Source organism: Nelumbo lutea, chromosome 1 (assembly GCF_056320005.1).
Source record: "Nelumbo lutea isolate HS-2025 chromosome 1, American lotus-T2T, whole genome shotgun sequence".
Lineage (NCBI taxonomy): Eukaryota > Viridiplantae > Streptophyta > Magnoliopsida > Proteales > Nelumbonaceae > Nelumbo > Nelumbo lutea.
This window is the reverse complement of record NC_142684.1, coordinates 175,282,564-175,346,629: the sequence shown is the minus strand read 5'-3', so window position 1 is coordinate 175,346,629 and position 64,066 is coordinate 175,282,564. Positions and strand designations below refer to the sequence as shown.

Below are 64,066 nucleotides of genomic sequence, written 5' to 3'. Positions count from 1 at the left end.
CTAATAAAAGAAGTAGATCGGGTCCAGCGACCTGTCTATTATGTTAGTAAAATTCTGCAAGGAGCAGAGATGAGATACCCACAGATAGAAAAGCTAGCATATGCACTAGTAATTGCAGCTCGGAAACTCCGCCCATATTTCCAAGCTCACACTGTCATGGTCTTAACCGACAAACCTCTGAGGCAAGTCTTACTCAAGCCTGAGGTTTTCGGTCGGCTAATGAAGTGGGCCATCGAGCTCAGCGAGTACGACCTCTAGTATAAGCCGTGAACTACTATTAAGGCCCAAGCCTTAGCAGACTTTATCGTCGAGTGCACGTTTAGCCTCGAAGTCCCTGGGCTGGTTGAGCCCGAGATCCCCAGTTCGGGTGAGCCCAGAGCTCCCAAGACAATAGAGTCTGAACCCTGTGAAGTAGCAGCCAGTGTGGCATCTCTCCTGGTTAGGCCAAACGCAAACTAGGATGAGGAGCCCTGGATCCTTCATGTAGATGGCTCCTCGAACCAGCAGGGCAGTGGGGCTGGAATAGTGTTATGCGGCCCGGGTGGCACGAAATTGGAATACGCACTACGCTTTGAGTTCGCGGCATCCAACAACGAGGCGGAGTATGAGGTACTGATAGCTAGGCTGAGCCTAGCGCAAAAGGTAAGAGCAAAGCACATAGTTATCTGCAGTGATTCCCAGCTCGTGGTCAACCAGGTTATGGGTGAATACGAAGCATGCAAGCTCACTATGATTGCATACTTGGCAAAAGCAAAGGAGGCTTTACTCAACTTCCAATCACACTTCATCAGGAAAATCCCGAGGTCAGAGAACACTGAGGTCGACACCCTATCCTGGTTAGCCAGCACGAGTCACAACACCATGAGAACCGTGTACATAGAGGACTTACCTCGGCCTAGCATTCTCGATGGGGCAGAGGAGGTCACTCCCGTCCTTGAAGTAGAGTCGATTTGGATCGACCCACTTGCGAGCTTCTTGCTAGATGGAACCCTCCCTGCGGACCGCAATGCAGCCAGGAGGGTGCAGCACCAGGCAGCCAAATATGTCATAATAGACGAACGGTTGTACCAACGGTCCTACACGCTCCCCTACCTACGTTGCTTGCGACCTGTCGAAATCGAGCTCGTACTCTGCGACACTCATGATGGTCTGTGCGACGGACACCTGGGGGACAGAGCCCTCGCCCAAAAGGCACTTCAACAAGGATACTACTGGCCAATGATGAAGGCAGAGGCTGTCGAGCTCGTCAAAAAATGCGACAAGTGTCAGAAGCATACCAATATCCACCATTAGCCTATTGCCGACCTCAAGTACCTCACCAGTCCATGGCCCTTTGCGCAATGGGGCATCGATCTCCTGGGGCCATTCCCGCCAGCAACAGGTGGGAGAAAGTTCCTAGTGGTAATAGTAGATTACTTCACAAAGTGGATAGAAGCAAAACCTCTGGCAACAGTTACAGCCCGAAGCATACAGAACTTCTTTTGGAAGAACATAATATGTCGCTTCGGGCTACCTCGGGTACTGATCTCCAACAATGGCAAGCAGTTCGAGGATATCAAGTTCCAAGAATGGTGCCAAGATATGGGAATTCGTCAGAACTTCACATCGGTCACACACCTGCAGGCAAACGGTCAGACAGAAGTAATGAACAAAGCCATCATCCGCGGACTGAAAGCACGACTAGACCGAGCTAAAGGGTTGTGGGCAGACGAGCTACCAAGTGTTCTTTGGGCTCACTGAACTACGGAAAAAAACCGCCACGGGAGAGACCCCCTTTAACCTCACCTACGGCACTAAAGCGGTAATCCCTACGAAAATTGAAATACCTACACTATGACTAGAAGCATATGACGATCAGACAAACAAAGATGAGTTACGTACCAACCTCGACCTACTGGACGAGGTAAGAGACCTCGCACACATCTGAACAGCAGGCTACCAGCAAAATGTAGCTCGGTACTATAATGCCAGAGTAAAGAAGCGAAGCTTCCGCGTCGGCGACTTGGTTCTCCGTAAAATCATGGTACTCGAACCCGGCGTGGGCAAACTTGGACCAAATTGGGAAGGGCCCTACAGAGTAAAGAGAGCGCTTGGGGGGGGCATATGAGCTCGAAACCTTAGAGGGCAAACAAGTACCCCGAGCGCGGAACATCGTCAACTTAAGGCGATACTACCTATAGACCACCAAGCGAAGTGGACAAAATCGCTACCAGAGCCTAAGGACTAGGGTGCCGAGCTAACGAAGGAACCTCGGTGTAGGCAAGCAAAGAAAAGTCAGCCAAAGGCGAAGCAGAGACAACGAACTAATAGGGACATCGGCATCTCAGAGACTAAGTATTAACACCAAAAAAGGTTGTGCAAGTGCAGTAACCCGGGCAAGAAATAGATCGAGCATATGGTCAGTTTGGCAAATACGGTCAGTTCAGGAGAAAGAACAACCAACACTTAACCAAAAGAAAAGTCATTTCATTTCAAAATAAGGGAGTGTACATTCCGAACAAAAAAAAAGTTTACATTTCATAGGCTTGGAGCTACTTCTTCATTATCAGAAGGCACTTCAACGATACCCGAAGGTCCTGCCTCGCCCTCGGAATCTGGCTCACCATCAGCAGCATTGGCCATCTCTTGAGTTATGCGCGAAGTGGATATGGCACTGATATCGAGCTCGGGGTACGTATCCGGATCATCCACCGGCTTAGTTTAAGACACCTTCTATACGAGTCCACCATTAGGTCATCAAAGCGCGACGAGGCGATGTACTCATCGACGACCTTCTTCTTGGCATCTCCGGTGCCTTTAGAAAAGATCTGCGCCCTCTCCCTAATATCCTCCTGAAAGTATTCAACCTGATGTTGTAGATCCGGCCTTAGGTCCGCCATGTGCTTCACCACTACTCCCATGGCCTCGGCATCACTCTGAGACATCGCCAGCCTGGTCTGTGCAACACGAGCAGCTGCCTCAACAGCTCGGAAAGTCATCTCGGTACCACGGAGAGCCTCTTCGGCAGCTTGCGCCTGTCTCGAGCTCCTTTCCACCTGGGCCGCCAAGGCATGGATAGAAGAGTTCACCTACCAAAAGGAAAGAACAAGTGATCAGAAGAACGACAACAAGAGGGATAAAAGCAAAAGAGCTTGACAAAAAATCTGACTTACCACCATGGCATGAGTGACAGCACGACAGGCCACCTGGTCCAAAGGGAGATCGGTCCACGCCGCGACCTCCTTGGGGTAAATGGCCTCCCTACTCTTCTGAAGAGCATGGTTTGGTGACAACACACTCCTGAATTCCCCTTGGGCTCCCGAGCCTTAGGGCCCAGCTCGCGTATAAGCAGACCCAGAGTAAGCGGAAGCACCAGAGTAAGCGGGAGCACCAGAGTAAGCAGGAGCCCCCGTGTAAGTAGTCTCAGCACAAGGGGCCTCTGCTGCTTCTTGCATTGGAGGAGCCATCTCGGGCTCCCTGGGCAGATCCTCTGACGGGTAGTCTGGTACCTCAGGCTCCGCATCCCGGGGCAACTCGGCACGAGTTCATTTGGCGACTCGCTTCATCCTCTTCATGCCTTGAAACAAGTGCCCACCATGAGTCCTTTCTAAGTCCAACACACCTACAAAAAGAGTTCGGCATCAGAAAAAACAAAAGAACAGAGCAAAACAAAAAACCTCTGAGTAAGGAACCTACCCGAACTCAGGCCGACCGCAATGAGCTTGGCCTCCATCAGATACTGATGGCATCTTAGCCCAAGCCGCGCCCATTTCCGGAGGCCCTTCACCGTCTCTTTATCAAGCGTAACATCAGAGTCGGGGGCGACCATTCCCCACCCGGTCTGAAACGGCCACCCCAATACACTTCGCACCCCAAAGTAGTCTCGCTTCCACGTTGGGACCTTATTGGGAAGTTCATGTAAAAGCTTAAAACCTGGGCAAGGAGACAGGTAATATGCCCGCCTATGCCCGAGAAGGGGACCCACTTGCTTCTTAAGCATTAAAATGGAACAGAAGATCTCCAAGTCTAAAGGAAATCCTTGTTTGCAAAATAGGGAGATTGTCCCCACCAAGTTACGAATGGAGTTCGGGTGAAGCTGGCCAACAGTAACGCCTAAGTGGTTCATGACATCGACAAGGAGAGGGTGGAAAGGCAGGCGCAACCCTGTAGTGAGTTGCTCCCGGAATATCACGATCTCATTAGGACTGTGCTCCCAAGGGAAACTGCCCAAAGGTATGAAGTAGGTGTACTCCTCAAGCAGGTTAAGCTGGGTGATAAGGGATTGAAGACCCTCGAGCGTCATGGTCGAGGGCCCAAACTTGTCTAACATCCGACCTCGACGAGAAGTGAACGCCAAACTACCCGAGGCGACTCAGCCTACGGGCTCGAACTCTTCCTCAAGTTCTACCTCAGGTTCGCTAGGACCGTCGGGGGATGCAACTGGGTTCGTAGAACCTGCATCGGACCCCCTTGAAGAACTGTCTGAGCTATCCGCGCTAGACATCGGGAGGAGAAGATGGATTCCAGGAAAGTACTCACCCGGAAAAAGGCTTGAACAGACTATGAAAACTTGAACACGAGCTAGAATCTTGAGTGCGAACTAAAAGCTTGGACGCGAGCTCAAGAAGCAAAGTGCAGAAGTGACAAAGCGACTAGGGTCCCCCATTATTTATACCCACAGTAACCGAGAATCAATGACTTAGATCAAAGCCAATCCAACGGCCCGCAGTCACGCCGACTGCACGTCTCCTGAGACCGAGATGTGACTGGCCACACGTCTCTCGAAATTGAAAGCGCACGTCTCCTCACATTAAAAGTGGCAGTGACACGTTTTCAAATTTGAAAAGATGTCCGCTATCACATCCCCCAGCGGTGCACCTTTTGAAATAAAGTGTGCACTGTCATGTCTCCTAGCGGCGCGCTTTTTGAATTTTTGAAATAAGGTGCACGCTGTCACATCTGTCAACATTTGTAGGTAGGTCGGCGCGTTTCTTGTCTTTTGGGTGCTCGAGAAACCCAAAGAACCCTGACAACGCACCTCACAAATTCGAAGTACGGGACAAATCCACCCGCCACCTCGCGAACTATCCATGCCAAGGCAAGACCCTTAGCACGAGGAGTGGGGGGCAATTGATGAAGGAAGATTTGGCCCGACCTCGCAATCAATCAACACGTGGCAAAGGCAACAGCTTGGCACAACAGCGCGCTCAAGGCGCGAGCACTGAAGGGAGGAACCAGCAGTCCGAACTCCCTACCAGCAGTCTGAACTCCCTACCAGCAGTCCGAACTTCCTACTAGGAGCCCAAACTCCCTACTAGGAGCCCAAACTCCCTACAAGGAGCTCGAACTCCCTACTAGGAGCCCAAACTCCCTACAAGGAGCCCAAACTCCCTACAAGGAGCCTGAGCTCTCCCTTTGGCCCCAAGCCTCACACAAGGCAACGACCCGAACTGGTCCGCCTCATGGCAGTTCGAGACACTCCCCTATCCGAACTCAAGACTTCACCTCGCTCACCACTCCAGCACTTCGCCTCCAGGACGCCGAACTGAACAAACGTACCATACCTGACACCGAAGAGGTCCGTATCCAAGGGTGGCGCACCTGACTGACGGGATCTGATGCTTGATAGCCGCATTTCAACGGCCACTTGCCACCATCATCGCCAGTTGTAGAGATGACTCCAACAAAGAGAGCAATGGCGGTTCTGTCCAGCAGAGGGGATGACACCCGAACTAGCAGGAGCTCAGAGATAATCATACCCAACCTGACAGATGCTTAGAAGTGAGTGCACGAGGTGGTTATATAAGGCTCCTTACCCCCCAAGAACAAGGTATGTGAATTTTGCACCATCTGGTTTTATCTTGTCTTTGAGAGAATTCTAACTTGAGCTTTGGAACAATCTCATCGGGTTCCCCCCAAAGTTTCCTCATCTTCTCCGTTTCAGGTTCCCTGTAGCTCCGTTCAGAGGCAAGGTCATTGACAGCTAGGACCGACCGGATTGTGCACCATCACCAATGATCTTTGACCAATCAAAGCCCCCAATCTGAAATTTGATTTATTTATAAGGGTAAAATACAAAAATCTCTTCTAACGTTTTTTATAATCATAAAAACCTTCTTTATAGTTTTACTTTAGCAAAATTCTTCCCTGAATTTTTAAAAAATTTGACAAAAACCGCCCTTCCAGCAATGACCCAGACGGAAAATGTCAGCCCATGCATCAATTTATTCCAAATTTCCATTTTACCTTTTTGTAAATTAATTTGCATACATTTTTACTGAAATAACCCTGCCGACCTGTTATCTGTTATCCTCTTTACCTCTCCCGTCAACCTCTTTTATCCTCTGTCCTATCCCTGAATTCTATCGCCTAAAGAGGAGGAAAGCAGCAGCTCTTTTAATCTTTCATCTAACCCAAATGGAACACAACTCTTTGCTTTTCTCCTTGAACTTTCTTCATTGATTTCTTCCTCATCTTTCAATCTCCCATGAATACGTAATTTTGTGTTCAGTTATGTTTCTCCTATTTATTGCCCTACTTGACTAAGAAAAAAAATCTATTTATTGAAGCATAAAATTTAATGTATTTTGGAGGTATGGACCTATTGAATGATATAGTGTATTTTTCTTATAAAAAATCTTCAAACCAGCAGCTGTTTGTGTTAATGGAATGTTGTTTTCAGCACAGAATTAATTAATGTTCACCATCCATTGGCTTGGCTGCCTGGCATTGACAGCTCCAAGGTGATGCAAGATACTTATTGTGGAGAACAAGATGATATTGATCATCATTATTAGGTTCCTATAGCCAACCATCCACCATTACCAGTCAAGGAAGCTAATGGGAATGAGGGCTCATTCTCATGAGTTTTTTGTACATGGGTTTCTAAATCATAAAGCATATGGTGTGTTGTATATTTTTAGTCTCATAATTTTTTATATTCAAGTTTCCAAATCATTCTAAGTCATTTGTATATAGATTTCACTTCTAGGAAGGAAATTATTTTCAAAATTTGGTCCTTTAAATCGAAAAACATCTCATATAGCCATAATCTAATCTCCCAGCTGAAACATTCTCTCTTCCAAAGTTTTGTGATTCCAAGTTCCAACTGAGATAGAGAAAACAGAGCAAGATGAACAATTTGATAACAAAACCCTTCCTTAGCTATATGGATCTGAAGAAAGAAGCCATGAAAGATCTGGAAGCTAGCAACGTCGACTTAGAGTAGTGACAACGACGCAAAATCAAATAAACCATAGGAGGCCGAGATGGTGAAAGAGATTAGTTTCATGAGAGACATCCTTGGCCGACTACAACAAACCAATGAAAAGAGCAAGTGCCTCCACAAGCCGAAGGCTCTAAAAGCCCTGCAAACACGGACCAATGCCATGACAATGCTTAAAAGGTGAAAAGTATAAAGTCACAACTCGAGGATATGGACTGCACCAATGCTGCCAATAGGAGGCTCTCTGGATACAAAGAAGGGATGCCGATGAACCGCACAAGGGATAGCAGATGATGGTGGAGTATAAAGAGACAATGGACCATCGATATTTCATGATAACAAGGGAATACCCAGAGGAAGAGGTGATAGAGAGATTTATACAAGTGGGGTAAGAACGGGAGGAGAGGAATTACTATAGATGGCGGTGCGAGAGCACAGAAGGGAAAGGTTCTTGAGACGGAGTTGAAGATACAAGACACGCACGGCGCCGGGAATGAGGTTGAGGGCAAATATGATATTTTATAAATTAATTGAATGACGCTTAAAAGATAATTTTGTAAATGTTGACATTTTCCGTCTCGTTATTGGTTATTGACGGAAGGAAGATTTTTGTCTAAATTCTTTAAAAATTCAAAAGAAATTTTTGCTAAAATGAAATTATAAGGAAGATTTTTATGATTATCAAAAAAAACTTTAGGAGAAGGAAGGTTTTTGTATTTTACCTTATTTATAAATTATAAGTTTGTTAAATATCATGCCTTTTTCGGTATCATAGCCAAAAAGAACCTCCTTAACATTGGAATGAGTGAAGCTGAAACCGTATAAAGAAAAGTTTTAGAACGAAAATAAAGAGGCCGAGATCAACGGACTACGTTAGGCGATCATACCACCTGGGGCCCATAATCTATATGTACGGATCTCCGTGAAAGTTGAAACTTCACGGTCTCGATTTCTCCCATCATATAACTAGTGTAAGGACAGACATCCGCGTCATATAATGGCCTAGCAGAGATAATAAAAGACAAAGCTTCCATGATAATGATAGCGATAGGCTTGAGCAGGAATTTTCTACGTGACCGTCATATTTGTTTGCCATGTGAAGGAATGACGTAGTAAATCTGAACCGTCCATCAAAGTATAGAAGGATAGCCCTTCCTGTTAGCTTGCATCGGATTATCCCGCCCTATACACGTGGCGTCACGCTAATATATGCCATTCAACCACTCTACCCAAAATGCCATATAACGACATTCCCTTGTCGGTCATCCTCGAATCCCGTTTCGTTTCGTGTCGGTGTTAACGTGTGGCTTCCTCATCTTCGGTTTAATACTTTAATTTTAGATAATAATCAGTCATCATTCAACTACAGCGAGGTCATTTTGGTAAAATTAAAGATAAAAAGCATCCTCAGTGTTCGTCTTTGAATGGCTTTTCTTCCTTCTGGTTAGGACTCCAGCAGCCGAGCTACTTCACTCTTTTTCTGTGAGCAATGAAATTATAAAATATAAGTTGGTTGTTTTTTCTCCGTTACTTTTTCTTGTATTAAAAACTTTTTCTTTGAGTTAACAGTTTTTTTTGGAAAAATCGTATTTTAATCCTTTAATCTGCTCTGTCTTCTCATTGTTTTCTTTCACAGCTGGGAAGAAATAGAGTCCTCTTTTTTTTTTTTTTCCTAGAACGGTTTCTAAGATGATACATTGAATTGTTATTCTTTTTTTTTTTTTTTTGGTTTAGTACTGTTGTTAGACAAACTTATAAGTTTTAAAGCTTCGATGTTCTTAAGCTTTGGTCATTTTATCTTGAGACCTCATTTGCAGATTGCAGTTGCAGATCGTGCAGAGCTGCTAGAGAAGAGGGCGTTTCAGGGGGAAGGATAACTCTTTTTCATCAGAGCCCTATATCTGAAGAATTGGGTTTTCAAATAAGTGAAGTAAATCCGAGCTAACGGAGAATATAGCTATTTCCCTCTCTCAGTTCTTTACAAGGAGCTTGGATCTGTCGGTTCGAATATTTTAAAAAGTTTGCAGAAAGCTCAGATATTGAAAAGTAAGCTTGTTTCTCTGCAATTTCTCCCACGAGAATTGAGTTAATAATCAATGAACCAGAGGAACTGAAATGAGTCGATGAATTTTTATCCATTTTTTATTTATCTATCTTCTCTGTTTCAGATGCCGGAAAAAGGAGTAAACCCCGTCTTTCATCCGTGCGTTTTCTGGCCGAATGCGTGGTTACAGAAGCGTTTTCCGATTTTAACAGGGGCAGTCTTTCTAGGTATGTTGATCATTTGGAGCATTGGTGGATGTACGATCAGAGACCGCGTCAGTTTTTGGCGGAACCGGCAAGATTATTTGACCCTGAAACTTCAGGCCGCGTTTAATCATTCCCAAGACCATGACAATCTCACATATTTCAGCAACTCCCTCGTTCCGATTAATATCTCCCTCGGTCCTGTTAATCGGATGGACTCTCATACGAATCTGATCCATAAGGACCATGACATCTCCCAGTCACCTGCGAGCCCTCCTCAATCGGAAGTGGTTTCTCATCAAAATGTGACTGCCGTCTCCGATGAAAAACCTCACCAAAGTTTGACGCACTTGCCCACACTATCCAATTTTAGCTGGATTTCTGTCCATGTAGAACCAAACTTAACGTCGAATCTCCTCTCTAGATGGTTAGACCCTGGAGGCGAACCGTGTCGAGATTCACGAACGGTTGATATAAGAATCCCTGGTCTGGATGACCGAAAGCCGGTGGAATTGTCGGCTGGGAAGATCCATGAATTCGTTATCCAAGCGTTGGACCAGTCGGGCAAACCCCGTTGTTTGGGTGGGGACTATTTCGAAACAGACCTCTCTGGCGAGTCCTGGAAAACTCGACCTCCGGTGAGAGACTTGGGCAATGGCTCTTATTCTCTTTCTCTTCAAGTTCATCCGAATTTCACTGGCGAATACAACCTCACCGTCATTCTTCTCTTTCGACACTTCGAGGGACTCAAGTTCTCGCCGCAGCGGTTCGCCTATGATAGAGAGCTCCGACGAATTCCAGTCAAATTCTACAGAAGTAACGCTACGTTACCCCAAATACGGACTTGCCGGAAATCGGACTTTTCGAGGGACGTCTGGTCTGGCCGGTGGACGAGACATGGCAAGAACGACGACTGCAAGATTAGCAACGATGGTCGATACCGGTGCCTGAACCTCGATTTCCCTTGCCAGAAGCCCTGGTGTGAAGGGTCGTTGGGATCGCTCGAGAGTAATGGTTGGGTTTATTCGACCCACTGCGCCTTTCGGATCTTCATTGCAGATTCCGCGTGGAAATGCCTACAGAACCGATGGATATTCTTCTGGGGCGATTCGAATCATGTAGACACGATACGAAACCTCCTCAATTTCGTCTTCGACTTGCCCGAAATCAAAGCAGTCCCGAGACGATTCGACATGAATTTTACGAACCCAAGGAACAGAATGCAGACGGTTCGCATCACGAGTATCTTCAACGGGCACTGGAACGAAACTCAGAATTATGAGGGCCTGAATTCGCTCCAAGACGAGGAGTATCGGAATTTGTTAAAGCGGTACTTCTCGGAAGAGACGGTGCCGGATACGATTGTTATGAATTCGGGGCTCCACGACGGCGTCCACTGGAAGAACGTAAGAAGGTTTACGCAAGGAGCAGAGTACGCAGCGAGGTTTTGGAAGGACGTAATCGAGTCGGTGAAGGGAAGAGGGAAGCGTGCACCGGAAGTCGTGTACAGAACGACGATCGCGACGGGAGGGTATGCGAGGGTGCTAGCCTTCAACCCGAGTAAGATGGAGGTATTCAATGGGGTGTTATTGGAGAAAATGAAAGGTGCAGGGATCGTATCGGGGGTGATTGACGATTTCGATGTGACGTTCCCGTGGCACTACGATAACCGGTGCAACGACGGTGTGCACTATGGGAGGGCGCCGGCGAAGCTCAAGTGGAGGGACGGAGAGATAGGGCACCAGTACTTCGTTGATCTCATGCTGTGTCACGTGATATTGAACGCCCTGTGCGCACGATAGATGGTAGCCGATTTTTTTATTTTTTTTGAATGTTGAGAGATTGCTCCAACTCAAGGCACAAAGACAAAGGAGTTGAGACTGCAACGAGACACGCACGACGTTAAGAGGAAGGAGAACTATGGTCTATGGGAGAGGGACCGATTATTCTTTATTGGTTAATTATTTTTTGTTGGGGGGAGGGGGTGGGCAATTCTTTATTGGTTAATTAATTGGCACTTCAATTATCATGTGATGTTAGGCTGTTACTTAGCTTGTCTGTAGCTAGATGTCGTTAGGGTCGTAGTTAATACAGTTTTAGAGCTGAAGCAAGAATGAAAGTGGGTGGAAACCCACCTATGAAGAGATGTATTTATCACGTAAGTTACACGAACACTCGCTTGATTTTCAATACCTTCAGTCTATTGAAAAAGTTTAGAAAGACTTTTGATACAGTTGTTAGGGTATATATGAAGTATTCTTTGAACGTGCTTGCCTACATTGGTGGCAGCGGGATTTGATCTTATCTGATCTGAGTCTGGGCTACAACCAGCCGGAGATTCCACTGAGCCAATAAGGATCCACCTCTAACTTCAATGTTAATTAAATTGGGTGTATAGTTATGAGGTTCTCCTTTATGCTTCCGACTCTAACTTCCAAGAGGCTTTAAATGTAGAAACCAGATGAGAATCCTCTGCTGCTTGTATTATTATTTTTTTTTCTCACACTTGCAAGTAGATTAGTTTGATTTATAGGTTTAAGGCTTTGTGACAGAGAGATGTATAGACACTAAGATAGTCTCTGTCCATCCCCAAGTTATTTTCTGTTTTGACTATTGGACCTGAGCAGCATGTGGTAATAAGGATCCAGTCTCTGTCCATGCTATGACCCATTTGAGCTTCTCTTAATAACCTATGCATGTAATTAGGTGTAAGTGACACAATTCAACACCGCTACTTCCATCCGTAGTCCTGTTTTGGAGCGAAAGCCAAACAATGATAGTGGGTCTATGAGACTGGATATTAACAGATCGAGCAGGACAAGGCCCAAACTTTATTTTTGGGTTCAAGATGGGCCGAGGCAGGACAAGGCCCATTCGTACTACTTTGTCTAGAGGTCCCTGGCCGACCCAATACCCATACGTTTTTACCAGCACCGTTTACATAAAAGGGAGAACTCCTTTTCTACCAAAAAAGGAACACTTGTATTTGCAAAATGATTTTTTTTTATTCTCTGCAAACTTTTAATATTAATAACCTATTAGTTAAAAAAAAAAAAAAGAAATCCTTCTATAAAAATTGGGATTCTATAAAAAAATTAAAAAAGACCCCAAGCAACCATATTTATATAAAACAGCCTATATATAACAGAGCAACCAGCAGCCTACGACCTATTCAGTTTTGGCCTTAACCACAATTGGACTTCTCACGTAATGCAGACCGTCTGACCATATAAACTGACCAAACACATAATCCATAGCCGCATCAGCTTTGTTGGTCTTCAGAGTTAGCCTAAATGTTTTCTCTTCTCCCATCTTCTCGAATTTCAGACTCGCTGGCTCCACGGATACTGAAATTCCGGTTGGTGCATCAACACTAGCCGTGTATGTTCCCGGAGTACCAACGTTCTTAAGTGTTCGAGTCACGGTGGCGGAGCCGGAGAGACTGGGCACAGTGATGGAAGGGTAGTTGAAGTCCATGAGAGTGACGGATTTGGGGCATGTATAAGGCTTATCCGAGAAAGTTTCGATTTGGGTCTGGTTGTAGCCCAGGGCGCATAGGAAATCCAGGTAGTCCTTCACAGTCAAGTCATAGACCAACCCAGGATCCATGGCACGGTTTGGTTGGACATGACCCGCACCGTAACTGAATGGGGTTGCTTCGACGTGTGACGAATTAAGGATTTGTTCCCCTATGTTGTCTCTTGTTCCAGCTGTAGATGAAAGATCATAAAGCTTCAGAACAGCGTTTCATCGAGATATCAATACAAAGGTAACTCGCATATATAGAAGAAACCAAATCTCACCGGTTGTCATGATGGCCGATTTAACTGCAGCGGGGCTCCAATCTGGGTGGAGTGTTTTGAGGAGGCCGGCAATGCCGGAAACATGAGGACATGACATCGATGTGCCAGACATTATGTTGAATGGAACGATGCGCTTGTCGTTCTCACTTGCGGCTCCCTGTGCTTCGGTGAAGGCAGCTATGATATTCACCCCAGGTGCAGTAATATCAGGCTGAACACCAGCAATTAATTAGTACGTAAAATATATAACATTAAGCAAAAAAATAATAAAATAAAACGAAATTTGAGTTGTGGGTATATATAGAATGAACCTTGAGGATCTCTGGTGTAACAAGATTGGGTCCCTTGGAAGAGAAAGAGGCCATGAAAGGAGCCGGCTTGACACCCAACAGAGTTGTGCCATGTGTAAGATAAGCCACAGGAGACCTGTAAAAAGAATTCGTTAACGTGCCTGTTTGATTCCTATCAAGAAAAGAAAACCCATGCACGACATGACAATATAAAGTACAACGTAACGCTACTAAGTAAGAGATATAGCTAGCTAGGAACGTACGTACTTGGTAGAATTGATATAAGCGAAGACGGCAAGACCATCAGTGTAGGTGATATGCGAAGCAGGGAGGACGTGAGCATCGGCAATAATTTCATTTGCCGTGGTTACATCGTTGGCAAGAATCATGCCCACAGCACCGGCCCGGGCAGCCTGCTCTCCCTTGTCAATTCTAGCTGTCTCGCCTCGGAGGCAGGTCAAGATTTTACCCCTCACCTCCTCTGTGTCCAGCGCTCCGGCCTTGCACAGGAGAGCATCATTTGTTGATGCATTAGCTGCTTTGGCATCACCGGCGCTTATCAGAGGATAGAACTCTTTCACCGGCAACCCATTTGTTGAAAGACTCTCTCCCTGGAGTGCAAGTGCAAAATAGTGTGATAACAATGCAAAAAGAGTAATTAAGATTCTAATATTCAATTGATCATCACTAAATTAACGATGGACAAGTACGTAGGCATACTTTAAAGTAGAGCTTATTGCCGAGAACAACGTAAGATGCGAACTCCCGATCGATGGTGCTCGCTCCCACCGTAATCATCCATGGCGAAACATTGGAGACAGAACCATCAGTCGGTCCTGAATTGCCGGCAGAGCAAACTACGACTATCCCCTTCTTAACGGCATGAAATGCTCCAATTGACAGACCATCTTCAAAATAATAATCAGGAGAGCCACCAAGCGAGATGGATAGGACATCAACGCCGTCGTGGATGGCGGCATCGAAGGCAGCCATGATATCAGCATCGAAGCACTCACCACTGTCACCGACTGGAGGCCAGCATACCTTGTAAGCAGCCACTCGGGCCCTAGGGGAGCCACCCTTTGCTATTCCTTGGCCGTAACCAAAGATGCCGGCACCGGGAACAAAGTTGCCGCCGGCCGTGGAAAGGGTGTGTGATCCATGCCCTTCATTGTCGCGTGCGGTGTCATAGGAAGAGTCCAGAGGACCCACGTAGGAGGAGTACCCTTTGTTGAAATACCTTGCTCCGATTAGCTTCCTGGAAAGGATAATTGATAATGATACATCATTGGAGATTGGTAAGCAGAGTGAAAAATGAGCACATATAATTAAACCTTATATGAGCTGACCAATTAATGGTCCAAAGCATATAGATCCGAACCACAAAAGGTTATGCCAACCGATGGTCCAGGCCTCTAGAGGGATGAGCTGGATGGCTGGACCTCTTTCATGACAATAATAGAGATGATTTTGGGTCGGGTCCGATTCTGAGAGCATCAATGGACAAAATGGTTGAAGTGTTAGATGGATGGTGCTTCTGAATTGCGGTATTATTGCATACGAGAGAGATCTAGAGGAGCGAGATCAGACGGATGAGCTGTTGCTCTCAAGCCTCTTAGGATGTGTTTCATCTCATTGGGTATAGTGGTGGCCTAACAAGGTCAAAGTCACTTGGTTTTCTCTGGTAGTTTGATACAGGAAAAAAAGGTTTAATGTATGTATTAATGGAAGGTCTACATTAAAATGGTATGTGTTTCGTGTTTCTTCCACACCATGGCCAACTATGAAAGGAGATGGAATATACAACTTTTCAAACATTTTGTGGGGAGGGATGGGATGAGGATTGGAATTTAAAAGAGTCCAACAGAATTTGGACAAAGCAATCCTGTACTATCAAGGAATATTGCTTTTTTTCTTTGTCTTCTTTTCAAGGTGGTCCTCCTCTTTCTACTGTTTCGGACTCTATGATCCCTGAATAATCAACTCTTATCGACTCAAACCACCTTTGATAATATTGGTTATTTCTCCATTACAAGTTGATAATTAGATGCTCCTAAATTTGTGGGGTTGCTCTTGATTTAAAGCGTGACTAACTAAAATTAGTCGAAAGTTGATATCAAAATCCAGGAACCTTGCCAAAGTTAGCATTATTTTCTTATTGGATGTAACGAGATAAAATTTATTGAAGATATGAAAAAAAAACTACTTATTAGAAAAGATCATCTGTAAGTAGGAAAAGAGTAGACCTGTTGCAGACGAATGTGTCATTGCTACCACCCTTCTGACAAATTCCTTTCCACTTTGAGGGAATGGGTCCATATCCATCGTCGCTAAAGCTCTTTGATTCAGGCCACACACCTATATCAGATTCCACATTCAAAGAAAGCTAAAAAGAATGACGAATGTCAAATATCATGGCAATTGACAAAGAACAATCTAGCGCCCAATTGACCTCTACTATATATAAATATAAAAGGAATTGAATGAACGAATGAATGTTAAAGATTCATGGATTCATTGATACCTATAATCGACCCTTCTAAAATGCAGGGCCATTAATATATTGACCAAACAAAATGTAAGTGGTCAAGAAGATTTGAATTAGACACCCACATCAATTAAGTTAAATTAGATATATACAAACGATTAATTTATGGTTGAGTTAATGCTTTTTGTTACCAAAAAGACTTCAAAGTTTCAAGGCTTTGTCATGGTTTATATGCATGCATGGTCAAATCGTCAACTAGTAGTTGAAAATTTAACTAACTAAAAGCATGAAATCTTAGTAAAGACAAGAAAGTTTAAATCTTGGGTTCTTTTGGATGTTTAATCAATGGCCAATGCATGAAAGTCTCTGAAAATTAAAACAAAAAGTTAATCAAAGCTGCATGCTTTTGTTAAAAAATTAAAAGGAGATAATACTGATGTAGCAGAAAGGTGTTGGGTTGCCTTAATAAGAAAATTAGACCAAGTGAAAATACTGAATATAATCGATGCGCAAATTTGGTCAACATGGATACATAGGGGAATATCAAAAACAGTTACCAGAGTCGAGGTTTCCTATGATTGTATCTTCTCCAAATCTGGCCTTGAACCAAAGTGATGATCCTGATGGATCTACGCCATTAATCCTCCCCAGACCAAGAAAATCCCACGACCTGGTTGTGTGTAATTTCCTTCCTTGATTCAAGAAAACCGATACAACTCTCGGATGTTCTTCATTGGAAAACAAAGCACAGCGAGTAAGAGATGTGAAGATAAGATCTAAAACAAACGAGCATATATAGGAATAGGAGTATAGACTATAGATGCATGGTAAATATTTCTTACTTGCGATCTCGGCTGCTTCTTCTTCTTCGAGTGTAGCAGCAAAACCATTAATATGTTTTGTATATGAGTAAAAAATAGCTGCTTTGGCCTTCTCTTTGCTGTGTTTAAAAGAGAGATCAGGATAAAACTATCAACTTCAAACTTCAAAGGAAAGAGGAAAAAGAATAGTATGTCTAGCTACCAGATGGACGACCGATATATGAAAACTTGAAGTATATACCTTCCCAAGAATGATCCGAGGAACTCGTAATGAGAATCTGTTACTCGATCGAAATCAGTGGATGAAGGTTCTGAGACATGGGAATGTCCTCCCAGATATACCACATAAGACTGTACGAGAAAAAAGAAAGGAGTTGAGAGTGAATATAAAAGAGCTAGCTACTCGAATTCTAAACCAAATATATATAAAAGAGAACTGTAGAACATATAAAAGAGAACTGTAGAACTACATAATGTTTGCCTTTTTGCCAGCATAAGTGGGTGTTTGCAAGAGAGAAAAGAGGACGACAGATAGAAGGAAAAAAGGAAGCCTGGAAGTCGCCATTGATTAGTTAATCGCTGTGTTTCCCTTACTTGGAGAGAAGCGTAAATTGACGTACCCTCCTTTCGACTGTGAAGGGGTATATATAATCGTGGAAAATCTTTTTAAGTTGTAGAAGAATTCTATATTCTCTTATATTCTTAAAGCGGAATTATTTGCTAAAGAATTCTACTCTCGTAAGAGTTCACTTTTGCCACGACACTGTCGTAGCGAGCGCTAAAACAGGAAATCATGGTTTTGTATCTACTCCAGTCTCCACGAAGAAGTCACTCCATCTGATTCAATGTAGGGTCATGAAAGCAAATCAATGGCTTCGATTTACTTGTTTCAGCGTAGGGCTACGACACTGTCGTAGAAAATGTGGGTTGCATTCCTTAAAGGGAGTTGTACTCACTCCGTCACTCGTTGTCAACTGCTCTACGCCAATATTTTTTCCGTCTTTTCCATTGGTTTTTTTTTTTTTTTTTTTTTACTTTTCTTTCGTTATTTTTATTATTAGCGGGAGACCCGTATCATGTACGGAATTTATTAAACAAAAGATAAATAATAAAAGAGTCATTTACTAAAACACTCACCCTTATAATTTCATGGATTTATTAAAATCTACCCTATAGTTAGCATTTTACTAAAACATCACTTATAAAATCTTACATTAGATGATAATGAAAAATAAATACTAATGTTCATTTAAATAAATTTAATCAAAAGAAGATAGAAATAAAAATACCTTTCTTGCCTTAATAAGACACGAGCAACCACTCTATTGGCTATTTTGGCCAATTTTGTGTTTTATATAAAAAAGTGTTAAGGATATTTTTGGAATAGAAAATCATGGACGTAATGGCAAACTAAACAATCATTAATGAAATGTTGACTAAGTAAATAAGTTGTAAAATATATAATATGTTTTAGTAAAATGAAAACTATATGGTAGGTTTAAATAAATATATAAAACTATAAGGTGTTTTCTAGTAAATGACCCAAATAGAAATACATACGAGTATACAATTGTTTTATATTTTCAACTTTTTAAATAATTAATAATTAATGTTTTATATATTACTTTTAATAATTTTTTATAATACAAAAATAACAATAATTAATTTCATTTAGGTTTATTCATCAAACTTATGAAACCTACCAACCTAATCAACTCAACCCGAGTTAGTCAGTTTTCTAGTATTTTAGGTCGGCTATGGTTAAAAAATTTTCCAATTCGACCAAATTGGATCAGTTTCACATTAGTCATTTGTAAACCAACCAAAATCGAACGACCTAACCAAGGATATATATTAATATTTTATATTTTAAATATAATTTTTAATATGAAAAGTGAGAAATTTCCCATATTTCTTAGTCTAAAATGTTTTATTTCATAAATCTACTTTTTAAATTTATTTTCTAATAATTGCATTGTAATTTTTAAAACTAAATTTAATTATTCAGTTAAAATCTTTTGAACCGAATGACCTTTTGTGAAAACCGACCTAAATTGATACAACTTGAGTGGATCAGTTTTCACAAAAGGTCAGTTAGATTCAGCTAACCAACTCCCTAACTTGGTTGGCCAAATAGCCTACGGCAGGACCGAACCAACTCATGAACGCTCATAATTTTAGCTAAATTAATAGTCTTATCTTCGATAAATAATAATAGTTTAATCTCCAATAATTATCGAAAATTTATAGCAAAAATACATAATTATTGAAAATATATTGGTAATGAAAAAATACAATAAGTACTAAAAATATATTAACTTAGTCAATAAATAGTACAATCTCAAATAATAGTTTAATATCTAAACTATTTAGAATACAAAAATACATAATTTTTTGTTATTTAAAATATTTAGTTATATAAATACTTAAATAATATATGAAATATTTAATTTTTAAAATATTAAATTTTTATTGAATTTAATTAACAATAAAATCTTAATTTATACTATTATTACATAATTTCATTATTAATTTTGTAATATATTAAATTCTTATTAATTTGAATATTATGTTATAATTATTTTTCTACTTTGAAGAAATTTTTTGAATTTATTACATAATTTCGTTATTTTAACTTTTAAAATATAGTTATGATAAATATTTAAATAATCTATAAAATATTTAAAATTTTTGTTATTTGAATTTTATTTATTTAAATATATTACATATTATTAAATATTTAAAAAACATTTAAATTGATAAGAAGGAAAAACATAATTTAAATTGTTAGTACATAATTTCGTGATATATTTTATAAAAATATAAAATTATTTTTTTGTGTTTGTAATAAATATTTCAAAACTATTATATAATTCTGTTAGAATATTTAAATAATTCTTAACTTTTTTAATCCAAACTTTCTTTAGATAGATATAGATAGTAGTAGGGGAGAGGATAAATAGGAATTATAGATAATTTAGGTGAGAAACTCTCTACTAAATTAAAGATCATTTTGGAGATAAATAGGAATTAGAGATAATTTAGAAGATAAATAGGAATTAAAGATAATTTTGGAGAAAATGGGGGAGGTAATTTAGGAGAAATTTTAGGAGAATATATTATTTAGGTTATTGGAAATTGCATCTCATTGGTTGTTTCAAAAATGACATGGAATAAAAAATAAAAAATTCAAAAAAAGGAGAAAATTTCTTGACCGCTTTGTTTTAATATATATTTATAGATTTATTATTGAGAGAAGATATCCCTCTAACATTCAAGTATTTACTTTGACAGAATTCTAATGACCATTTTCATCCTATTTCGATTATGTTGTAAAAGGAAGCTAACTATTAGAACTAGAATACGTATTTGATACGATTTTCGTAACTATCGGATTCTAATCAGGGTGTATTTGAATCTGATCCGAAACAATATTTTAGGTTTGATCCAAAGATTCAATTGGATCTTATAAATATCGATTTGAATTTGTATCTGATTAATATGTCAGATATTTGAATCTGATCCAATTTGAATTAATTTTTAAAAAAATAATAAAATATTAAAAGGAAAAGAAAATATAACTTCCTAAATAAAGAAAAACAAAAATATAAGTAATTTTTAACTATTTTCATCAATATATATTTATATATACATTTTTTGTAAAAAATAAATAATATAAAAATTTTATAAAAAATAACATATTTGTGAATAAATAAATAACATATATGTATATATTATATATATTATATATAAATAAATACATACATAACATATATATCAGGTCGAATAAGTGTTGATCCGAATTCAATTCAATCTAATCCAAAAATCCGAAACAGTTCGGGTCCTCACATGGTTTCTGCCTGTAATAGATTCGTCAACAGAACATCTCTCTCTTCCCTCAAATCTGCCATTAAATCGAAAGTTTGAGCACCTACGTCCAATGAAACTGCAGCTTTGACATCTTCAAGAGTCTTTCTTTCCAATTGTTCCACTTCTAAATCACCTCTTATTTATTAGCAGGTCTACAGCCAAACTTAATTGGATCTGCACAATCTTTGTTGCCTCTCCACAAGGTATAGTAACTTAATTATTTACAATAACAACAAATTAATGTAAATTATTTATTTTGTAAGTTTAAATTATTTACTATTAATCAAAGTAAATGTAATTATAGTAAATTAATGTAATTATGGTAAATTACATTATTTTTAATTAAAAGTAAACTATTTGTTGTTAATTAATGTAAAATAAGGTATGATTGAAGTCAACCAAGTGGTCTAGATCGGTGTGGATAGAATTAATAATTTTCCTAAATTATTTAATAATTATTTATTGAAATAATAATATGGATTGTTATTTAAATAGTTTTGGAGAATATTTTCTCCATAGATTAATTTCTTAGTTTCTTTATTACTTATTTAAAAAATAATTATGGATTATTAGTTAAAGAGTTTCCCTAAATTATTTGATAATTGTTAACTATAATTATTGATTTTAGAAATAAATAAATTACACTAATCAATAATATCTTCTATCAATAAATTATTATTGTAAAAATTTAATGAAAATTTATCAAACTACAATGATTAATGTAAATTATGCTAAACATTGAAATTTTGAACATTTATTAATACAAAAAAATTATTAATTAATGGATTGTTTATTAAATTATTTAATATTTGTTAAATAATGGATTATTTCTAAAATAATTATTTCATATTTTTTATAGAATATTTTTCAGAATTTTTAATAATTTTCATAACTAATGGATTATTTAACAATAATGGAAGATGATGAGGGCGGATTTGGCCCTCCAGTGAAATTGTGACACCTGGCACCTCATGCAAACCAAGTGCAGCCTCTTGACGACTGGGCAGCTCGGTATAGCTAGGGGCAGCTCGACATATGCAACTCGGCATAGGCAGCTGGCCACTCCGTAGGTAGCCTGGCGTCTTACGAAGAGCTCACCACTTAGGGGCAGCTCGGCACTTATAGGCAGCTGGCCACTCCGTAGGTAGCCTGGCGTCTTACGAAGAGCTCGCCACTTAGGGGCAGCTCGGCACTTATAGGCAGCTCGGCATAGGTAGCTCGGCACTTAGGGGCAGCTCGACGTATCACAGGAAGATTTCCTGCCTGACAACCGTACCTAACAGATCCAGAGACCTGCGCCCACGTCTCCCGCTAGGCGGCATCGTGCCTGCTAGTCCTGAGAGATGTCCCTTGATTGGCAGAGCCGTACTCTACAACAGCCGCCTGCACCCGCCTGCACCCACTACCTCAGCTCTGACAGTAACGGCTGCGGCAGAGAGACAGAGGAAGTTAAGCCTGACTTGACAAGGGTTGTTACGTCTGATTTGACAGGACACCACTATATAAGACTACAATCCCCAAAAACAAATGGGGAGAGAATAAAAAAATGGAGGTAATCCTTGCTCTCTAGCTCTCTCATTTCTCTCCAAGCTCCCTACAATCAGAATGCTAACTTAGGCATCAGAGAGTCCCCGCCAGGAAAATACCCCCGGGTCCTCTGATTCAGTTCTTGCAGGTCCCTCAGCTCCCGCCGCCTACAAAGGAGAGGAGATCACCTCATGCAGAGGAACGCCAGGTAGCTTTCCACCAGGGAGCTCGTCACCAAGTAGCTCACCACTAGACCTGTTCATGGGTCGGGCGGCCCGACCCCTGGATGGGCTTGAATAGGCTTTTTGGCCCGCGGGCTTAACCTCGGGCCAAAAAGCCCGGCCCGCATAAAATTTGAGCCAGGCTCGGCCTTTTCCAAAATAGCCCAGCCCGAGCACGGCCCGAGCCCGGCCTGGCCCGACCTATAGTTAAACCTAAGTAAACCCGGCCCGGCCTATAATTAAACCTAAGTAAAAACCCTATGTGATGTCTATTTGAATAAATTTTTTTATTTGAGAAGGTCATTGATTCACTTGTAGGCTCATTGTTCATTTAAATAGGGGAAAAAACATATAAATTAAAATAAAAAATGTCCATTTGAATAGGGAAAATTTTGAATTTCTTTTATTAGGTCGGGCTTCAGGCTTTTTATCAGGGCCGAGCTTGGGCCCAAGTTATAGGCCCGTTGGTCAGGTCGGGCTCGGGCTCGGGCCTAACAGTTTTCTATTAGTAAAGAGTCAAAGCCTGGCCCGAGCCCGGCCCAACCGGACCCATGAACAGGTCTACTAACCATCAGGGAGCTCGTCACCAGGCAGTTCGCCACCAGGGAGCCCCATCATCCTCTGAGTCACAAAGCACCTGGGAGCATGTCAAATGAAGAGGTACTTAACCAAAAAGTTGGTACATCACAAAAAAAATTGGTACGTGACCAGAAACGGTTACATCAATTGGCGCCGTCTGTGGGAACGGCTACATCAATTGGCGCCGTCTATAGAAACGGTTACATCAATTGGCACCGTCTGTGGTAACACACTACAGAAAGCTAAGTTTTCATCCTACAAAAGCTAAGTTCTCATCCTACAAAAGCTAAGTTCTTATCTTACAAAAGTTAAGTCCTCTTCTCCCAGAAAGCTAATTCCTCACTTTTTAGAAATTAAAGCTCTTGCTCTATAGTTTACATTTTTTATGAACTCAAAGACTATGCAGGGATCTAACAGACTAAGTAACTTTACTTTCAATTCGGATAAAGCCTCACCAGTCCTCTCCGCAAGGTCCCCCTACAAAGATGAGCTCTTCGTGGCTTCTGCGGGAGTTGGTGGCTAATGGACTACATAGGCACCCTTATCGATCGAGCCTTCCAAGGCTCCCATGTGAGCTGGCAACCTAAAGTTAGTAGTGCTGGCCCCCAAGGTCGAGCTCCTAGTAGCTTCTTGTAGGAGTGGGTGACCGGCATTACAAAGCTGATGCAGCGCAATCATAGCTCTAAGGCACCCACCTGGTCAGCTCGGCACTTCACTGGTAGCTTGGCACCTGGTCAGCTCAGCACCTCATTGGTAGCTCGGCACATGGTCAGCTTGGCACCTTGCAGGCAACTCAACACCTGATCAACTCGGCACCTCACTGGTAGCTCTACACCTCGCAGGCAGCTCAGCACCTGGTCAGTTCGACACCTCACAGGCAAAGCCTACGGGCCACATTATTACTTAAGACCGAGTCGCCTCTTCGTCACGGGCAAAGTCAAAGAAGAGTGGACTACGAGTCACCCCCAAAGCCTATGGCCCACATTACTGCTTAAGACCTAGTCGGCTCTTCGGCATGGGCAAAGTCAAGAAGAGTGGACTACGAGTCACTCCCAAAGCCTACGGGCCACACTATTGCTAAATACCCAGTCGCTTCCTTAGCATGAGCAAAATCAACAAAAGTGAACTATAAGTTGCCTCCAGAGCCTAAGGGCTACACTACTAAACTGGCGAAAACCTCCTCACCTTACAGGCAGCTCCCAAAGCCTAAGGAATTGGATCAACACTTACTAGCTTGTCGACTTACGGGCCAAAAGAAGAAATCTACTCCCTTCGCTTTGTTACTCTCAGCTCGGGAGTGGGGGGCAAATGATGACGGCGAATTTGGCCCTCTAGTGAAATTGTGACACCTAACACCTCATGCAAACCAAGTGCAGCCTCTTGACGACTGGGCAGCTCGGGCAGCTTGACATAGGCAGTTCACCACAGGCAACTGGCCACTCCGCAAGCAACCTAGCGTCTTACGAAGAGCTCGCCACTTAGGGGCAGCTCGGCACTTACAGGCAACTCGGCATAGGTAGCTCGGCACTTAGGGGCAGCTCGGCGTATCGCAAGAAGATCTCCTGCCTGACAACCGTACCTGACAGATTCAGAGACCTACGCCCACGTCTCTCGCTAGGCGGCACCGTGCCTGCCAGTCCTGAGAGCTGTCCCTTGACTAGTAGAGCCGTACTCTGCAGCAGCCGCCTGCACCCGCCACCTCAGCTCTGACAGTAACAGCTGCGGCAGAGAGATAGAGGTAGTTAAGCCTGACTTGACAGAGGTTGTTATTCCTGATTTGACAGGACACCACTATATAAGGACTCTGACCCCCAAAGACAAATGGGGAGAGAATGAAAAAATGGAGGTAATCCTTGCTCTCTAGCTCTCTCATTTCTCTCCAAGCTCCCTACAATCAGAATGCTAACTTAGGCATCAGAGAGTCCTCGCCGGGAAAATACCCACGGGTCCTCTGATTCAGTTATCGCAGGTCCCTCAGCTCCCGCCGCTTGCAAAGGAGAGGAGATCACCTCATGCAGAGGGTAGCCAGGTAGCTTTTCACCAGGGAGCTCGTCACCAAGTAGCTCACCACCAGGGAGCTCATCACTAGGCAGTTCACCACTGGGGAGCTCCATCATCCTCCGAGTCACAGGCCACCTGGGAGCATGTCAAATGATGAGGTACTTAGCCAAAAAGTTGGTATATCACAAAAAAAATTGATACGTGACCAGAAACGGTTACATCAGAAGATGTCATGAATATATAGGAAACATCAAATTCCTCTTATTCCCCTCTCTTTGCTTGAAATCATGTCTACAGATATAAATATTGTTTGATTTGGAAAACCAAATCTTAATAAATTACTAGCAGTGACCCATGTAATGCATAGGATTTGTTAAGTAAAAACTAAACAATAGAAACACGCAAGAGTATACAATTATTTTATATTGTCTACTCTTTAAATATTAATAATTATTTATATTTTATATACTAATTCTAATATTATTTTATAATACAAAAATAACAATAATTAATTTCATCTAAGGTTGTTTATCAAACTTATGAAACCAACCAATCCAATCAACTCGGGGTTTCTAATATTTCCGATCGGCTTTGGTTTAACAATTTCCCAACTCAACCAGGTTCGATCAGTTTCGCTTTGGCTATATGTAAACCAACCAAAGTGGAAAAATTCCTATATTTATTAGTCTAAAGTATTTTATATCATAAATTTCATTTTTAAATTTATTTTTGAATAATGCCACTGTATTTTTTAATTTAAACCTAATTTTTAAGTTTAAATCTTTTTAAACAATCGACTAAACCAAAAAATAACCCAAACTGATACAACTTGAGTTGGCCAGTTTTCACTAATGGTCAGTCGGTTTCGAATGACAAACTCCCCAACCTGACCAAGTCAATTTGGTTGGACGAACGACCTACAACCAAGCTGAAGCAACCTATAAACACTCATAATTTCAGCTAAATTAATATTCTAATCTCTAATAAAAAATAATATTTTAATCTCCAATAATTATTAAAAATTATAGCAAAAAATACACAATTATTAAAAATATATTGATAATGAAAATGCAATAAATACTAACAAATATATTAAATTAGTCAATACATAGTGTAATATCAAGTTATAGTTTAATCTATAATAAATATTAATCAATAAATTATAACAAAATACAATAAGTACAATAAATTAAATTAAAATTTTAAATAATAGTAGTTTAATCTCTAATGATTATTGAAAATTTTCTATTAAATAACAAAAAGAAAATTAGATCTATACATAATTATTGAAAATATATTGTCGATACAAATTTCATGTATTTCAATCAATACAAAATATGGAGACAAATTACAAAAATAAATTTGTAATAAAGAAAATAAACAAGGGAATGAACTATCTTTGATTTTTGCTCGATGACGTGAACAACCTCTGATTAACGGTCGAATTTGGTGAAGATGATGGTCGCTGGCGTGTTTCTCGTACTTCTTAAAGTATTGATGTAGATTTCCTTGATTTTGGTGCTTTTGGGAGATTTGATGTAGATTTCTTCACTCTGAGCTTTGTGCTTGATTGGCTGTAAAGGATGCTTCTCTAAGAATGTTCCTTTTGTGGTGGTTTAATCTTCTTTGGAGAACTTGAATCCAAGTGAGTTGTAGAGAACTAAAAAGCTTTTCCCTTCTTTCTTCTCTCTTGATCTTGAAATTGTTGAAGTTTGTAGGACCTTGTAGTTGCTTACAATCCTCAAGTGTTGGTGTGTGAGAGCTTCTTACAATGTGATTCTCCCGAAAAAGGAAAATGAACCCTCTTTCTTCCTAGGCAAGGCTATTTATAGCCAAGGGTTAAGGCTACCACCTCAGCCCACTTAACTAATCAATCCCATGTGAGTGGGGTGTTGGGTTAGCATTAACTCCTATACATGCACCATTATGTAGGAGTTAGTGGTCTTGCCAATGGGACCACCCTATTACAATAGGATATGGGCCAAATTGGACTTAATACACTTGGATCCTTAGGCCACTAATACATATTTATGTAGACTTGGACCTTGGGCCCATGGAGGCCCATATTATTTAGAAGTTGTCATGTAAATTAAGTTCACTTATTTGACTTCAAAAAATTCACATGTCTACAATTGCCCCCTCTAGGATGAGGTGACGAAGTTCAGTGCGGCACCGATGTCCTCGACAATGTTGATTTCCATAGTGGATCATTGTTTAACTTGGCTATTTAGGATGATTCTCATATAACTCACAAGTACTGTTCGAACCTCTTGCAACCTTGTATTGGGACTTGCAACCTTGCATTCATACGGTGTTGATGTTTTCAACGCTACCGATTTCTGACTTAATCATTGGATAAGACCTTTGTGCAACTCATGAACCTTGAGGAGATGCTGTTATTTGCTTTTATCCTAAGTAAGTTAAGTCTAAATTCGGATGTGTGTAGGTTCTCCTGCTATACAGCTCAAACATATACATATATTAAGCTCTGAGTAATTTCTCGAGACATCTTGCACCTTGTTTTTAGTTTTGACCATTATGAACGATTTGATCCTAATGATGATGGAGTTTTGTATGCCATTAACATCCTGGATGAATGTTATGTTGATGTGACATGACATAGTAATTAATAGAACATTTGACTTGTTGACTTGTGAGACCAGAACAAAGTCCAACTCCATTGGCATTTGGCTGACTTCAACTCCATAGTGGCTCAGGTTTATCAATGCAAATTGTATCTCCCAATGGTTCTTTTGAATACAGGTACTTGTAATCGAATAGGAAACTGAGATGGATGGTTTAATCTCCAATTCAAACATATCCTGCTACCAAGGCATTGAGTCCCCTATAGGGAGTCGGTTTCCTAAAGTGACTTGATCTCCCGCCTCCTATCAATACGCAACAAATTACACTTGTTTCTTTCTCCTTTGTGAGCAGTTGGAAGGTGTAGGAATACATACAACATCAAATATCAAATTACAATGATTAATGTAAATTAATGTAAATTACGCTAATTAGTAATATATTTTATTAATAAATTATTATTGAAAAAAATTAATGAAAATTTATCAAATTACAATGTTTAATGTAAATTATGCTAAACATTGAAATTTTGAACATTTATTAATACCAAAAATTATTAATTAATGGATTGTTTATTAAGTTTTGGTAGATTATTAAATTATTTAATATTTGTTAAATAATAGATTATTTCTGAAATAATTATTTCATAATTTTTTAATAATTTTCATAACTAATGGATTATTTAACAATAATGGAAGATGTCATGAATATATAGGAAACATCAAATTCCTCTTATTCCCCTCTCTTTGCTTGAAATCATGTCTATAGATATAAATATTGTTTGATTTGGAAAACCAAATCTTGACAAATTACTAGTAGGGACCCATGGTGCATGGGATTTGTTAAGTCAAAGCTAAACAATAGGAACACGCAAGAGTATACAATTGTTTTATATTTTCTACTCTTTAAATAATTAATAATTATTTATATTTTATATACTATTTTTAATCATTTTTTTACAATACACAAATAACAATAATTAATTTCAACTAGGGTTGTTTATCAAACTTATGAAACCAACCAATCCAATCAACTTGGGGTTTTCTAGTATTTTCGATCGACTTTGGTTCAACAATTTCCCAACCTAACCAAGTTCGATTAGTTTCACTTTGGCTATACGTAAACCAACCAAAGTGAGAAAATTCATTTTTTCTTAGTATAAAGTATTTTATATCATAAATTTCATTTTTAAATTTATTTTTTAATAATGTTATTGTATTTTTTAATTTAAATCTAATTTTTAAGTTTAAATCTTTTTAGACAACCGACCAAACCAAAAAATGACCAAAACCAATACAACATGAGTTGGCCAGTTTTCACTAATGGTTAGTTGGTTTCAAGTGACAAACTCCCCAACCTAACCAAGTTGATTTGGTTGGCCAAACGGCCTACAACCAAACCGAAGCAACCCGTGAACACTCATAATTTCAACTAAATTAATAGTCCAATCTCTAATAAATAATAATAATAATTTAATCTCCAATAATTATTGAAAATTTATAGAAAAATATACAACTATTAAAAATATATTGATAATGAAAATATATTAAATTAGTCAATACATAGTGTAATCTCAAATTATAATTTAATCTACAATAAATATTAATCAATTAATTATAACAAAAATACAATAAGTACAATAAATTTAATTAAAAAGTTAAATAATAGTGGTTTAATCTCTAATAATTATTGAAAATTTTCTATTAAAAACAAAATGAAAAATAGATTTATACACAATTATTGAAAATATATTTATCACAAAAACAATAAATAATTACTAAAATACATAATTATTGAAAGTTATTATTCTAGAATAATTAATTGATACAAGTGAAATTAGTTACTTAAAATATCATTTAGTTATTTAAACAATATCATTATTTACATGTTAAAATAATAAATATTAATTTATTGAATTTAATAATCCAAAAAATAATAGTTTGTACTATTATTACATAATTTCATTTATTAATTTTGAAAAATATTAAATTATTATTTTGTTTATAATTTTTTTAAACTTATTACATTGTTTTGTTATTTTAACTATTTAAAATCTAGTTATCTTAAATATTTCATTATTTAAATAATTTAGTTATTTAAATATTTAAATAATATGTAAAATATTTAAAACTTTTTGTTATTTGAGTTTTATTTATTTTAAAATTATTACATAATATTAAATATTTTGTTATATATGCATTTATATATTTTTAATTTGTTCTTATTTAATATATTTAGTTATTGAAATATTTAAATAATATTTCATTTTTGTAATGTTAAATATTTATTATTTGAATAACATTTAAATTGAATAATCGAGAAAGTCATAATTTATATTGTTAGTACATAATTTTGTGATGAACTTTGTTAAAATATAAATTTGTTAATAATATGAATATTATTAAATCTTTTTTTATTATTTTTGTATTTCTAATAAATACTTTAAAGTTATTATATAATTTTGTTATAATATTTAAATAATTCTCCAATTTTTTTAATTCAAACTTTCTTTAGATATATATAGATACATAGGAATTGGAGATAATTTAGGAGAAAGTGAAGGAGGTAGCATGTGTGGGACAGTGAGAGAGAGTGAGTGAGTGAGTGAGTGAAAGAGAAAAAGAGATTTTAGGTAATTTTTCATGGGGAAGGAGAGCATCTCATTGGTTTTTTGATAAATTAATTATCAAAATTTGTTGTTAATTAATTAAAAGTATTCAAAGTTATTGTTAATATTTAAAATTTTAATAATTGTATTTTTCATTTAATTTTGATTTACAGAAAATGATTATTGTTAATTTAATATGAATAGATAGTTTTTAATAAATTTAATTTTATTAATCATTTGTAGTAATTTTAATAACTATTATTTTCATTATTTTTAAATGAAATGTAATTGAATTTAAATAAATAAAAATAATTACAAAATCTATCATTTTTATTAATTTCATTAATAATTAAATATTATATAGGAATGCAACAGGGTGGGGCATCCCATCCGGTAGTTAAGACACTATGCCCCATCCATGCCCCATCCCCAATGTTAGGTAGGTTCAAGGCAAGGCACCCACTCCCCGTTAGGGACGGGGAATCATCGAATTTCCCTGTCTTGTCCTTAGTGTCAAGTGAATTCAAGGCAAGGCTCCCACTCCTCATCAAGGATGGCGAATCCTCAAATTTGTCCTGCCCCACTCCTAGTGTTGGGCAAGTTCAAGGCAAAGCACCCACTTCCAATCAACCAAATATTCAATTTGATGACAAAAATGATCAAAAGGATATATTGAGTATCAACCACATGGTAAATTTCTATAAGTACACGAAAGTGTTTTTAATTTTCAAAAACATAATTTTATGAAAAGTTTGGAAAATTTATTACATTTGTGTAATTTTCAAAATCTATTCAAATTTATTTTAAAGTTGTTATTAAATAATTTATTTTCTTTTTAAATGCTTTACTTACAAAATTACACTAATTTATCTTATATTTTCTAATATAAACTAATCAATAATTTCCTTTTTCAAATATTATACTAATTTATCTTAATAATTTATGTAATTATTGGTTCAAATTACAGTTTTCCCTTTCCTATACTCATTTATCTTTAATAATTTACAATAATTTATAATGAAAATTACATAAATTTTTAATAGTTTTACAAAATCTATAAAATGTAATAAATTTTCCTAAAATTTTCAAAATATTCCAATAATTTTCAATAATTATTTAATACATTTTAAATAAACTTTCAAAAAAAATATATCTTTTTAATTTCCAAAGTGTTATTTTATGAAAGTGTAGTTTTATGAAAATTTTTGAAAAATTAATTACATTTGTGTAACTATGCGGATTTATTAATAATTATTTTAAATTGTTATTAAATAATTATTTTTATTAGGTAGTTTACTAACAAAACTACGTTGATTAATCTTTTATTTTCCAATGTAAATTTATTAATAATTTCATTTTCCAACATTATAATATTTTACTCTCCCATTTGCATTCGATTGTTAACTATAATAATAGAAGTAACTACAAATTTATACTTTTTGAGAATTGTTAAATATGAAAGGAGGGAGAGATCCATCGTATGGATGTCGAGAGTGCAGTGGAATAGGGTGGGCGAAATTCAAAAATTTCTCTCCTCCCTTCCAACTTAGAATCATATTCCTTGATTTTAGAATACAATATTCAATGACCTAATCGAACCGAAACCGAACCAGATCTAAATCAAAGAGAAAGGGAAGGGTTATACCTGATACGGAGAGTCGGTATCTCCCAGCGTTGGTGTTCACGCCCAAAGAATACTCCCAAGATCTGCTCCCACTGAAGATAACGCAGTGATATTGGAACAAAACCAGCAGTGTTCGTCCTACGAACCAAATTCTTCACAAGAATTCGATGAAGGCGAAGAGCACCGTACACAATCAGCCTTTCAGCAAAGACTGATATTAAGAACACCTTCTTGATCTTTCCCTCTTAGAGAGATCAAATTAGGCAATGAATGGCGGCGACGGCTGGAGGAGAACTCTGAGATCCTATCTCAAAATGCATGAGAGTTTTTCTGCTCTAAACCCTTGGTTCGAATTCTGGTAATTCAATACTAGGGTTTCTCCTCTTTCTTAGTGATTAAGAAACCTCTTAATCCTATTAGGAGTTATCCCAATCTAAATATGTATTTGAATAGGGAATTATCTTAATCCTATCTACAGATTAGGTCAGCCCATTCCTAATTTTATCTTAATCCTATCCCATTGAGTTTGAGCAGTTTAGTATGAAAGCAACCTGGGCAGATTATTATGAAGCTAAAGTTGGTCAACTAAGGTCAGAGGTTGATCGAATATGTGGGATATTGATAGCAAACGGCATCAATCCTGATGTCTTACTTGTGCACATATCTCAAGTTGTACCTAGTAAAAATGAATCTATTGGAGAGGTGTCAATACTGGAGGAGGATTCATTTACCTCGCCTAATCCTAGGGATATCATTCCTCCTTCGTGTGAAATAGTTTCACCCCGGTTGTAGGTAAAGAATGTGTATAGAAGGGGAGCACAACATGGGAAAGCGTGAACGCTTTCCTAGTAGTGTTGTTGTTTCTCCTTTCCGGCCCCTAATGATACTGGGAAGGCAGCTAAGGAATTTGCCATTGCGAATCGCACAAATGAGTTGGTATGGATTATGACATGGTTATGTAATGTATGTTTCATTCAACCTTAAATATTTATTGGTTACTCATGCTCTTCTTTATTCTCACAGGCGGTAGAAGGTGGGCCATCAGCGTGGGCAACATTTGCACAAAAAGATCAAATGGCGGCGGATGATTTGTAGTTGGTGCATAATTTCTTGCACAAGGAGATTCAGAAGTAAGAATGCTTTATTGGTTCACATAACATAGCAATATTCATGCACCGAATCTACCAACCATTTCCATGTATTTGCTGAACAACCTTTATATTTTTTGTATTTTTGTGTAGGGATGTATACGCGCTTAAGAACGACAATTTTTTACTAAGTGAAATAAACCTCCTCCCCCTTTTTAAGATGAACAGTTGGTTGTTTGACGAGGTAAGCATCATTTTTTTTTAATTATGCATTGTAATTGGTTATTGGTTGTTTTTTTATCCATTATCATTATTTTGCGTCTGTTATATATGCATATGGCAACCTATTGAAAACACGGATAAGGAATTTCGTGAAATTTCTGTACGTGCCTGTAGTGGGTCAGGTGAAATATCCTTTTTCCAATTGCAACATGATTGTATTACTTTCGTGATTAAATTCATCAATCTTTCAGGGTCGGTTACATAATTAGTAACAATACTTACGTGAGGTAGTCTTATTGAATTGACTTGATTCCTGTCATTATGCATATTTTTTTTGTTTCCTCTATTAAGGCATTTGCAACCAATGGGATATTCCCGAAGCTGAATCCATGGTTAGAACCAATTGAGAAGAAGCGGGTGCAGAAGTCTTCATACCCAAAAATGATCACTCTCATTGGCAACTACTGGTCATTAATCCGGTACAGAAGAGGTTTCTCCCGCATAGCTCTGTCCATGGAGTGCTCTACAGGATGTTAGCAGATAGAATGGTATGCATCCTCAACGTTATACAAGTCTTGTGATGTTGCACTGCTAAATTGGTATCCTAACATTGTTATTTTATTTTTTTTGTTGCAACATAGCAACAAATTTACAAGACGATTCTTAGCGATGTTGCACTGCTAAATCGATCGACTCGTGTCAAGTTGATTGGATTGATTGGTTTCATCAGTTTAAAATATAAACTTAACTGAAATTAATTATTCTTATTTTTGTATTATAAAAGAATTATTGAAAGTAGTATGTAAAATATGAATAATTACTAATTATTTAAAGAGTTGAAAATATAAAATAATTGTATACTCTTATGTGTTTCTATTAGGATTATTTACTAAAACACACCTCATAGTTTTACATATTTACTTAAACCTACCTTACAATTTTCATTTTACTAAAACATCACATGTATTTTACAACTTATTTACTTAATCAACCTTTCACTAATGAGTATTTGTTTAGCCATTAGGCCATGATTTTTTATTCCAAAAATACCCGTAACACCTTTTTATACAGAAAACAAAATTGGCCAAATATAGCTAATAGAGTGGTTGCTCATATCTTACTAAGGGTAAGAATGATATTTTTTTTTCTATTTTCTTTTGATTAAATTTATTTAAATGAACATTGGGGTCAACATTGTCATTTTCTAATATCATCTAATGGGAACGTTACAAATTATAAGTGGTGTTTTAGTAAAATACTAACTATAGAGTAAATTTTTATAAATCCATAAAACTATAAGGGGTATTTTCATAAATGACTATTTCTATTATTTAGCTTTCGCTTAATAAATCCCATACACTGCACGGGTCCCCGCTAATATATAATAGAATGTGGAGCGAGATGATGGGGGTGAGAGCCAAGAAAAGACAAGTGAGTTTTCTTTTTAATGATGCCAAGACAAACGGGTTTTCAAGTGAATAACCAAATTCATGGGAAGATGAATTATTTTGTTGAAACCGCTTCTAGGAAGGATGTGAATCAGGGTGCCTCCACCTCTAATTACAGTGAATATTAGAGATGAGTATGATGTGTGTATGGGTGGGGCAAAGGCGCAAAGCCATATTGTGTGGGTGCACACTACAAAAGCGACAGACGTGATTGATGGCATTTGGTTCCATGTTTTCCATAACATTTAAATTGACAACATTGCTGGTTTTAAAGGGTATTTTTGTGGTTTTGGACCAATTTAACATTTTCTGAAAGTTTGGACACTATAGTGATACATTTGAAAGTTTAGATACTAAATTACACTACTCCCAAAATTTAGGGTACTAAAGTGGACTTTTCCCTATAAGAAAGAACTTGAGACAAATGATTGTGAAAGACATAAGAAAGAACTTGGGTGATGAAACTGACCTTCAAAATGATAAACTAAAGAATAGAGAAATATAAGCAATAATAACTGGGCTGACCTTCGGCTCCTGTATTTGTCAGAAACAAAGACTTCCCGCAATTGTTGTTGTTCATATGAAATAGAAATGGTTTACAACAACAAAATAATAATAATAATAATAATAATGTCTTCCCGATACTGATTCTCGTTTGAAACAAAGATGATGATATGGGTTCTAATTGTGAAAATAGCAAGTAAGAAGAGTTGGAATAAAAATAAATACAGAAATTAGTTTCCTAGCTGAAAACAATTAGAAGAGACATGATATATTAGGTTTTCTAGAATCCTTATTGCATTAGATGTTACCGAAATTTGATAGGTGGCAATTCTTCTATGACTTGGGCTGAGCCTGCTAAAGTGTCATTATGAGAAAGGAAGAAGGGAGTGATGTAGTGGCTTCATGAGGGGAGCAAGAAAGGCTAAAATGAAGAGGATTTTAAAGTTCTCGGTTGGGGGTTGGGGTAAGGGAAAAAGCTCATGGCATGACATGGCATGTTTCTACTTTAATATACATACATACATACATACATATATATATATATATATATACACATACATACATAGATATAGATAGATAGATATATACATTTGTGGGTGAGCATAAAAATTAGCTTCCAATTTTCATAATTTTAACCATTACATTAATTTTACTAATTGGACTTAAGGTGGTGTTTGGCATCGATGCCATTTTTTGAGAAAACAATGTCATGTAAATGCCACATCAGAAAAAGTGGTGCTTCAATAAATGGCCTCTTATTTGGTACTGTTTTTCCATAAAAAACATTGCTTCAAACTAGGGGTGTCAATGGACTGGTTTTGGGTTGGATTCCGTCCAAATCAAAATCCATTTGGATAGATTGGATGGACCAATAAGACATATTGAATTTGGACAAACTAGACAAACCAATATGACATATTGGATTGGACCTGGTCCATCCATAATGAACTTATATTAGATTGAGCCAATATCTGGTCCATTGATAGAAGATAAGAACATAGGTGTCAATGGACTAGGTTTGAGTTGAAACCAATCTAAATTTGAATAGATTGGATAGTCTCTGGACCGGTCCAAAATGGTCTAAAATATTCATTGGACTGTCCATTTGTAATGGATTCACATTGGACTGGACTAGATTGGACCAAATCCAATTCAATTGACACCCCTATTTCAGACCACACCTTGGAAATCAAAAAAGTATGGTCTAAAGCAATGCTGAATTTGATGTTTTCTTTGAAAACAACTCGTTGCTTCAAGCGGTAGGGGTGCTCACGGTTCGGTTAACCGAACTAACCGAACTATGGGGTATTTTTTCAAATCAAACCGACCTGATTGGTTTTTTAAATATCCAAACCAAAACTGAACCGATGCAACCGGTTGGACCGGTTAACCGCAATTTAGTTTTTTATGTAGTTAAAATAAAAAAATACCTAAAACTATCGGTGGTTGCTATCGGTGCCAGAATGGTTGATACTGATGGTTGTTGCTATTGGCTGTCACCTGAAGTGAGAGCTTGAGAGCTGGCACCTGGCGGAGCCACAAAGAGGAGAGATGAGAGAGAGAGAAGAGAGATATAGAGATGGCATTGGTGCTTGCTTGTTGGCAAGGTAGAGATTGGCGTTGCCGCTTGGTGCTAGTGGTTGGTGTGGGCCGCGCGGCAGAGATGACAGGCAAGAAGAGAGAGATACTCACTCAGACACTCACAGAGAATAGAGAGACAAGACACTGGGGGAGAGCCGGAGAGGTCATTGGTTGAAGGACAACCGGTGCCGGAGGAAAGCAAAGGGAATTGCTGCGCTGATTGCCGAACTAGTCACTTGGGATTGAGGTCTGGTTGTTTGGGGAATATGAAGAATTGAAGACTAAGAGTAAGAGAGAGTGAGAAACAGAGAACGGAGAGAAGGTTTAGGTTTCGAACTACGAAGAGACAAAAGAGAAAGGCTAAAAGTTTTGGATTTTTGAAGAGATTGAGAGACTGGTAGTTTGGCACTTTGGTAGTGTTCGGTTTTCAATTGAAATAAAATATAATATATTTCAATTTTCAATTGAAAGGTTTGAAGAGAAAGGTTGAAAGTCTTAGATTGCCAGACTTTTTTATTCGATTTCAAAAAAAAAAATATAATATTATATAAATATATATTACTGTATATATTGATCGATTCGGTTAATTATCGGTTTTTAAATAGTTAACCGAAATAAAACCGAAACTATTGGTTTTTTAAGAATATCAAACTTTAATCGATTTTTCGATTCAGTTTCAATCAATTCGATTTTCGATTTTTTTTCTCACCCCTAGCCAATGGTACAATAATGTTACATTAACATAGCATCAAGTGCAGTGATGTGGCACAAATATAACATCTTGAATTTTTGAATTTTGGATAATATGACCAATGCTGAAATTAATTTTACAGCACTAGAGCAAACAAAAACATTGCTGTTTTCTCGGAAAACAACCTATGTAGCAGAAGCACCGCTTAAACAAAAAAATAAGCGGCATGTTGACCAGCACTCATGAGAAAACGGTGCTGTGTTGAAAGTAAAGTGGCACATTGACCAATTACGCCCTAACGTGAGACTACCCCGGATAACAATTTACTAGGGACCTACATGCAATTCATGAGTTTCTCTTCAACTTTAATACGCTTGCGTCCTGCGTCCTGCGTCCTACTAAACTCGAACAGTCGAAGTGAAGCTATCATGGTTGTCATTTTTTTTTTCTGATCCAAAGCGAGTTTTCTTCGTATGCACGCAACAATCTCTTACGCATATAAATTCGAAGGATGGCGGAGGATTTTTCAGTAAATTAACATATCTATCACTGTAATTCTTTTTTGTCTTCTCGTTATGAATATACGATCCTCTGATCATGTTCGGATCAAAGTTGATCACACGCTTCTGATCGAAGGTGGGAGTGCGACTTCGTAAGGGGAATTAGTTATTAGTGGAAGGGACTAAGGGGAGAGAGAGTGTGAGAGAGCAGGGTTTATGGTGGTAGAAACTCTGATAAAATTGGCGAAGCTTCCTTTTTCATTTGACAAATACATGCACAGAAAAGGAGAGATGCAGAAGAGTTAGTGTAGTGCTGAGGGGATAATCGGCTAAATTTGGGGACCTTAAATCTGGCAACCTTTGGAGGATTGAGAGCAAGGTCCTTCCTCAAGCAAGCCCTAACGGAAGACGAGGAGGAGGAGTGCAGGCCTTGGCGCCGAAGGCTATCAATGGCGGTCACTTGGGCCTCCGTCTTCAGGATCGCCCTTCTCTTCCTCCTCTTGGCTGCCATTATCACCGCTTGCTTTACTCTTCCTATTGAGAAGGTTCATCCATTTCTTTTTCATCTCAATTGGATTTCTTTTATTCCATTCTTTTTCTTCTGTTAATTCTGCATTACATCCTCCTATTTGGCGGTTTTCTTGGAAGCTTTGTGAACTTTTTTTTTTTTTTTGAAATTTTCTTTTCGGGAGCTGAATTTCATTACTAATATGTCTAATTTTGTGTTTTTGGGGGTTTAATTGATCGCTTAATAATTGTATTTCGTCATGGTAGTGGTACTTCAATGTTAATATGTTTGATTCTGTGAAATTAGAGGATTCCATTAACACATGAATATTGATATTGTATAATATCGATTGCGTCATTACTGCTTCCATTTATTTATTTGACTTCCGTTATTGTCGGGCATTTGAAATTTTGTGTTACCTTTTTTAGCCGTTTTTTTGAATGAAATTTGGGAATACTGATATCATTATATTATATTACTAGCCGGGGCCATGTGACACGGGAATACTGATATCCAATATGATGAGCGAAGGGATTAAAAAGAAATGTAAACATTGTCTCATTGCCCTGGAAAAAAAGTATTTTACCCAATAGTTAAATAGATCATTGATTAATCTAAGATAATTAATTAATTAGTTTACTATTAATAGAAACAGAATCTATATATTTACTAAAAAAGTAGGGCAGGCCTTTATTAATATCAATGTTTTTTTTAATCTTCAATCACTACTAATCTAAACTAAATCAATATATGAACTACGTATAGATATAATTAATGTAAGTGTTTTTTAATTCAATATAAACCACATTAGCATAACTAATTAGGCTACATTAATTAAATTGACCTTCCTAATCTAGTGGGGGGCCTATGATGCATAAACTTTTTTAATCAAAATCCAAGTCGAAGGACCTATCTTAGAAAATAAAATTTCTCCATTTTTATACCACAATAGGATGAAACAGAGAAAGAGGAAAAAAGATCTAAAATGTAGAAGATAATAATGAAGAACTTAAACCATTTTCTTTTTACCACTACCTTTGTTATAGTGTGCGCTTTATTTCATAATATTTTCTGCAGTTTGGGTATTTTCAGTTTCTAGTAAATTGAAGCCTATTTTGAGGTGGAATTTAAAAATATTCATTTGGGCTTGCTAAGTGAATCATAATAACATTAGCAAGTCCATTCACTTGGCCAAATGAATCATGATAAGTTAATAACACAATAGTTAGGCAGATAAAAATTGATTGCAACCGGGGTGACTTGGGTATGTACAGTAAGAATCATGATAAGTTAATAACACAATAGGAACAATCTAGATTGCAAATTGTGATTCTGAAATAGATGGGCTTTCTCTACCCACAGTCTGGTTCTGACTAGGGTATGTACAGTAAGAATTGATCTTTTTATATATTCCAGGATAAGAATTGATTTTTTTTTTTTAATATCCATTGTCACCCATTGCAACCTGGGTGACTTGGGTTCAAATCTTGGTAACAGCCTCTCTGTATGTGCAGGGGTAAGGCTGCATACATCTGTCCTCCCCAGACCCCACATTAGCAGGAGCCTCATGCACATGCACTGGGCTGCCCTTTTTTTTATATTCAGGGGTAAGAATTGATCCGATAAGAATTAATCTAAATACTAGCACTGGATGTGCTACTGTCATCATCTCATCCCTTATAAGGACATAGAAGAGTATGCAATGGTCATGCCAAAAAAGAGTGATGTGGTTAAGGAAATAGGTTAATCCCCTGCACCATGGTCTTATCTTGAGTCAATGTCATCTCGTGAAGTTGTCACCGTCTTTTTGGCCTCCTATCCATTGTTTTATCATTTATTTAACTTTTTTTTGATCAGCAATCATTTATTTAACTTATTGCTCACTACCTCCAACATTATCTTCTTAGGATTGATAACCTGTGCAATTTCTTTCATCAGTATCTTATAACTCAAACCTTACTATTTATTTATTTATTTTGTTTCTCTGACTCGGACAACTATTAGCGCATAAGCTTTTAGTTGTTTGATTATGAGAAATGGATTTATTTTGCATGATAATGCTTATTGCCATCAGTACATTATCATATTCCAAATATTTTGATGTTTTAGAAACTGTTACTAAATTCTATTTATTGTATTGTATACTTGTTCACCTCCCTTCTTGTCTATCATTATGTCCTAAATTAAATTGTTATTTCCAGATCTTGAAGGATTTTTTATTTTGGATCGAGCACAATCTAGGGCCTTGGGGTCCACTTGTTTTGTAAGTCTGTTCCTTAGATGTTTATTTGCATTGGTTTTTACCTACCTTGTTGGTACTGAATTTTCATCATATGCCAACAAGTTTTGTGGAGTTTAAATGTGGCATTTATTTAGCACTATAAATCATTAAATTGAAGGAACTCTTCCATATTTACATACATTCCATGCATGTATAGATCTAGCAGTATCATATCGGAAATCCTGTTAATGATACTACACATGGTCAAACTGGTAATTAAAATTTAAATTCCACTGAATATTTTTTAATAAAATGTTTTAACTTCCACTGATCATTTTCTTTCAACTTTTTGCCTTTAGTTTGTTGCTTTTTAATTGACATTTTATTGAAATTTGTGCAGGGCTGTTGCTTACATTCCTCTGACAGTATTGGCAGTTCCAGCTTCAGTTCTAACTGTAAGCATTAATCGCCTACTGTTGATTTATGAATCTAATAATTTGTTTGAAGTAGAAAGTGCATTGAACTTTTCAAAACATAAATCCCTTTGTAGCTTTGCAAGATATAAATGTCTTTTTCAAAATTTAAATTTCAAAATTCAAGATACACGAGGATTATTGGTTTGTTTGTTTAGCAAATGATGTATAGTTGTGTTAGAAGTTGAAAACTAGACTTTTTGTCCCACATCAGTAGGAGCCTAGGATGAGAAAGGGGACAACAAGAACTCAACTATAAAAGCATATTTGAGACACTTCCAATCACGTTTTTCTCAGTGATTTAAAAGGCGCACCTCAAGCATGCCTAGGCGCATAGGCGAGGTGCATTTTAGGGTAGGCACCTCGCCTAGGTCCCAGGCGCAGCACTTTCAAAAGGCACACGCCTGGTGCGCCTGATGCGTTTGCTCACTGAAGCTCCGAGAACTCCCTATTTGCTAATGTTGTTCATTCATTCATTGTAATAAAATATCTTCTTAAAAGGCAATTAAAATTATAAAATTATTATTTTGTGTGAGAATTAAGAATATAAGACCCTAACATGGACTTGTTTGGGCTTGCCTCGAGGGGCATGGCACAAAGGTGACTTGTAGAATCAGGAATGTAATATGTTTTACATCACATTAGCTACTTGAAGTAATGCAATTGAGGAAAAAAGAGATTGTGGGCTTTACATGCTTGAAAAATGTTTTATATGTTTAACTTTATTTTTAAATTTTCATTTGAATATGCTTTACATGTTATGTTTATGTATTTTAATTTTAGATAATAGGTTTTTTAAAACATTAATTTTAAAATTTAGGCTTATATTTCTTATTAATATTATGTTTAATATTTTTGTTTTTTTTTTGCATTTTTTTGCATTTTTTGGAAATTTGACTTTTTTTATTTTTTAGAATTTTTTTGTATTTTTGCCTCTTGCTTCAAAAAGACGTGCACCTTGCCTGGTGCCTTGGGCACAATTTGGCCCTTGCGTCTTGTGCTTTTAAAACATTGTTTCTTCTCAGCTTTTTGGCTAGGTCTGGAATCAGGCCCTGCTCGGGCCAAACCTAGGCTAGTTTAAAGCCCTTGACAGTTGATAAAGGTGCTAAGCCCAGCCCGACCCAACCAATGATTTAAAAGGCGTGCCTAGGCATAGAGGCGAGGTGCATTTAGGGGTGTAAACGGATCGAATTCGAATCGGATCAGGTAATAATTGAATCCAAATCCGATTAGAAAATCCGATATCGAATATTCTAATATCCAAATTTGAATTAAATATTTGAATATTCGAATATTCTATTCGAATTTGATTAATTAATTATTTTAGATAATTAAAAAATATATAAAATAAATATTTTATTGATATGAAGTATATAAATATATAAATTATATAAAATATTTTTATATATTATATATAAAATATTTATTGAACTTGAATTCGGATATTTATTGAATCGAATCAGGTCATATCCGAATTCAAATCCGATTAACTATTTGGTATGAATAAGATATCCGAATTCGACCGATTAGATATTCAAATTATCTGAATTCCATTCGATTATGTCGAATATCGAATTCGAAATTGGATTTTCGAATACCGTTTACACCCCTAGGTGCATTTTAGGGTATGCTCCTTGCCTAGGTCCCAGGGTGAGTATTTTCAAAAGGCGCACGCCTCGTGCACCTTGCACTTCAGCCCAGGTGTGCACCTTTTGAAAATTTGTGCATTTTTTCAGTTTTCTTTCTTTTTTTTGTGTGTGTGTGTTTTAAAAATATCTTTTATTAGGATACTTTTATAACTTTAAGTGTCTTCTAAAAATATCTTTTTATAACTACTACTACTACTACTATTGTTAAGGAAACATGGTTATGGTACCTAGGGAACTACCCTAGGATCTATGTTTTCTACATAAAAAAAATCCATCGTGCCCGCCTAGGCGACAAGGCGCCCCTTGTCGCCTAGCCTTGCCTTGGAACCTTGAAAACTATGGGATGAATGAATGAACAACAAGTCCATATTTGCTAATGTTGCTCATTCATTCATCCTAATAAAAGATATTTTTTAAAAGACACTTAAAGTTACAAAACCTTTCTTCTTCTCCTTCTTCTTCTTCTTCTTCTTCTTCTTCTTCTTCTTTTTAATAGGGATTAAGAATTTAAGACCCTAATATGGACTTGTTTGGGCTTGCCTTTAGAGGCTTGGTACATAGGCAGCTCATAGAATCAAGAATGCATAATGTTCAACACCATATTAGCTATTTGAAGTAATGTAGTTGGGAAAAAAATAAAGAGATCAATAGTTTACATGCTTGAATATGTTTTATATATTATGCTTGATTTTATTTTTAAGTTTTCATTTTAAATATGTTTTACATGTTATGTTTATGTATTTTAAGTTGAGATAATAGGTTTTTTCAAATCATTTATTTTAAAACTTAAGTTTATATTTTTAATTAATTATTTGTTTAATATTTTAATAGTTTGCATTTTTTTGGAGTTTTTATTTTATTTTATTTTTTTGCATTTTTTGCGCCTTGTGCCTCAAGAGCAAAATGGCCCTTGCGTTTTTTTTGCGCCTTTTGCTTTTAAAGCACTAGGCCCGATCCATGATCACCCCTAGAACAGATGTAGGAAATTGCTAGCAAATTCGCAGTCTCCCTTCACTCCCCATGTTGATTATCAATTTGAGTAATTCAATGGGAAGATGAGATTGAGTTTCAATGGTATCCCTATCCTGAAGGATTTATAATTTTTTTAAGACAGGAATTTTATGTGGTTTGGGCTATCAGATGCCTCATTAGCAAGGCGGATGCCACAATTGCAGAGGTGATGGCTTTTGTACTTGGCCTTAGGGCCTTAGTCCTGTTGACTAAATGGGATTCCTCAAGTGCCATCAGGAAATTTTGCAAACCTAACTGCTTCTAAAGTTCTGCAATGGGCTCACGTTTGTCTTCTCTGATGTCCATCATCCATATCATCTTTTGTTATGTTCCATACTATTAATACAATTCTTGTCATTGCTTTTCCAAAAATAAAATACAAAAAGTAAATAATGAGTTTGTTGTTTATAAATTTTGATCCCATTATTTGATTTTCTGTATGTTCATTTGTTTGTATATTGGACCTTTAAATAGCCAACTGCCATGCTATACCTATCTTTATGTCCATTCATCATTGGCTTCCTATCTTTATGTTCTACAATTTCCTTCTGTGCTGGTGCCTTCTGACAAATGCATTTATTGAAGTTGATTTTTTTACCAAATTTTATTCATGAGTACAACCTAATGAAACCTTTTCTCAATATATACCAGCTTGGAGGTGGTTATCTTTTTGGGATGCCCATTGGCTTTATTGCTGATTCCATTGGTGCTACCATAGGTGCAACAGCTGCTTTCCTTCTTGGTAGAACAGTGAGTTTCTAAAACTTGTTGATAGATTTAGGCTTAACAATCTATTCATATATGCATGTGCACTTACTTTTTCTTAAGAAGGTAAATTATCTGATTTCTATTAATGATATATCAGAAATACATGTATTATCAGCACCCATGTAGGGACCATTGCAGCATTGCTTAGTGCATTGGTAGAACCTGCACTGACAAGTTTGAAAATGTGGACTAAAGCCAAATGCTAGATCGATATCCAGTCTACACCCCTCCTAAGATCCCATATAGCCCAGACCTTAATTGGGAAATGGCCCTTATCAGAAAGGCTCTGTACAATGGGGATCATGCCAAAAGCATGAGAAACAATGTTTGAGAAGATTGGCGTGCAATACATGTGTACCATGCACCCTAATGAATTGGTAGTGCTAGCCCCTTGTTGTATTCTACATACATAACTCCTCCTTTGGGAAGCTTCTATATCTATGTATCAATTTCTTTTATAAACAGAGAATCAAAATCAAAGGGGAGGAAAGGATGATTTCCCTGAACTCCTGCACAATCATCCAACACCTCATCATATCCATGGCTCTTCCTGCTACCACTTCTATATGACTGAGCTCGTGTTCAAATAACTAGAAGTTCACGTCATATGGTCCAAAGTACAGCAAATGAGCAAAATGCATCATAGGCCAGAGGACTTTTCCCCTCTTACTAACCTTCTGTATTCTCTGGAAAACAACATTGCAGTCTGAAAATCCCCCAGTAGATTTGACCAAAGTATGGCTGAAATTGGACAATGTAAGAATAGATGATTTACTGATTCTGGGGTGTTGGAGTGGAGAATACAATCTGTGTCGTTGAGCTCCTTCCCTTTCCCATTGAGATTGCCAATGGCTAAACATTTTTCAAGAGCTGCTGAATTTTATTATTGTTACATGTGCAGATGTCAACGAATATTTTTATTTCCTCACTTGAATAGCAATCATAGTTGAGTATTTTTCTGGCTTGCACAGAATCATCTTGCATTTGAAAAACCATCTTGTTGCAGAATGGATGAAATGTATTCTGTTTTTCTTTCTTAATTGACCCTGAATTCATTTTAGTTGAAGAAGGTTTTCTCCTTTATGCATTATTTTGTTACTCTTTGCAGATTGGGAGGTCATATGTTATTTCTAAATTGAAGGATTATCCACAATTTCAAGCAGTTGCTATTGCAATTCAGAGATCTGGATTTAAGGTCTGAATATTACATATTTGCACTTACTAAATCTGATTCTTGTGCTGGTTGCATGTTTTCTTTGTACTTATGGTTACTTTCCTCAGTGTTGAAGGGGGTACATCCTAATCACTATTGACTAGTCAGGAAATAAATGTTTAAAAGACCAAAGCATGGCTATGTATTGATTTTTGTCATTGCAAACAATGTTTTTTATGTTTTTAATAAGGATGCACCTAACTCAGTGTCTATTTAATAATGGTAATGTATGTATATGCATTTCTAAATTATTCTGATCAAGAATGAGAAAACTTATTTAGATATAAAGAAGGGAGAATACAGTTGTCAAGACTTTCACAAGGAAAGACATACAGGACCAATTTGAGAATACAAGAAAAGACAAACAAAAATGGTTAAGGTGGATATGTCAGTGACAAAGGGGATAGGCCAACATTCCAAATTCAAGTCAGTTGCTGCAACTTCAACAATTGCCTACACATATTAAACTGATTAGAGCATATACTGCAGTTCATTGCTTGGGCCTTTTGTGCATCCCTTGTGTACATCCTTCACTCTTTTGAATAAACAGTTGCCTACACATAAATGGAGGAAGAGGAAAGAAAGCAGAGTGATTTTATGAAATAGAAAAAAGTTAGGAGGATACGTTTTTCAATGCTCAGTTCTAATCCAAGGTTAATCCAAAGGGGAGAACATTTTGGCTGCCCATTTTTGATGGCCTGGGCTGTCCACAGGCTCTCTCTATAACATTGCTTTACTATCATATGGAGTCTATGTGGACTAAGGTGTCAACTGGGAGTGGAGAGCCCTCTGGACAGCCCAAATTGTTAAACATGGACAGCCTAAATTTTCTCATCCAAAGGGATCATGGAGTTTCTCCACCATAAGAGGGATTCATTCCTTGCATAGAACTCAAAAAACCGTGACCAAACCTTTTGCTCCCCCTCCCAAAACCAGTGTTTAGGAAACCGGGCTGGACCATCCGATCAGACCGTTTGAACTGTGACCGGGTCCCTGGCTGGTCCGCTCATGCCTCAATAACCATATTTACTAAAAACCTGGTGAAAACCGGCTGACCGGTCAGTTTAACTGTAAAACCGATGAACCAGTCCCAGTTTCATGAAGTCACCTGGGTCCCTAAATAATTGAAAATTTAAAACGTGTTTAATAAGACTTGAACCCATGACCTCTTATTTAATATTGTTTAATTGCCACTAGTCCACCACTTATGTTAAATAATGACTCTTTATTGTATATTTTACTTTATTATGCATGTATTTTAAAGAAAATGTAAATCAAGAGACTTGAACCCTGGTCATTTGCTTGAAAAATTAAGGAACTTGCCATCCATTCACCATATAAGTATATAAGTATATATACGTATATGTGATGTCATCACGGTTTGACCTTCGGTTTGACCCCAGTTGAACCTCTGACCCGTGAACTTTTCCCTTCTCTGGTTCTATGCCCAGTCTAGTTCTCTGGACATTGCCCAAAATCCTTTTCCAACCCCAAAGAAAACCACTACCAAAAGGTAAAGGCCAGTGGTGTGGGGATGGACATTGGTCATGTACTTGATAGGAATTTGGAAATTGGCTGGGTTTGTGCTAATTGAATGGACTTATGGATATGTGATAGTTGACGGGCCTTCATGCTGTCTTGTTATCACCCATGAGTATTCTTTTTCAAGTGAAAGACAAATATGTTTAATAACTTACTGTAAGACTTCTGACATTTCATTTCTCATTTGACAGATTGTTTTGCTGCTTCGGCTTGTTCCTTTGCTTCCATTTAACATGCTGAATTACCTCCTGTCTGTCACTCCTGTTAGCATATGGGAGTACATGTTAGCTTCCTGGTTGGGAATGATGGTATCCCTCAACCCTTGTATTATCCATTAATTTAGTAAAAAGGCCATTACTTCCTTCCATCACTCCTGCTACTTAATTCTGTCCAAACAACAGGGCTGTTCCAAAAATTTTATGCCAAATATCCATGCCAATCCTTTATAATTTGTTGAATGATCTGGTGATCTGGTCTACATGCAAAGCTGATGTATCTGGTTTCCTTCCATTTCAGCCAATTACTCTTGCCCTAGTATATGTTGGAACAACTCTCAAGGATCTTTCTGATGTAACACATGGATGGGATGAGGTTTCAACAACTCATTGGGTAAGAACCATCTTGTTATTTTTCCCTTTTCAGGTGTAATTAGACATGAGTAACTTTTTATTGAGTTCTTACAGAAATAATCTGATCAAGTCAATAGGCTTACAAATGTTTGATATGGTGAAGTCCACCATATGCATAACACATCAGACTAAAGTTGACAACTTATTTAGGCACATCCCATTTTTTAATTAACTGGTAGATCCTTGGTGAAAAGACAAAAACATAGCAGTGGTTATAATGATTAAAAATAATACATGGGAGTATTCTTGTCATTGGAAAGTATGCTTGTAACTAATGGTTAAGGGCATCAAAGATCGGTACTCCCCAAATTATCCCGTCAAATAAATCTTAGATAGTTTCTTGGTAAGCCTATTTTAGTCTCTGGGTTTAATGGAATCATGACATCACATTATGGTAAAATAGATCTATATTAGTTTCCATTAGACTGTTAGAGTAGATACTTCTAGGCGTTCTGATATCCTTTATTCTCCATTATGGTCTATATTAGTTTCTGATTCTTTTTTCTCCATTCTGGTGGGTGCAGGTTGTTATTGCATTGGGTCTTGTGATATCTGGTAAGTTAAAATTATCATAGATCCGATTCTTTTCCCTCCTAATGGATTATATTTTATTTAGATAGTCACTCATACTGCTACTTTAATCAGCTGAAGTTTTCTTGGGAGCTATGTTTGCTTGTAGTTGGGGTTGTAGCAATAAAATGCAACTAATTCTGAAAGGAGGGTGAGAAGGGATTTTAAGAAACATTCATTTCATAAAAGAAATCCGATTAATTGCACATTTGTTAAACCTCTTTGTTTTGAAAAGGGCAAATCTCTTAAAGTACCCCTAAGGGCTAAGGTTTAGGAAATTGACTAACTCTATCCTTACCTTACCGTTTACATAATTGTCTTAAAAGGGTTGGGTTAGGTTGAATCAGAAGTATCTGAAGAAATAGTTGGTTAGCCATGAGTGTGGGGTTCCATACCCACACTCAGGCTCTAGTGTGTGTTGTTTCATACCCACACCTAGTTGTTTCTAATTTCTTTTATTAGTAGTTTCTAATTTCTTTTAAGTTGGGCTGGCTGGCCATATTGTTTCTAATTTTTGTTTATTTCCTATTCTTGTAAGGAACCTAAAGCTATAAATAAAGAAGTGTATGGGGCGGCAGATTATTAACTACCGAACCCTTCTTTCTTTTCTCCTCTCTTCACTCTTCTCTCTCTCTCTCTCTTTCTTCTCTTCGAACCTATATTACTTCTCTAATACAATAAACAGTTCTTCTTCTTCTTTCAAGTTGGTATCAGAGCCTTTGATCTAGGGTTTCTCATGTGGATTTAATTCAGCTGACCACATGAGAATTGTTTAGGGTTGAAAATTAAGAAAGATCCTTACTTTGGCTGATTCTTGGAGGTTGCAAGAAGGCTTTAGTAGCTGTCTTAAGATTGGAGAGAGCTTCTTGTAATCAGGAGGAATCAGGCAGGAATTAAGTGATCAAGATCAATTCTTGATCAAGAGTGGAGGTGCCAATCAGCTTTTTCTTGGTTCTTTGATCAAGATTCAAGGTGCTGACAGTAATCGATTGATCAAGTTTGAAGACCGAAGGTAGCAATCAGTTTTCTGGGCATTTTCCTTCATAAAGTAAGTACCTTTTCTTGAGATTGATACTCAAAAGGACTTTGTTATTCATTCAGAGAGAATCTCAAGACTGATATCAATCCTAGGACAGTAGTTGACTGTTATCTAACTGCAAAATCATTGTCCTAGGTTGGCTGTTATTAGCCTTGAAATACAGTTTTTTCTTGTCACAGTAGTTTAAAAGCCTCTTCTTAACTTAGAATGGAGTACAAGAACCAAGGGGAAGGTGCTTTTGGGACTGGTGGTTCAGGTAACATGACTGAAAACACCTTTTAGATTACAACTGTTAAGTTTGATGGATCAAACTACTTGGAATGGGCCCAATCAGCCATGATGGCTATTGGGGGTAGAGGAAAATTGAACTTCTTGCTAAGGGATGTGAAGGAACTGTCCAAGGAGGACCCTACTTATGCTAGGTGGGTCCAAGAGAATTTTTTGGTGATGACATGGCTGTGCAACTCTATGTAGCCACACATCAGTCGAAACTACTTATGGGCCAAGGAAATATGGGATGCTATGAAGGAAACCTACTCTCAGCCACTTAATGTTGCTAGGGCATATGAGTTAAAATGTGAGGTTAAAAATTTGAGGCAAGGAGAGAAGCAGGTCTTTGTTACTTTTCAACCTTAAAATCCCAGTGGCATGAAATTGACCATCTTAAAACAATTGAGTGGGAGAATCAGAAAGATGCATAAACATATAGAAAGTAGGTTGGAACTAACAGAGTTTTTGAGTTCCTAGCTGGTCTGAATTCTAAATATGACATTGTGAGACAATAGTTGTTGACAAGAGATAGTATGATTTTATCACAAGCCTATTCTCTAGTGCATAGTGAAAAAACTAGGAGAAAGGTTATGTTGTAGAAACAACCCTCCGAATCAGCCTTGGCAGTAGTTTGACCTAAATCGGGGAGGGGGGATAAGGAGAAGAAGGAAGCTAAGAAGGACTTAGTATGTGAACACTGCAAGAAACCTAAACATACTAAGGACACCTGTTGGAAGTTGCACCACCCTCATCTAGTTCCAGTAAAGCTCAGAAATAAGAAAGGGAATGCTAATATGACTGTCAACACTGATAGTACAACTTCATTAGGCACAAGAGGCACTCCTCTAGATACCCTAGCTGTAGTCCGAGTTGCTCTGATTCGGCTAGAAAATGAATTTAGTAATTCAGCTCAGCCTACATCAGCTCAATAGCCTACTTCAACCCTTGCTCATACAAGTACAAGAGCTACTACTTGCCATGCTTCTATCCCAAGTAATACTAGACTTTCTTGGGTAATAGATTCACGTGCTTCAGATCGTATGACTAGCATATCTACTCTATTTAGCACCTATTGTTTATCGTCTGAGAGAGGCAAAGTTTCTATTGTTGATGGCTCTCTCGTACCAATTTCTGGCAAGGGAGACATAAGATTGTCAGATACCATCACCCTATCCTTAGTTTTGCATGTTCCCATGCTTAGTGCTAACTTACTTTTAGTTAGTAGTATTACTAAAAATCAAAATTGTTCGGTAACCTTTTTCCCCGATCAATGTATTTTTCAGGATCTGGAAACGAAGAAGGTGATTGGGATTGTCGTGAGATGAATGGAGTCTACCTGCTGGAACATTCACAAAGGGAGCAGAGTGAAGCAGGGAAATTGTTTGTTTCTCAGTCTTGTAGTAAGGTTATGCTTTGGCACAACCACTTAGGTCATTTATCTTTTGAGTCTTTAAAGAGTCTTTTTCCGAACTTGTTTGAGTCAGTAGAAGTGTCTGGGTTAAAATGTGAAAGTTGTGAACTTGCAAAACATAGTAGATCATCTTATCCTTTAAGTAATAAAAGAAGCAACCTTCTTTTTGAGATTGTGCATACTGATGTTTGGGGGCCCTACCATACTCCCACCATGGGGGGTACAAACATTTCTTATTATTTGTTGATGATTATACCCGTTTTTCATGGGTCTATCTTATGCACTCTTGAGATGAGGTCCCCTCTTTGACCCAAGCTTTTCATCAGATGATCTTAACTCAATTCGAAACCAAGATCAAGATTCTTAGATTTGATAATGCCAAGGAATACTTTGCAAAACCCTTGGCATCCTATCTCCTTGATCATGGAATCATTCATCAGAGCACCTGTCCTCACACACCTCAGCAAAACGAGGTTGCTGATAGAAAAAACAGGCATATTTTAGAGGTAGCCAAAAGCATCACGCTCAACTCCAATGTTCTCATATGCTTCTAGGGAGATGCAATTTGTATAGCCATATACCTCATTAACAGGGTTCCTTCACGGGTCCTAACCATGCAAACCCCGTTCAGTCTTCCATACCCAAATAAGGACCTATTCACTATTCCCCTCAAAACTTTTGGGTGTACTTGTTTAGTTCAAATCCTTAGACCTCATCGCTCCAAGTTTGATCCCAAAGCCACTAAGTGTATTTTCCTTGGGTATGCACAAAATCAAAAGGGATATTGTTGTTATGAGCCAGTTTCAGGGAAGCGCTTTGTGTCTATGGATGTCACCTTCTTTGAGGATATGCCCTACTATCATAAGGCTTCTCCTCAGGGGGAGAATAGTGAGGAATGGATTTCAGTTTTAGCTCCAAGAGTTCCTTTACCCGTTCCGGTTATTGGGGGGGCGTTGCGAAGAAGGTTGTCGAAAATGCAGGGAGTTAAGAGTGTATCACAGAAAGTGGTGGAGGTAGGTTGATTCTCGTGCTCAACAACAATCCAGGACAGTTCCAACATCTTCTATAGCTCTAAATCCAGACACTACTACCAATCCCACTATTGATCCCACTGTTACAGATGTTTAGCCTTCACCGACAGATGACCTTGATCTTCCAATTGCTATTCGTAAAGGGAAACACCGTTGCACCTCATCCACTGCCCATTGCATCTCAAAGTTCATTTCCTATAATTGTCTCTTAGAATCCTACAGATCTTACTTGGCATCTATTTCTGCTATTCCTATACTTAGAAAAGTGCAAGAAGCTCTTTTGATACCTGAATGGAAGGAAGCAATGCAAGTAAAAATTGATGCTCTTGTCAAGAACAACACATGGGAACTAGTTAACCAGCTTAAAGGGAAGAAACCTATTGGATGTAGATCGGTGTTTAATGTGAAATATAATGCAGATGGTATTGTAGAGAGGTATAAAGCTAGATTGGTTGCAAAGGGATTCACACAAACTTATGGCATAGACTATACAGAAACCTTTGCACTTGCTACAAAAATGAATACTATCAGAGTTCTTCTATCCATTGCTGCAAACTTCTCATGGCCACTATTTCAGCTGGATGTTAAGAATGCCTTCCTCAATGGATGCGTGCAAGAGGAAGTATACATGGAGTTACCCCCTGGTTTTTATAGTACAGAAGCAGGAAAGAAAGTTTGTCTTTTGAAGAAGGCCTTGTACGGGCTGAAACAATCCCCGAGAGCTTGGTTGGATAGGTTTACATTGGCTTTGGACAAATTTGAATACATACAGACTCAATCCAGATCACACTCTCTTCTTTAAGAAGACAGGTCATTCCCTGACTCTACTTGTAGTCTATGTAGATGACATTGTGATAACAGGAAGTGACACTAGTGAAATTGAAACCCTTAAACAACACCTTCACAAGGAATTTGAAGTGAAAGACCTAGGAAAGTTACACTATTTCCTAGGAATTGAGGTAGCTCGATCTAAGCATGGCATTTTCATCTCCCAAAGGAAGTATGTTTTAGACTTATTGGAAGAAACTAGCAAGTTAGGAGTGAAACCTGTTGATACTCCCATTGAGCCTAACCATAAGATAAGTGCAGAAAGTGGAGAGCTCCTTGAGGACAGGGCTATGTACCAAAGGCTGGTTGGGAAACTTCTTTATCTCTGTCTAACCCGACCAGATATTTCTTATGCCATCAGTGTTGTCAGTCAATACATGCATTCTCCTAGGACCATCCATCTCCTTGTAGTAGAAATGATCCTTGCCTACTTAAAGAGATATCCAAGGAGAGGTATACTCTTTAATAATAATGGTCATATGAAAATAGAAGTGTATACAGATGCGGATTGGGCTAGATGTGTTGATGATAGGAGGTCTACCTCTAGATATTGTGCATTTGTGGGGGGAATCTTGTTTCCTGGAGAAGCAAGAAACAAAATGTTGTTACTCACTCCAGTGCAGAAGTAGAATATAGATCCATGGCCAAAGGTGTTGCAGAAGTGTTATGGTTGAGATCCTTGCTTAATGAGTTGGAGGTTGGTTATGAGAAGCCTTTGATGTTGTATTGTGATAATCAAGCTACAATTAATATTGCCCATAACCCAATACAGCATGATAGGACTAAGCATATCGAGGTTGACATACATTTTATCCGAAAGCGAGTCTCAAGAAGTATGCCTTCCTTACATTGCCTCAGACATGCAGTTAGCTGATCTCTTCACTAAGGTAGTCACGAAAAGCAAATTGGAGACAGATCTACGCAAGTTGGGCATGACAAATATCTACTCCCAACTTGAGGGGGAGTGAAGAAATAGTTGGTTAGCCATAGACTTGTTCATGGGCTGGGTCGAGACGGGCTTTCACTCTGTATTAACAGATTTTTATAAGGCCCGAGCCCGAGCCCGGCCCGACCATCAGGCCTACAACTTGGGCCCGAGCCCAACCCTCATAAAAAGCCCAAAGGCCGGGCCTGGGCCCGAGCTCGAAATTTAGCCCATACTGTTACTACTGTTGAAGCGGCTGAATATATATATATATATATATATATATATATATAATAAAAATGTATATATTAAATTATAAATATATATTTTAATAAATATTATATTATTTATATATTTTATATAATATATAAAATACATATTATATATTTTATAAAATATATAATGCTAAGTCGGGCTGAGCTTTTTTGACAAATCCCGAGCCCGGCCCGAAACACAGTCGGGCTTACTGTGTTAGGCCCGAGGTCAGGCCCGCGGGCCTAGTTACATGACCAAGCCCGACCGGGGTGCGGGCCGGGCCATCGGGCTACCTGGCCCATGAACAGGTCTAGTTAGCCACTAGTGGGGTTCCATACCCACACTCAGGCTCTAGTGTGTGTGGTTTCATACCCACACCTAGTTGTTTATAATTTCTTTTATTAGTAGTTTCTAATTTCTTTTAAGTTGGGCCCGCTGGCCTTATTGTTTCTAATTTTTGTTTATTTCCTATTCTTGTAAGGAACCTAAAGCTATAAATAAAGAAGTGTATGGGGCGGCAGATTATTAACTATCGAGCCCCTTCTTTCTTTTCTCCTCTCTTCAATCTTCTTCTTCTTCTTCTTCTTCTCTCTCTCTCTCTCTCTCTCTCTCTCTCTCTCTCTCTCTCTTTCTTCTCTTCGAACCTGTACTACTTCTCTAATACAGTAAACAGTTCTTCTTTCAAGTGTATCTATTTGAGTCGACTACTTAAAAGAAGTTGTATATCACCATTTTCACAAAATTTCCTCTCTTCTCTCTCATAGATTCTCTCTCCCCTTTCGTCTCTATTCCCTCTTTCTTTTTTTTCTATAGTCTCCTACAAATTCTCTCTTTTTTCTTTCTCCTTGTCCCTTCATATTTTTCTCCTCTCTCTTTGCTCTCTCATATACTTGCTTTCTCCTTCCCATTGCCTATTTCTTCTCCTCTTCTAAACTCTCTCTCTCTCTTCTTTATTCTTCTCTCTCTTTTTCTCTCTCCTTTCTCCTTTCTCCTTTCTCTCTTCTCTCTCCTATATTTCTGTTTTTTTGAAAGGTAAGGTAAGAACTTTTATTGATAATAGATGGCAATGTTACAACAGCTACCCAGTGGACCTCACCAAGGAGAAGCCAACTTACAAATCCCATACAGAATTAGAGCAAAGCAACTGAAAAGCATTCTGATGCTTAAACTCTGGGACAACAGATAACCAAGAAGCAAGTCTATTCACTGCAACCTGAATTAGGTCTTCAGAATCTCTTTGTTACAGAAAATCCAGTTATTTCTCTGTGGCCATAAAGACACTAAAACAACTGCAGGAATTGTTTTCCAGACCAGTTTCCCCTTCTTCCTCAGACCAGGCAGCTTCCAACAGCACAATAACTCCTTGATAGAACCAGACATTACCCAATTTACACCTGCCGCCTTGAGGAAATGCTCCCAAAACTTTAGCAGAGACAGAGCAGTGAATGCTGAGATTGTCAACAGTCTCAGGCAGGAGCCCACATAAGCCACAGTTCAAGTCTGAAGTCTGAACTCCACACCTATCCAAATTGACTCTTGACAAGCATTTATTTAAAGCCAGCACCCAGACAAGAAAGTTGGATTTGGAAGGGCTAATTGGATTCCACACCTGTTTACTGGGAAAGCCAATAATGTTGCTTTTACTCAGTTTAGAAGCCATGGACTTGACTGAAAAGAAACCATTTCCACTCCATTTCTACCTGTCTTTGCAACAACTCCAACAACTGGTCCAATTCCCAATCAACGAGATTTCATCTAAAGAGAGGGTACTAAGTAACTGAAATTTCTGACAAATCATAGGACTCAGCAACTGAAGCATCAGTACTAAGGGAACACTGAAAGAGATCAGGAAAAACCCCAGCAAGAGGAATATCTAAGCACCAGGGGTCTTTCCAAAATCTCAACCTATTTCCACCCCCAGTTTTGTATTCCAGTCCTTCTGAGAAGGCAGGGAAGGCCTTCATGATACCCTTCCACAAATGGCACCCCCAGACTTGAAAGGGATCCAAAGATTTCTAGTTGTCCCAATCCACACCATATTTTGAAGCTATTAGTGTCCTCCACCAAGCATCCCTTTCCGACTTGAATCTCCAAAGCCACTTGCTCAGGAGAGCAGAATTAAAAACCTTTAATTTCCTTATTCCCAATCCCCCTTCCTCCACTAGCAAGCAGACCTGATCCCAGTTTACAGGATGGATTTTCCTTTCCTCTTCCCAGCCCCTCCACAGAAAGTTTCTCTAAAGAAATTCTTATTTCTTGGATATTTTGGAGGGGATGGGAAAGAGGAAGGAAAATAAGTGGAAAGGTTCGAGTTTGACAAAGTGCTTTTTCTAAGAGCCACTCTACCCCCCCAAGGAGAGGTATTTGGCCTTCCATAAGGCCACCTTCTTTTCCATTCTCTCCACAACTGGATCCCAAATAGAACTGGAATTACATTTTTCCCCAAGAGGAAATCCCCAAATATTTTCCTGGGAGATAATTCACTTGACACACCAATACTCTCAGAAAACCCTCCAAATTGTTAACTTGCCCTATAGGAAAAATTACACTTTTTCCCAAATTCACTTTAAGACCTGACACAACTTCAAACCAGTGTTTTAAAAGGTGTGGGAGGTGTACGCCGTGCCTCCAGGCGAGGCGCCCCCAAAACGCCCTGAGGTGTATGCCAGAGGCACTGACACCTCTGAGGCGTATGACATACGCCTTAGGTGCAAGAGGTGTACGCCTCATACGCTTTTTTCATGAGGTGTGCTAGAGGCATATGCCTCATGTGCCTCATGCACACCCCATGTAAAAAGATAGAAAAAAAAAGAAAAAAGAAAAGAAAGGAAAGGAAAGGAAAGAAAGGGAAGGGAAAGAAAGAAAAGAAAAGGAAAAGGAAGGAAAGAAAAGACAAGGGGAAAGAAAGTGAGCTGGGGACTAAGCCCCCAGACCCCTTCGACTGGGGCGCCCCCCAGCCCCCCTTTTCAGTGCAGCTCAATTTGGTTTTTTTGTGTTAGGGGGGTCTTTCTCGACTCCTGCTCTTTCACCTCCACTTCGACAAGAACACCCCCCCCCCCCCTTTTAACTAGTGATATGCATCTTCATTCTTCTTAATATAAAATATTTTTATTAAAAATAAAGAAAAATGAGATCCTCCTTCCTCTTCTCCCTCCTCCTTCCTCCTCATCCCCCTCCTCTTAAGTAGGCTTACACCTCTTTGTGTTTGGGAGGCTTATGCCTCTTACGTTCTGAGCTACGCCTCACACCTCTAGGTAGTGGAATGCCTCGCGTCACGCCTCTGTGTTTTGAAGCTGGGACCTGCAAGGTCTCTCTAAGCCGACTAGAAGTGTGTGGTGGGCTTTCCCTGCAGCTGTGATCAGTTCCATCTGGATGGAGAGAAACAGAAGAATCTTTCAAAATAAAGCCAAGGATGTAGACTGTCTTATCTCCTGTGCCGTGGGAAAATTAGTGTCATGGACTGCAGGTGTGAAAGGCTTCCAGCCTAGGGTATTTGGAACTCAGTTGAGGTCCAGAAGTGTATTTGAATTGTAATGTAAGCTGGGAGTCTGTTCCCAGTTTTTGCTCCTTTTTTGGTGCTTATTTGTATGGTTCTGTTTCAGTTAATAAATTTACCTTACCTTTTTTCAGAAAAAAAAAAACTCATATCCTTTTTGCTCCTTGTCTTTAAAGATTGATAAGTATCTTAGTCTATCATTATTTACAAAGTTGTTAAATAAAAGGTTTAGGAGAAAGAAAGGAAACAAATTTGCAACCCAGATTGCTCATTAATAGAGCAAAGCCCCTTTATGCTACCTTATATGTTTTAAGATAAACAAGCTACACTCATACACCACGTCTTTTAACTATTTTTATTTACAATTATTAAAACTCTTTCGTTTTTTTTCAGTGGTTCTGATGGTGGCTGTAACAAAAGTTGCGAAGGCATCTTTAGACAAAGCACTTGCTGAAAACTTAGAGATAGAGGGTGTTTTAGCCTCGCCACAGTTGCCCATTGTAGCTGATCCACCAATGGATCTTCACCAACCTCTCATAGTCAAGGTAGACGTGTCTGCAGACAATCATGAAAAGTGAAGCCTCTATCCTTTGTACATTCTTTCCTTAGTTCTTTATATGAATTTGTTTAGATCTAAACCATAATTGTAAAAGAAAGAAAAAAGCCATGCCTTCTTTTCATCCTAAGCTACAGTTCTCATGCTTGCCATTCCTGAACTATGCGGTTCCATATTTTTTACATTTGTAATTTTAGAAAGAAATGAGCTGTTCTACAAGTGAAAATGGTACTTTAAAATGTAAATTATCTTGTTCAACTGCTATGTAGGAAATATAAACCACCCCATTATTCAAGTAATTTATCACAGGCACATGAGTACATCCTATTTGAAGTACTCACTTCTTAGCATTCAAGTTCCTTTCTTAAATAAATTATAAGCAACATGAAAAAAATTGCACTATACTTAATTTTCTCTTTTAAATTTATTAAAAGAATTATTTTTTAAATGTATTAGTTGTATTGGGATTCCTTTTTTTGTTCACCATAAGTTGTAGACTACATATTATAAACCGGTCAAGTCGAAGTGACCTTCCTTTTTTATGGTTTCTTCTCCTTTATGAATGAAAAAATATCATTACATTATTGGTTTTTAATTTAATTTGTTGTAGGCACAGTTATTTATCTATATATTTATTTTATGTATTTATGGACTATGTTTTTAATTGTGTTCAATCTAGGTCTTGGACTATGTATTTATGGACTATGTTAAAGAATAAAAACCTATTCAGGGACCTCACCCTCAAAGGACCGTTCAACCTAAAAGCTTAAGCTTAATGGGGAGCCGTGAGGATTGAATAATACCATCTTAAAGAACCATTTAACCTAAAAACTTAAGATATTAGGTGAGGTCCCTGAATAGGTTTTTATTCTCTAACAGGTTTATTCTTTTAAAAATGCTAGGAGTAAAGAAGGAACAACAAAGAAAATTTGAGAATCTTGGGCTGATTAGAAGAATTGTTTTTCAATGCTAGAGTAAGGGCTTGTTCGTTTCTTCTAACTCTTATCTCTCAAGAGAAATCTTACAACTTTAAGAGGAAAATGGGCGTTTGTTTCCTCTCACTTTTTATCTCTTAAAGAGGAATCTTATAACTTTTTGTTAGGAGCAAATTTTATTTTGTTTTCCAATGATACCCCCAAAACACATAATAATAATAATAATAATAATAATAATAATAATAATAATAATAATAATAATAATAATAATTAAATATTTTGTTTATCATTATTAAGAAAAATAATTAATTACTCAATTATGTAATTAGTATTTAATTTTTAGTTAATTATTTAATAATTATTTTTATTAACTTTTACTTATAATTAATTAATTACTTAACTGTTTTATAATTAATTATAAATTATAAAGTAGTAATGATTGCTAATTATATATCTATTGAAATTATGATTTAACTATTTATTTTAAACATCTAATAATAATTATTATTTATTCATTAATAATTAATTAGTAAATTCTAAGCTCTTTAAAAATATTTAATTATTTACAATTTTTATCAATTGATTATTCTTAATCATTTTATATTTATTTAATTAATTATTGATTATTGATAACTAATAATTAATAATAAAAATAATAAATTATTAATGTTATTATAATATTAATATAATATTGTAACATAATATTATTATAATGGTAATAATATTATGATAGTATAATATTATAAAATTGATAATATAATATAGTATAATATTATATTATAATATAACAATTAATATTATAATATTAATTATAATATGTTATAATAATAAATTATTAATTATAATGTACTATTAAAATGTCATTATTTTTAATATTGTTTCTTTATTGAATTACATAGACAAATAAAGTCTCATATATAGGGTTAAAATGGACATTTAACAATTTTTAGAAATCAGAATTTAGAATTCATAACAACATTCTCTACATTCAGAGTTCATCGATAGCAATATACCTATTAATGTAATTATTGCACTTTCACCAATACTAAATTAGTTGGAAAGGAAAATATTGTATTATACAAAGGAGAGGCATTCAACTACCCTATCATATGTGGTTTCTAATGAACTAGTGATTTAACCCATTTATTAAAGTATCGGTAGTAGGTATTGTATCGGATAACTCGGATATGGATACATATACAAACACTTTGAAAATGCATGGATATGGATAAAAAATATGGAAGCTCTTGGATGCATTAGGGAAATGCGTACAAATTTCATAAATACATTGATAATACTAAATTTAAGACCAAATAGTCACAAATAGTGTATAAATAGATAAGAAAATGTATATTTTAATGGTATATATGAAAAGATACATTACAATTAATATGATGGGATGCATAGATATACAATTCTAGTGATAATCCATCAAATCAAAAGTCCAAGGGACAAAACATATGTATTTATTATATTTTAATTATTATACTAATTATCTTTTATTTTAGTATTTTTTACTTTTTAACATTAACAAAAAAAGTCAAGAATTTTCAAATATAAATTAACATATAATTTAACAATTTATAAAAAATATATAAACATTTTATGATACATATCATGTGCAAATTTATAAATTTTAAGTACTAAAATAATTATTTTATTATTAAGATTTTATTTATATAAATTTTTGAGATTAAAAATCATCTTTTGATATACATGTAGTAGATTTGATAGATTATTTTCTGTTAATTTATAAAATATTAATTTTTAATATTTTTCTTTTCAAATTTTAGTTGAAATCATTAAACATAAGAATGTGTTGTGTGTTTGGATTTCATGTGGAGACTAAAGTTAGTAAAAGTTATTTTATTTCATTTATTATCACAAGATGTAGAATGACTTAGTGGTTTAAAGTTGCATTGAGGATATGGGTGTTATGCCACCCAGTTTGAATCACCTATATGCTTGGTTTTTTAATAGAGAGATTTGGCATATCATTGCGTATTGGCCAATACAATGTGATACAGGTGTCATTATGCATGACTCACAAGATACACTTCTATTTGGAATAAATATCTCATATTACTCATGAGGGATACTGGTGTATCACATCGATATTTAAAACCTTAATTGAATCGATATAATGCATGGGTTAACTAGAATTTGGTAAAACAAATCTTGTGCCCATACCAACTAACAAAGGAAGTTTTTGAGGAGTATGAAAAATTTTAAAAATGGTATAAAATATCATTAAACTAATGTCTTACAAATTTTTGAGTAACTAAGAAATATGAGAGGTAAGATAAGTAACGATATATAATTTATATTTTTTTTTATAATTAACATAAACTTTCATTAATAGATATTAAGAGAAAAAGATACAAGGGGAGGGGTAAAATCTCTTAACCCTCCCTAAAGGTACATTTAAATTTACAATACTCCTAGAATAGATTGACTATTCCCACCCCTTGTTTGGCTAGTTAATCCGCAAAGGAATTGGCACTTCCTCTTAGTCCACTGAAACTTGATTTCCATGTTTTGAGTAAATTATTTAACTTTCTTTTTCTCATTTAGATATTTCCACAAACTGAAATCGTCCTTCTGTAGCCAATTGATAACCAACTTTATAATCACCTTCCACCATAAGTTTTCTGATACTTAGCTCCTAGGCTCTTTTTAGCCATTCCAAAACAGCCAATATTTCAGCTCTTAGAGAATCCCCCCCATCCAATAGGACCAGAATACATGGCAATAATTCAACCTTTTCATCCTTAAAAACCCCTCTTATACCTGACGGGCCTAGATTTCCTTCGTTGCTACCATCGAAGTTCAGTTTAGTGAATCCCTAAGCTAGAGGAGACCAAATTGGGCTAGATGAAGTCGTTGGAGTTGACCACACCACATCTTTCCAATTCTTGATAATGTCTCCTTCTGAATAGTCTTCAAAAAGCTTCATAGTCTTAGCCCAATGAGTCATCCTAATAGAAATTAATTCAATGATGGCATCTTTATTTCTTTCTTTCCCATGAAAGGTCCTTTGATTTCTTTCCTCCCAATCTGTCCAACAGATAGCTTCTCTTACGCATCTCTATAAGATTTTCCCTCTCTTTTTTAACTCCCTAACTAAAGTAGAATGAAACAAACTTTGCACATTTGAAGGAGGGATCCACCTGCAACCAAAAAGAGAGGAAAACCAACACTAGATCTTTGAAATAAATGAGCAAGATATCAGTAAGTGATGACAAGTCTCACTATTCTCCTTACAAAGGATGCATCAGTGTGGGGATAAACACCAATTAGGCATTTTTTTTTGAAGTAAATTGCAAATATTACACTTCTCTAATAAGGCTTCACAATAAAAAACTAATTTTGGGAGGGATTGGTCTGCCCCAAACTTCCAAAATCGGGAATGGGTGTCCAAAAACAGGTGAGGAATGAGCTAATTCTTTGAAAAGGGAAGAGCAAGAAAAAACATCCGAGGGAAAATGGACCCAAATCCTATTGTCCCTCCTAGAGGGATCAATACCCACCTCATCCAGGATTTTGAGCAAGTTAGAAATAAGGTTCAATTCGGAGTCTTTAAGGGCCCTTCTAAAGCCTAAGTTCCAATCAACAATAGAATAGAAATGGTCAAAAAGGTGGAGACTTGCTCATTTTTAATTATCGAAATGAAATACAAGGAGGGGATTAGCTCTTTCAACGGTGTGCTTCCCACCCAAACATATTCCCAAAATTTCACAAGGTTATTAGAGCAAAGGTTGTACTTGATTAAAAGAAGGAAAGAAGCATGGCATGAATAAATTTCCAAGGAGAAGCTCTTGTAGCCCTAGATGATACTCCCATATCCCAACCATCTGTCACTTGCCCATTAACATTGAAAACTACTTGAGCCCATAGTTTATCCATCTCCAAAGTCAATCTCCAAAGCCATTTCTCCAATAGAGCTTCGTTCTTTTTCTATAGATTACTTAATGCAAGCCCACCATCGCTTTTGGTTTTGGTAACTATATCCCACCTGACTCTACGATCTCTTTTCTCCTCCCCTGGTTCTCAGAAGAAATCTCTCGTTAACTTTTTCAAAGTCCCGCATACTCCTTCAAGGATTTTAAACATAGAAAAAAAGTAAACAAGTAGGTTAGCCAATGTTGACTTGATCATGTTATCTTGCCACCCTAAGAGAGGTAATTATTCTTCCAAAAGGCTAACCTCTTTGTGAATTTGTCAATCACCAGTTTCCAAAAGCTCCTTCTACTTGGGTTATCCCTTACTGGCAGCCCCAAATAGTTCAATGACCATTGGGTAATCTCGTAACCCAAAATTTGGGCCCTTTCCTCCACTTCTCTATCACTCAAATTAATGCCAATCACACCACTCTTATCAAAATTAACTTTGATGTTGGTCATTTGTTCAAATACATTGATCAATAGCTTTAAATTACTAACCCAACTTACCTTGTTCCTGTCACAGAAAAAGAATTGTGTCATCAGCAAATTATAAATTGGTTACTAGGACCCTATCCCTCCCTATTCTCTACCCTTTCACCAAGTTTCTAAAATCTGCCCTCTCAATGAGCTTCCCTAAGATTTCAACAATTAGGGTAAATAGGAAAGGAGAAAGGGGGTCCCCTTGCCTAATACATCTAATAGCTAGGAAGTGATCTACCATCTTACCATTCACCAATATAGGATAGTGGTTTGTCCTAATACATCCTTTCGCCCAACTACACCATTTCTGTCGAAACCTAAAAGACTTTAGGACTTTCAATAAGAACGACCAATCCACCAAATCATATGTCTTTTCGAGATCCAATTTACACACCAACCCTTTTTTTCCACT

General features: G+C 37.3%; 3 protein-coding genes and 1 pseudogene across 5 annotated transcripts; 3 read left to right on the top strand and 1 right to left on the bottom strand.

Annotated features, from left to right (window-relative positions):
- Window positions 1-7,111: 7,111 nt before the first annotated feature.
- On the top strand, window positions 7,112-9,081 carry LOC148879363 (syntaxin-111 pseudogene; annotated as a pseudogene).
- On the top strand, window positions 8,567-11,641 carry LOC148879362 (cytochrome P450 family protein). Of its 3 annotated transcripts, none has more exons than XM_088960879.1 (3): window positions 8,567-8,686; window positions 9,022-9,250; window positions 9,373-11,641. In XM_088960879.1, exon 3 carries the CDS (start codon window positions 9,373-9,375, stop codon window positions 11,251-11,253), a length of 1,881 nt encoding a protein of 626 aa, XP_088817005.1. In that variant the 5' UTR covers window positions 8,567-8,686; window positions 9,022-9,250; the 3' UTR covers window positions 11,254-11,641. The 3 variants fall into 3 exon arrangements, with proteins under 3 accessions (XP_088817005.1, XP_088817004.1, XP_088817006.1); XM_088960880.1 differs by having other exon boundaries at window positions 8,631-8,716; XM_088960878.1 differs by having other exon boundaries at window positions 8,586-9,250.
- A 795-nt stretch (window positions 11,642-12,436) lies between these two features.
- Window positions 12,437-17,476, bottom strand: LOC148879361 (subtilisin-like protease SBT5.4). The gene is made up of 10 exons (XM_088960877.1): window positions 17,335-17,476; window positions 17,095-17,204; window positions 16,875-16,972; window positions 16,590-16,760; window positions 15,791-15,902; window positions 14,265-14,802; window positions 13,812-14,155; window positions 13,566-13,680; window positions 13,255-13,465; window positions 12,437-13,161 (listed from the first exon to the last, which is right to left on the bottom strand). The coding sequence occupies exons 1-10, from the start codon at window positions 17,416-17,418 to the stop codon at window positions 12,620-12,622; spliced, it is 2,325 nt and encodes a 774-aa protein (XP_088817003.1). The 5' UTR covers window positions 17,419-17,476; the 3' UTR covers window positions 12,437-12,619.
- A 20,224-nt stretch (window positions 17,477-37,700) lies between these two features.
- On the top strand, window positions 37,701-58,594 carry LOC148879360 (uncharacterized). Its single transcript, XM_088960876.1, has 9 exons — window positions 37,701-38,445; window positions 40,610-40,671; window positions 41,030-41,084; window positions 44,414-44,512; window positions 45,639-45,725; window positions 47,477-47,593; window positions 47,802-47,894; window positions 48,439-48,469; window positions 58,133-58,594. Exons 1-9 carry the CDS (start codon window positions 38,350-38,352, stop codon window positions 58,315-58,317), a joined length of 825 nt encoding a protein of 274 aa, XP_088817002.1. The 5' UTR covers window positions 37,701-38,349; the 3' UTR covers window positions 58,318-58,594.
- Window positions 58,595-64,066: the final 5,472 nt, after the last annotated feature.

What these genes read in the sequence shown, in the direction of transcription:
- LOC148879360 (XM_088960876.1), top strand. Translation starts at nt 38,350, where the DNA reads ATGGCGGTCACTTGGGCCTCCGTCTTCAGGATCGCCCTTCTCTTCCTC. An exon ending in CTTTCCTTCTTGGTAGAACA is followed by an intron (nt 44,513 to 45,638) that starts GTGAGTTTCTAA and finishes TACTCTTTGCAG; the next exon opens with ATTGGGAGGTCATATGTTAT. An exon ending in AGGTTTCAACAACTCATTGG is followed by an intron (nt 47,895 to 48,438) that starts GTAAGAACCATC and finishes TGGTGGGTGCAG; the next exon opens with GTTGTTATTGCATTGGGTCT.
- LOC148879361 (XM_088960877.1), bottom strand. Translation starts at nt 17,418, where the DNA reads ATGGCGACTTCCAGGCTTCCTTTTTTCCTTCTATCTGTCGTCCTCTTT. An exon ending in AGAAGCAGCCGAGATCGCAA is followed by an intron (nt 16,761 to 16,874) that starts GTAAGAAATATT and finishes TTTCCAATGAAG; the next exon opens with AACATCCGAGAGTTGTATCG. An exon ending in GACACATTCGTCTGCAACAG is followed by an intron (nt 14,803 to 15,790) that starts GTCTACTCTTTT and finishes TATCCTTTCCAG; the next exon opens with GAAGCTAATCGGAGCAAGGT.
- LOC148879362 (XM_088960879.1), top strand. Translation starts at nt 9,373, where the DNA reads ATGCCGGAAAAAGGAGTAAACCCCGTCTTTCATCCGTGCGTTTTCTGG.